The sequence below is a fragment of the Saccopteryx bilineata genome, chromosome 6 (genome assembly GCF_036850765.1).
Source record: "Saccopteryx bilineata isolate mSacBil1 chromosome 6, mSacBil1_pri_phased_curated, whole genome shotgun sequence".
Taxonomy (NCBI): domain Eukaryota; kingdom Metazoa; phylum Chordata; class Mammalia; order Chiroptera; family Emballonuridae; genus Saccopteryx; species Saccopteryx bilineata.
Genome location: NC_089495.1, coordinates 24,050,083 through 24,122,171, shown reverse-complemented (window position 1 = coordinate 24,122,171; position 72,089 = coordinate 24,050,083).

Here is a 72,089-nt window from a genome sequence, read left to right as displayed (position 1 = left end):
TTGGTAAACAATGCAAGTGAGACAAGAATGCAGTAACTGGTAAAGAACTGAAAGCAAAAATCAAATTGCCAACATAGAAATCTATAACCAGAAAAAATAATTTTTTAAATGATAACAAAATAAGGACATTTTTGTATGTACAAAGAAGAAAGAATTCATCGCCAGCAGACCCACAGTGCAAGATATGTCAAAAGATATCAGTGGAAATATGGATCTGCTACAGAAAGGAAGGAACATTGGAAATGGGAATGTATGGGTAGATGTGTAAGATATTTTTCTTATTATTTACATCTCTTTAAAAGATAATTGACTATTTAAACCAAAATAATTACAATGTATTATGGTGTTTATAACATATACAAAGATGCATGATCCCAATAGTATAATGAATGGAAGAAAAGGAGGTAATATTATAAGGTTTTATACTATACATTCAGTGATATATCATTTATACTGAATATATCACTTATACATCCCTTAAGGATGTATAAAATAAAACCTAAAGCAACCATTAAAATATTAAAACAAAAGTTGAAGCTAATAATTTAAGAAAGAATACAAAATGAAATCATAAGAAATGTTCAGTTAATCCAAAAGAAGGCAGAAATTGTGCAACAGAGGAACAACTAAGACCAGAAAACAAATGGCAAGGAAAAAGACTGAGACCTAACCATATCAAATCACATTACATGTAAGGGTTTAAACACTCTAATTAAAAGGCAGACATTGTCAAGTTGGATTTAAAAAACACGACACAGCTGCATACCCATAAGAAACATACTTTAAATATAAAGACATAAGCAGAGTAAAAGGATAAAAAAAGTAAAGGGATAAAAAAGAATATTTTATAAAAAAAATACTGGAGTGTCTTTGTGAACAAAGACAAAGTATATTTTAGAGAAAAGAATATTACCAGGGATAAAGAAGGTAATTTCATATTGTTAAAGAGTTAAATAGTTCAGGAAGATATTACAAGCCAAAATGTTTTTGCATGTAATAACAACTTCAAAATGCAAGATGATAAAGCTGGTAGAACTGCAAGGAGAAATAGAAAAATCCACAATTATAAGTGGATATTTTTATAAATTGATAGAAAAAGGTAACTAGAAAAGCAGTAAGAACAAAAAAGACTTCAACAACACCATCAATCAACTTGCCCTTATTGAAAATGATAAAAACACTTCACTCAACAACACTTTTCTCAAGTGTATATGAAATATTTACAAAAATAAGCCAGTGTCAGTGATAAAACAAATCCCAATAAATTTGAAAGAATTCAAGTTATACAAATAATGTTCTCTGATAACAATAAAATTAAATAAAAAATAAATAATGGAAAGATTTTTGAAATATTTTCAAATATTTGGAGATGAACACATTTCTAACCAACTTAGGACTTGAAGAAAAAATTTTAAATAACAACTGTTTTTCACTGAATAAAAGCGCAAATTCAACATTTAAAATGTTGTGGGATGCCACTAAAGCAATAATTAGGAGTGGAAATATAGCACAAAACACCTGTGTTAGAGGAGATGAAAGGGTTCAAATCAAACTCAATTTCCACATTAAGAAATTAGAAAAGAAAGAGGAATTTAAATGAAAAGTAAATAGATGAAAGAAATAATACAAATAGTGGCAAAAAATCAATAAAATAAAAACATAAGCACAATAAAATAAAAAAGCAATGAAACCAAAAGATGAGTCCTTGAGAAAATCAATAAAACTCTAACCAGATTGACCAAGAAAAGAAGATATAAATTGCCAATACCAGAGGTGAAAGACCTATCACTAGAGATTCTATATATAGCAAAAGAGAATAAGAAAATATTAGGAGTAACTGTATGCCATGAAATTTGACAATGTTGATGAAATGAACAAATTCCTTAAAGGCACCAACTACAAAGCTTACTTGGGAAAAACAAACAAGCTGAACAGCCCTAAATTGGTCTGAAGGCTCAATATTGTGTAGAAACCTATCCTCCCAAAATTGATTTATTTACAGCACTCCCAATAAAAATTCCAGCAGGTTTTTTTTTTTTTAATTCATGAGCTGTTTCTAAACTTCCTATGGAAATACAAAGAACCTAGACAATCCAAAACAATTTTTTTTTTTGTATTTTTCTGAAGCTGGAAACTGGGAGAGACAGTCAGACAGACTCCCGCATGTGCCCGACTGGGATCCACCCGGCACGCCCACCAGGGGGCTACGCTCTGCCCACCAGGGGGCGATGCTCTGCCCCTCCGGGGCATCGCTCTGTTACGACCAGAGCCACTCTAGCGCCTGGGGCAGAGGTCAAGGAGCCACCCCCAGCGCCGGGGCCATCTTTGCTCCAATGGAGCCTCGGCTGCGGAAGGGGAAGAAAGAGAGAGGAAGGAGAGGGGGAGGGGTGGAGAAGCAGATGGGCACTTCTCCTGTGTGCCCTGGCTGGGAATCGAACCCGGGAATTCTGCACGCCAGGCCGACACTCTACCACTGAGCCAAACAGCCAGGGCCTCCAAAACAATTTTGAAAAGGAAAAATAAGGCTGTAATATTAACACTGCCTGACCCTGATTTCAAAATATATTATAACACTGCATTCAGGGCAAGCTACTCAGAAAGGCCCTGTGCTTAATACTCTGCTGTAAATGCCCTGAAATTCTCAATAATTTTTTAACAAAGGGGCCCATATTTTCATTTTATGCTGGACCCCACAAATTATGCAGCTGATCCTGTCTACAGTAATCAAGACACTGTGGTATTGCTGTAAAGGTAGAGAATTTTGTCATTAGATAACTATAGATACGAGAAATAAACCCCCACACAACTAATTTTTCATAAAGGTACAAAAACAAGTCAGTGGGAAAAGGGTAGTCTTCTTTTTATCAAAGAATGTTAGAAAAATTAGATATTCATATAAAAAGTGAACTTTGATCCAACTTAACACTATATGTAAAATTAACACAAATAACCACAGGCCTAATGTATACCTAAAACTATGTAACTTTTAGGAAAAAACTTCAGAGAAAATCTTTGATCTTGAGTAAGGAAAAGATTCTCAGCAATGACACAGGAAGTATGATCCATAAAAATAAATAAATAAAAATTATAATTAAAAAATATTGTAAGGAAGACTTTATATAAATAAAAACTAAAAACTGCTGCTCTAAAAAAAAAAAAAAAAGAGTGAGAAGACAAACCAGAAACTGGGAGAAAATGTTTGCAAAACATAAACCTAATAAAGGATTTATATCTTTTCATATATATATATAAAAAAACCTCTCAAAACTGAGTAATACAAAAACACAACTCCATTAAAAATTGACAAAAATTTTGTATGAAAAATACTTCAAAGAAGATATATGTTCAGGGATTGGCAAAAGTATGTATATAATTAATTATTTCTCTTGAAAATAATACAATGATTAATAAAGTAAAATACAAGAAGAAACTTTGTGTTTCACGTACGTATAACTGTAAACCTACATTTGCCTAACCCTGAATGTCAGGTAAGTATATGAAGAGATACTCAGTATTATTAGTCAGAGAATTGAACATTAAAAACATATGAATGGCCACAATGAAAAAGACTGACTCTCTCAAGTGTTGGTGAAGTGTGGAGGACTTGGAACTGTCATACTCTATTGGTGGTAATATAAGATGATACAATTGTTTTTGGAAAATATTGCAGCTATTTCTTAAGAAGTTGCACATACCTACTACATGTTCCAGCCATCCCAGATTCTCGAGAGAAAAGGAAAAGAATATATCCATGTAATGACTGGAACAAGAATCTTCATTGCAGCCTTATTCATCATGTCCCCAAACTAGAAAGGACCAAACATTCAAGTTGCAAATATAGGTCAAATTGAGATACATCCACAGAGTAAAACACCACTCTAATAGAAAGGAATAAACTGCTAATACATGCAACATTGATGACTCTTAAAAGCAGTATAAGAAGTTTTTAAAAAACACTGTCCATGGAAGACTAATATCAAATTCTAGAAAAATCAAAAGTATAGTTACAGAGAACAGATCAGTGGTTCCCAGCATCCAAGTTATGGTATGATATTATTAATTCAAAGAGGGCATAAAAGACCTTTTTTTAGAGAAATAAAAATGTTCTAGGCCCTGGCTGGCTGGCTCAGTGGTAGAGCGTCAGCCCAGCATGTGGAGGTCCCAGGTTTGATTCCCAGCCAGGGCACACAGGAGAAGCGCCCATCTGCTTCTCCACTCTTACCCCTACTTCCTCTCTTTCTCTCTCTTCTCCTCCCACAGCCAAGGCGCCATTGGAGCAAAGTTGGCCCGGGCACTGAGGATGGCTCCATGGCCTCCACCTCAGGTGCTAGAATAGCTCTGGTTGCAATGGCGGAATGCCCTAGATGGGTAGAGCATCGCCCCCTAGTGGGCTTGCCGGGTGGATCCTGGTTGGGCATATTCAGGGGTCTGTCTCACTTCAGAAAAATATGAGAAAAAAAATGTTCAATATCATGATTTTGGTGGTGATTACATGACTATAGTATACACATTTGTCAAAACTCATCAAATTGTACATTTAAAATTGTAGTTTCATGTTAAGTAAGTTATATCTCAGTGAAGCTGATAATTTTTTTAAATTGCTTATTAGGATGCTTCCCCCAAGAGATGATGCTATTAGTTCACTAGAAAAATACAAATAAATTTTTCTTTAACTAAGTACCTGAAAAGGTTGTATTCATAGCCTTACCTGATAAGTGGTTGGAAGAACAAAGACACAAGCCAGAGTTAACCCAAGGTTTCCAGAATATCAAGTGACTATCTTATATGGTTTTCTGATTGCATTTTAAACTGTGTTGCACAAAAATAAAAAACAGTATCAATATTCTTTAATTACTATGCTTCCATAGTTTCTAGTTATAGCCACACAGAACTGGTCTCTCTGTAAATCTTTACTAATATTCCTGAAGTCTTGACTAGTCCTTCCTTGAGAGTCCTTTAGATCTGAGGATGGTCTGCTATTCTGGATTCCTCAGAATCTGGACTTTGAGGAGGACCATTCAGAGAAAGCAGTTTTGTTAATAAATTTTATGTAACTAGAATTTCAAAACTGTATATCTGTCGGGGGAGGGGAAATGGGGGAATATATTTTTCAATGTTATCTTATAGCACCTCCTGGTGTTTAGATATTGAAGGTTTAAATTATAGATGGTCAAGTCTATTTTCCCCTAAAACCAGAGAAATTAGAATGGTTCTTTTGTTATGAAAAGATAATACACTAAATGAATTTACAAACTATTTACAAAGAAATCAACTGAAGGGCTCTTATTTTAGATCTGCTACTTGATTTTCAAAACAAGTAGAAATAATACCTATATTCAGGATAGTCCAAACTTTAGAAAAAATAGCTAGAGGTACATTAGAATTTTCTTTCTTTTTAAAAAGATGCCTTAGTTATTCTTCCTAATACTTTAGGCTCTTCTTTTTATTTTTCAATTACAGTTTACAGTCAATATTATTTTGTACTAGTTTTAGGTGTGCAGCCCAGTGGTCAGATAATCATATACTTTATAAAGCAATCTCCCTGATATCTCCAGGACGCACATGACACCATCCATGGTTGTTCCAACATTGTTGACTAGATCCCTATGCTGTACTTTACACCCCGGGACACTGGAATTTTTTAAACAGAGTTTCTTTTTACCCATCCAGCCACCCCTAACCGCACATAGAATGCTTTTCACGGAAAGAACTGAGCAGCGCATAAAAACTAACAAATATGGTCTGGCCATCGTTATGGATCCCAAAGAGAAATGAGGGCCTGTCTCATTAAAGCCATTAGTGGCCAGGAGCCAAATTTTCAGGTGTTCAGTCATGTTTCTATTCTCTCAGTTGGTACAATGAACCACCAAAGCACAGTCTCCTCCAGCCTCAGCTCTACCACAGAATGAGGTGAGAATAATCCTTGTGTCCAAAGTGCTTAGGATGATGGACAGGACAGCTGTCTCCAGGCTTAGGTAAGCAACCACTGGGGAAAGATGCTAATAACCCTGCTTGTGCCATGCAAGCTGGCCCATGCAGCAGCTGGACCCTTTGTCTCAGTCAAGTTCTGAGCAGTTATTCAGCATGGGGAAAGGTCAGGACCAGTCTCACCGGTACATAGGGTATAATTTGTTGAAGGTTAAAAAAAATGGTTTGCAGGGCAAATTCAGCCATGCTTACTTAATGCTGAGGAGTTAAATCCAGTGGCTCTTTCCTCATGCCTCACAATGACCGTTCCATTTCTTCTAGATTTCTGTTAAAGTAACAAGTCAAAGTAGGAGATGGAAAAATAACATACTCAGCACATTTAGCTGCATCTCAATGACTCTGGAATAATTTGGAGGAGGTGGGAGGATTGGAGAGATGGAAGTTAAAGTGTCCCGAGCTTATCTGTGGATCATTTATTCATGCTAGCTAGCCTGCACCCCAATTCCATAGGTAATCCAGGGAGTCAACTGGAGTTTAGGTCTCCCAAAGGGATATTGAACAGCCAGATCAGGAGGGAGAAGAGAAGCATCTAATATTCAGTTACACTTAAAAACAACAATATAGCTAATTTCTCACTAAGGTCATCTATCTCTAACGAATGGGTGGCATGACTTGGTATAAGTGCAATTATAAGCTTGAAATTTGAAAATCAATAAATTGGTTAGTTAAAATGATTCATCCACTTACATCTTTCTTTTTCAGTTTTCGCTGTTTGTATATTATTAAAATACTTTTTTACTCTAGTGGAGAAAATCAGCAGGTGCCTTTTTAATTATTCAAACTCCTTAGGAAACTGAATTACTTAATGTACAAATTACATCTGAATTTTTTTTAAATGCTAATAAAAACCATTTAAAGTTCTTAGGAGATTTGACACATACATTTACCACTTTGAAAAGAGACAGAATCGATTTTTCTTTTTGATTCATTTTGATTTTGTTTTTCATAGGAATTGCAAAGCAGCAGTTAAAAAAAAAGATGGTGCTATTTATCTTAGAGATAAAATGCTCTGTTTTCAGTGATGTAAATTTTATCCAGGAAAATCCATTTTATTTTGCTATAATTTCACCCAATTACATAGATAATGAGGGTTCCCCATGTCATCTCTGGCACAATAAGTAAGAGAAGAATCTGTTCTTGCTGGAGTAAAAGAGCATCTTAGAACTGAAACAAAACAGATGTAGATGCCAAACAGAAACAGCCAAGCGGGGAAGGCAAGAGTGCAAAACTACTACAAGAGAAAAAATAAATAAAAATAAACAACATAATTTGCATGCCTTTAAACAACTTTATTTTCTTTTTAAAAGCCAGAATCTTATGATGCTGCTTTTCCAATTATCCCCTGATTTTGAATAAAAGGGGAGGTGTTTTGGATGGAAAATTTAAGGACAGCTGTTTTGATAGGAGAGCCTGCATAATTACATACTTGAGCCAGCCAGTACAGTGCCCGAGAACCTTTCACAACTTCGGGAAAAGCCTCTGGCTAGCATTTGTGCCCACCTTGGTACGTAAAGGCTGCAGCTGGCTGGGATTTGACTCTGGGGAAATTATTCTGAAAGGAGCAAGTTAGGAAGGTCTAAGCACACACACTCATAGCACAGCAAAAACATTTGCTTTCCTCATGCAGTGAACGAACAGCTGCACGTTGCTCACGGCCCTCGATGATGATCTATGCGAACCAACAAAGCACACAAATTCTGCTTTTTATGTTGGTGTTCCTGCAGCTGACAACAAAATCTTGTTTCAAGCAGCTAAAACAAGGCAGAAAGTAGAGCTCTCATCATGCAAACAGCTCACATATTCTTTATACATTTTTATTTTTATTTACTTTTCTATTGAAGTGTAATTGGCACACACTGTTATATTACTTTCACGTGTACATTTATATTCACTGTGAAATGATCACGCTAATAAACTATTATTTACTGTATTCCCCAGGCTGTACATTACACCCCCGTGACTTACTTGTTTTATAATTGGAAGTTGGTACCTCTTGATCCCTGTAGCCAGTTTCCTCTCTCCCCCGCCCCTCTGCCTTCCGGCCACCACCAACCTGTTCTCTGTATGTATGAGTCTGGGTGTTGTTTGTTTGTAAGTTTGGTTTTTTTTATATTTACATAGAAGTGAGATCATGCAGAGGTGACTCTGAAGATACCATTCCAAAATAATTTGTTGTTAGTATGAACCTTGCACAGCTTATCATAAATTGAACTATTTTTAAAAATTAACCCTTTTCTCATTGAGAGTTGTTATTTTTAATTAAACAAGTGAACTGATCTGCTATCCTTTATATGTGTCAACTAAGATTGAAATGTACTCACTTTGATCACTGCTTTCACAAAGCACTGTTACTTTATTTCCCAGCCAGTCCTTCCCGGAACTATAAAGCAGTCTCCTCTTATCCACGGAGGGTATGTTCCCAGATCCCCGGTGGAGTCCTGAACAGGGAGATGGTAACAAACTCTATGCATATTATGTTTTTTTCAATATGTACATGCACGTTATAAAGTTAAATTTCTACATCTGGCATACTAAGGAGATTAACAACAATAACTGATAATAAAATAGAACTATAATAATGAACTATAATAAAAGTTATTTGAACGATTCTCACTCTTTTCTGTCAAAATATTTTATTGTACTTTACTCACCATTTCATTTAAAGGCTGCGCTGTACGGCTTCTCCTCGGCACTATTAAGTAAAATACAGGTGACTTGAGCCCAAGCACTGTGATATCTGGCAGGTGATCTGGTAGCTGAGATGGTTACTAAGTGACTAAGGGGCGGGGGAGCGTGGACAGCATGGAGACCCTGGACAAAGGGATGAGTCACACCCAGCACAGGACTGCGTGAGATTTCATCATGCCACTCAGAAAGATGTGCAATTTAAAATGTATTCGTTGTATATTTCTGACATTTTCCATTTCATATTTTTGGACCTGAATTGGCCGAGGGGAGCTGAAACCGTGGAAAGTGAAACCACAGATTAGAGGGGACAAAAACGCTTTTTCCTCTTTGGGCATCCTCTAGGATTATCTTTAAAAAATGATAACTGACTGTCACCATACTTCGGTGTAGCTATGTGAGACTATCCTGGTCAGGTCACTTAAACGTCTCAGTCACAGAGAGTCTTAGACACTGGTCCTCAAGCTGTGTCAGCCCAAGGAAAACTCAAAACAAAAACAACAACGACAAAAATAACCGAGGAGGAAAAGCACACGTTTTTATAATGCTGAAGTTATTCAGTTTGGGGAACTGACCTTGATCCTGAAAGCATGTCTTTCATTTTTAGGGTTAAAATTCTTTCTTTTTTTTGGAATGAGTGGAATTGTAAATGATAATTAATTGTAAGGACCCTATTTGGCACAAGAAAAACGAGGCAGGATAGTAAGCAGCTAGGGAAATTCCTTGACAAGTGAAATAAGGGAAACTGAGACAAAATAATTAACCAGGGCCAAAAATATTGAGCAATTTATAGTCAGCTCATAAATCCCAAGGTTTTATCTTCCCTAACGAAGGACACTTAGGAGCAAATGGCTTACATTTTCCAGACCGTCCCAGAGCAGACTGGCCTTGGTCCCAGTCCCTCTTTGATAATATTCTTGAAAAAACAAGTTTAACCAGAAAATAACCCTGACACCTCTTTACACACATTTTAGTAAATGAAAATATTGAAGGACACACCTGGGAAGCTAATGAATATTCTGTTAAGACCCTCCCCTAGGATTCCCAGGGGTTACAAAAAGACAGAAAGCCTCAAGACAAAGGACCCAGTGGCACACTCCCTTTAGAGCACGCCCAGACCTTTCTCTCTATCTCTAAGGGTCCCCAGAAGTCTTGCAATGCAGGGAGCAGCGAGGAGTGGCAGCTCGTTCCAGGCTACCACCCTGAGCCTGTCTCCAAAGCCCCCTTTTCCTCTGGATCTCTAGGAAGCCAGAGCAGTCCTGTGTCGTCGGTTCTTCTATCTTAAGCCCTTCCTTGTTTTACTGTCCCCAGTTGTAATAAGCATACTCTCAAAAATCACCTGGACTCATTGTGAAATCTTTCCTGCACGATCTGAAAACCCACATACTACCAGAGGGCCAGAGGCAGACCCACTCCAGGCCCAGTCGCTGTCTGATAACAAAAATTCTATATACATTTCCAAATTTTGTAAACTTCTGCTGGTACATGGCATCCAAACTAATCTAAAACAAGCAATCCTTTGACTCTCTAAGATGTCAGTACCAAGGTAAAAACTAATAAGTGGTGTCAGATGTCTCCTGTGGCCAAGTTGCACATTAGCCTTTAGCTAGGAATTATGAATTGAATCAATACTATATGATTGATAGTTTTCCTATCTTAAAACTTTGTTCAAGCAGCTCACCTGTTAGTTTGGTCTCCAAAATCTTGTGTTTACTATTAGTTTGCTCATCAAGCTCTTATAATAAATAACAGATATTGGAAAGGTAAGTTTCGTCTTGGGTATGCCCAAGCCAATATCTGTCAGTGGATTTAGAAGAAATAAATTCAGTTGGGTTGGCTGAGCTTGGTTCAGGCAAGACGACCTCAATTTCCTCAGAGAAACCTTAGTCCCCACAGCAGTCCTTTCATTTAATCCTGGGTGACACCAGGTATCTCATCACTCCTACATTTCAGATTCTTCTTCCTTGAGGCCACACAACTAATCTTGACCCTCCCAAGAGGATGTGAGCTGAGCTTTACTTTATAAAATTGCAGCAATTGTTTTTGATAGAATTTTAATTCTACGTTTCAGGTCAATGTGTGTGATTTAAATGCTGGAATGGAAAATAACTGCTTTCAGGAATGACTTTGCACAGGTGAAAGCCAGCATAGTATTTTGATGAGTATAGGTAGCAGGATCAGGAAGGAATATGGAAACCATTGAACAGTAACAATGGACATAGATTTCTCCATAATCTATACTTTAAGCTGATATAATTGATGCACTTAAATGTAAACCCACACTGCATCTGCAAAGCCAAAAACACAACAGGAAACTTACATCATCAGTATTTTACCACATCTGTGGATATTTCTTTGTTTGCTTTTGCCTCTTGAGACAGCATTTTAGCTTTTGGACCCAAGCTGTACATTCACTAGCTGGATTTCCTATGTTTTGCAATTCTCTGAGTAACTAACCTCCATTAATCTAGATTCCTCAAAGGGCTCTAAGACGATTAGATCCTTGAACAGGGAGAGTTAATTGTTTCTTATGAGGCTCACAGAGAATACAACTGTATTTCCATCCTACAGGTTGGAGAAAGATGTTGATTTAAAACAGGTATATATGTAGGTTCTTTGGGTATCTTTAAAACTGTAGTTTGATTATCAGTTTATCCCTAAAGAGCAGCATCTAGATTTTTCCTTCTCAAAACTATCGCCTCATCCTATATTACGAGGAAAGAGTGGATAGCACAGTGTAAAGAATCATATAGCCATGGATATAGTATAGTAAACAGATATAACATTATCTCTGATAAAATGTCCACTTTTAAAGTACTTGAACGCAAACTGAACAAAAATAGGATTTTTAAAAAGGTTTAATTGTTTACATACAGTTTGTATAATAACTATAATATTAAATAAATATTAAATCACTATAAATATTAAATATAAATAAGAATGCCAAAATATTTTGAGGTTTTTAAGAATAACTAATGTCCTAATCAGTTGGGAGTCCAAGAGGTATTTCTCAGAGGTTTTTGCTACTTCTCTCCCCTCTCCTCAAACCTAAATAAAACATATCTTGCTATGCAAATGCAATGTCAAAACTAGCACATAAGCTGTCTCCCTGCCATATTCCCCAGCCATATCACCTCTTTTAACTCTTCCCTTAGAGTAACACACTGTTTTTAAATCTGAACCAAAGAAGATAACAGATGAAAGTTAAGTATATGAAAAGATGGTCAGCATCATATGTCACCAAGGAAATGCAAATTAAAACTGTGAAATACCACAATACACCTATTAGAGTGATGAGAATCCAAAAGGAAAAAAATGATAATACCAATTGCTGGCGAAGATGTGAAGTAACAGGAACTCTTATTCTTTAATGATGGGAATGCAAAATGGTACAGACACTTTGGAAGACATTTTGACCAGTTCTTATGAAAGCTGAATGTAATCTCACCATATAATCCAGCAATTATAATACTAAGTATTTAGTCAACTAATATGAAAATGTATATCCCCATAAAACCTGCATGCAAGTGTTTATAGAAGCTTTATTCATAATTGCCAAAAACTGGAAGCAACCAAGGTGACCTTCAATGGGTACATGGATAAATAAACCATAATACATCCATATAATTGAATACTATTAAGGAACTTTTAAAAAAAAAAAAAAAAGAGCTAGAAAGCCACACATGCATGAACCTAAAATGCATACTGCTAAATCCAAGAAAGCAGTCTGAAAAGGTTACATATGTATAATCCCATTTATATGATATTCTGGAAAAATAAAAACTATAATAACAGTAAGCAGATCAGTCATTGATAAGGGTTTAGAAGCAGGGGATGGCTAAATAGGTGAAGCGCAAAGCATATTTAGGGCAGGGACACTATTCTTCATGGTGCTATAAAATTAGAAATATGACACTATGCATTTTTTAACCCATAGAACTTTACAGCACAAAAAATAAACTTAATATATGCAAATGTTAAACATCATTTAGGTGCTCAGAAAGTCCCAGTATGGAATGCACAATATGACAAAAGAATCTAACTGTATTGCAAATCTGGAACAACTTTACTGAAGGGGTAAAAAGAGGTGCCGAACTAAGTAATATTAGAAATGAGTAGGGCCCATGGGAATGTACATAAACTCCATACTTTAGCTGATAAAATTATTTCCCATGGGGTACAGGTTAGCAATGCTAAAGAATATATATATATATACCAGAACTGAACAACTAAGTAAATGGATAGCAAAAAGGAAGTTGCAGGCAGACAAGAGAAAAAGGTTAGAATCATCATGTAGTGATGATTAGAATTGGAGACATCAGCATGAACTTGTGAAATATTTGTAGATACATCTATGTGTAAAGCTATGTACACATGTATTTCCTTGGTCTGTCAGCTGAGAAGGCCTAGAAGCAAAGATATACCAGGAGCAGTGGCCATACCTGGTGCCAAGATCTTGGTTTCCAATAAAATGCTCCAATAAAAGAAACTAGGGCTTCTTGGGAAAATGACTGGTCCTAGGGCAGGCACAAGAAATACACAAGAGCCTGGAGTGCCTTACAGTACCAGAAAGTAAGGAAGAAATAAAACAAAAGCCCATATACAGTGATGAAGGTATGTTACAGGACACAGGGAGCAACTGAAATAGCTCTAATGCCTAAATCTAGAACAATTTGAGCAACAACATTAAATAGTGTTGAATTGTAGTCAAAGCATAGCTATAAGTCTATACGGATATAAATAAATAATTACATAAATGAGGAAGAAAAGACAACTCTCCCTTGCAGTAGAATTTCATATAATTTATATAGACATTCTATTCTCAAACCAACAGAGCATAATTCCCCCCCATACTCAAGTATTGACTTCCTATAGTGATTCTCTCCACCGAGTGTTGAGTGAGACAGGAGGGGAATAATTTAGTAGTGGCAAAACTTAACCAACACCATCACAGTTGGATGGTCAAGGTCAATATCAATAGTGATAAATCCTGTTGATAGTGTGTACCCTTCCTCCCAAATCCCATAATTCTAACCATGAGAAAAACATGAGAAAAATTGCAATGCAGGGACATTCGACAAAATACCTAACTCGTACTTCTCAAAATTATCAAGCTTACCAAAAACAAGGAAAGTACTATGATAAACTGCTATAGCCAATATATTGTAGTTAATATATATATTATATTATATTATATTAACTTTAATATAGTTACTGTATTATATTAACTTTAGTTAATAGTATAAATAGTGGTTAATTATTTATAACCAATATACTACACTAATGTAAGATATTGCTAATAGGGGAAAATGAGTGTATTTAAGCCCAGCGTCAAGGAGTAATTAATGCAGATAGCGCTTCCTATGGTGGAAGAACATTGTAAAGTTTGGTACAAAAGGCATGATTACAAAGAACATGAATTATAATCTCTCTTCAATAAGGTATGTGCCTCAGTTTATAGGTTTCTCTCCAATTTATTTAATTTTGTCCTTTATTTGTCTGGATAACGTTCTTCTTTATAAAGATTCTCACAGTCTGGATTTCGCTGATTGGATCCTCACAGAATAATTAAATATATCTTACAGCTGCTAGATTAATTGGAAATTACTTGATCAGATGTAGGTCCTGGCATTTGCTATTAATCTAGGAAGGGTGTATTCTTTTAGCAGAAGGCACAATGTCCAGTTGTCTCTCTTTTGGTGATATTAGCAGCCCCCAATGCTCAGTACCGACATCTTCAGAGGTTGCACAATGGTAGCATTCTTTGTTTAAATTTAAAACTTTCTACAATCAACTTTATTGAGGTAAATTTACATTAAATAAAAATTACCAATTTTAAATTATGGGAGAAAAAAAAAAGCCTGCCAAAATACAAGTGTGTGGTTGTAGCAGCTCTTTGGATCTCTTCTATTCTATATACAAATGAAGCTATTGTATATATTCTCATTCTTTCCCCCTTTATTTACATATAATGAAATAATGATCATAAGTTCTCAAGGAATTAATGAAACTCAGGAAAAATATACGTATCCCTTTTCTTGTTCATTGACACAATGGGCAATACTCACACAAGTGAGAGTGACCTTAACCTTCAGACTAAAATATATATATATTTCTAGATCTGTCTCTCTCTCTCTCTCTCTCTCTCTCTCTCTCTCTCTCACTCTCACTTTTTGGTATTTTTCTGCTGTGAGAAGGGGGAAGGCAGACAGACAGACTCCTGCCTGCACCTGACTGGGATCCACCCGGCATTATTTCTAGATCTCTTTGACATGTATAATATCAAGAGTTTGCAAAATCTTTTTATACTTGTTTTCTCCTTTGGTACACATAACCACATTATAAGAAGGCAGAGTAGATATTAATGCCATGAGCTCTGTTGAATTTGGGCACAGTAGAACTAGGGAAAGGGGAAGAAAAGAAGAAATGGCTGTAGAAATGAAATAAACATGCATGTATATGACATTCTGGCAAAGCTAATAATCTCAGATAGAAGTTACCAATATTAGTTTGAAAAAGGCAGTCTCATTTTTAAGCATCGAAATGAGTCACATAGTTAAGACCAATAAAAATATATGGAAGCCTATTCACAAACAACAACAAATCCCATGAAAATCAGATAGAGAAATAGGAAAAGAAAATGAGCTGAATTTATTTTCCCAAGACAGACTTTTATTTTGTTCAAAGATTTATCTGCATTGGCAGAGAAATGTAAAGAACACAGGCTCTGAGGAAGAAAGTCTTGGCTTTCAGTCTCAATTCCTCTCTTTATTTATGTGACCTTGGGTGGCTTGCAAACCTCTGTGCTCTAATTATTTCATTTGAAAAATGAGGAAGCAATGTCCATTTCCTAGGAATGTAGAAGAGACAAAATGAAATAATGCATAGAATACCGTGGGACAAATATTACTCCTAATGAAAGCTCAGCACCTACAACAGTGTGAGGTCACCAAAGCCCAAGCATGAAGGTCTTTGGGAGCATTTTCCTCTCAATACATCAGAAATTGCTTCTGAGCAAAGAAAAAACTTAACAGTTTTATTCAACTTCAATAATTCTTTTAGCAAAGTTAAATTAGTAACTGGGTTATATAATCAGTATATTGTTATGAAAATTGACATTGGAAACAATTTAGAAAAAAAACTTAAAAGAAAAGTAATTACTTATCGTTAAAACAAAAAAGAGGTCCTTTCTGCCAATGTTTTTCTTTTTTTTTGCGTTTTACTGAAGCTGGAAACGGGGAGAGACAGTCAGACAGACTCCCGCATGCGCCCGACCGGGATCCACCCGGCACGCCCACCAGGGGCAACGCTCTGCCCACCAGGGGGCGATGCTCTGCCCATCCTGGGCGTCGCCATCTTGCGACCAGAGCCACTCTAGCACCTGAGGCAGAGGCCACAGAGCCATCCCCAGCGCCCGGGCCATCTTTGCTCCAATGGAGCCTTGGCTGCGGGAGGGGAAGAGAGAGACAGAGAGGAAGGCAAGGCGGAGGGGTGGAGAAGCAAATGGGTGCTTCTCCTGTGTGCCCTGGCCGGGAATCGAACCGGGGTCCTCCGCACGCTAGGCCGGCCAATGTTTTTCTTAAGGTCTTCTCCAAACAGGACTCCAGTGACCATTCTGATACAAAGTTTATAAATGCCTTTGATCATCAAATGTCATTCATACAAGTTACACAGCAGGGCTTATTATTATTACATTTGTATTTTACATTATTACATATTTTCTATAAATGAATAACAATAAGACAACTCATAATTTTTACTTCAGGGACTCAAAATCCCTCCTTTCACAAATATAATGTAAGCAAAAAAGCAAACATTCAAATAATATAAAGGATATAATGCCATTTACATAAATTTTTAAAATATAAAAAATGCTATTTACTGTTTTACATTTTATATTTTATATAAGTTAGTTTGAGGCTTTTATGTATGGCTTTCATTATGTTGAAGTATTTTTCTTCTATTCCTACTTTTTTGAGTGTTTTTATCATGAAAATTGTGTTAAATTTGGTCAAATGCTTTTTTCTGCATCAATTGAGATTGTCATGTGAGTTTTTCCCTGCATTATGTGAATGCAGCGTATTACACTGATCATTTTTTGTATGGTAGACATATGTTTCACATATCCTTACATTCCAGGAATAAATCCCATTAGGTCATGGTGTATAATCCTTTTAATATGCTGTTCAATTCTGTTTGCCTATATTTTGTTAAGAATTTTTGCATCACTATTTATCAGAAATATGGTCTATAATTTTCTTTGTCGTGAGTCTTTGGTTTTGATATCAGGGTAATATTGATCTCAGAGAATAAGTTTGGAAACTTTCCCTTCTCTTTAGATTTTCGGAACAGTTTGAGATTGTTGGTGTTAATTCTTTAAATATTTGAAAGAATGCACCAGAGAAGACATATACATATATAGTACTGGACTTTTATTTGTTGGAAGGTTTTAGATCACTTATTCAATCAGCTTACTAGTAATAAATCTGCTTGAGTTTTTTGTTTCTTCATGATTCAGTCGTAGTATGTTGTATGTTTCTAGTTATTTATCCATTTCATCTAGTTCATCCAATTTGTTGATGTTCATAGTATTTTTTTATTTCTGTAAAATTGGTTATAATGTCCCTACTTTCATTTTTCTGATTTTAGTTAAAGTTTTTATCTTTTATTTTTAGTATATCTAGCTAAACAGTTTTTAAATTTTGTTGAACTTTTGGAGTAATAAACTCTTGGTTTCATTGATTTTTCTAATCAATTCCCTTGTTTTCCTAATCTTTATTTTATTGATCTTTAATCTTCATTATTTCCTTGCATCTGCTCACTTGCATTGAATTTGTTCTTTTTATATTTTCTTAAGGTATAAATTTAGGTTACTTACTTGATCTTTTTTAAAATGTAAGCATAAACTTCCTTCTTAAAACTGCTTTTGCTGTATCCCATAAGTTTTGTATGTTGTGTTTTCCTTTTCTGTCTGAAGATATTTTCTAATTTCTCCTGTAATTTCTTCTTTGACTTATTGGTTGTTTAAGAGTATACTGTTTAATGTTTACATTTTTGTGGATTTTTTCCCTACTACTGTTTCTTTCTAGTTTCATTACTTTGTGATCAGAAAAGATAATTTGAGTGATTTTAATCTTTGAAATCTATACACTTGTTTTGTGGCCTAACAAAAGATCCATCATGGAGAATGTTCCATAAGTGTATTTTGCTGTTTTGGTTGGGTATTTTGTATTTGTCTATTAGGTACAATCGCATACACTGCTGGTCAAGCACTCTATTTCCTCATTGATTTTCTGTCTGGTTGTTCTATCCATTATTGAAATTTGGGCATTGAAGTCTACTACTATAGTTGTAGAGCTACTAATTTCTCCCTTTAACTGTTTATTTTTGCTGCCTATATTTAAAAACTATGATGCTTGGTGTATATATGTTTATAATTGTTATATATCCTTGGTGTATTAACTATTTTATCAATATATAATGTCTATTGTCCTCATAAGAGTTTTTGATTTAAAGTTTATTTTGTCTGATATTAGTATTATATAATCATCCCTGCTCACTTTTAGCTACTATCTTTTTCCATCCTTTCATTTTCAACCTAGGTAACTCTTTAGATCTAAAATGAGTCTCTTGTAGACAGTAGTTCTTTTTTTTTATTCTTTCTGTCAATCTACCAATCTGTGTCTTGTGATTGGAAAGTCTAATCCATTTACATTTAAAGTAATTACTGTTAGAGAAATATTAATTTTTGCCATTTTGTTTTATGTACGTCTTATAGCTTTCTTGTCCCTAATTTCCTCTCTTACTGCCTTCTTTTGTGTTTTAATTTCAATTGCATATAAAAACTCTACTCCTGACACTGACCAATTGGCTCAGTGGTAGAGCATTGGCCCGGCATGTGGATGTCCTGGGTTCTATTCCAGGTCAGGACACATAGGAGAAGCAACCATTTATGTCTCCACCTTTCCCTCTCCCCTTTCTCTTTCTCTCTCTCTTCCTCTCCCACAGCTGTGGCTTGATAGGTTTGAGTGCATCAACCCAGGCTCTGAGGATGGCTCCATGGAGACTCCACCTCAGAAGCTAAAAATAGCTCGGTTGCAAGCATGGCCTCATATGAGCAGAAAATAGATCCCAGATGGGGGTTGCTGGATGGATCCTGGTCAGGGGTATGCGGGAGTCTGTCTCTTTATTTCCTTTCCTTTCATTTGGAAAAGAAAAGGAAAGGAAAAGCTCTATACTCCTTTACTGCTTTGTTTCTCCCTACTTTGTTATTGATGTCAAAAATTAGACATTTATATATTGTATATATTAACATAGATTTATAATTATTCTTAGCTCTTGTCTTACATTCTATAAAGCAAGAAATGGTGTGAGCCAAAATTACAATAACATAGATCTTTATATGTGTTCATGTATTTACCTTTACTTTATATTTTTGTGTGGTTTGGAGTTATTGCTTAATGTCCTTTTATTTCAACTTGAAGGAATCTTTATCATTTCTTGTAAGACAAGTATAGTCATAATTAACTGACTCATCTTTTGTTTCTCTGGGAATGCATTAATTTCTCTCTCATTTTTGGAAGACAGTTTTGCCATATATGGAATTTTCACTTGACAGGGTTTTTTCTTTAGCAACTGCTGAGAAATATACTGAAAATCTTATTCAGGACATCTTGTATGTGATGAGTTGCTTTTTTCTTGCTACTGCTAAAATTATCTGTGTTTTTTACTTTCCACTGTTTGATTATATTGTAGCTCAGTGTGGGTCTCTTTAGGGTTTATTCTACTTTTAGTTCATTGATATTCCTGTATTGTATGTCCATGTCTTTTTTCAAATTTGGGTATATTTTAGCCACTATTATTTCTTCAAATAAGCATTCTGCCCCTTTCTCTCTCTGTTCTCCTTCTGGGACTCCCATAATTCATCTATTGATCCATTTGATGGTGTCCCATAAGTCCTTAAGCTTTGTTCACTTTTCTTCATTTTATTTCTCTTATTGGCCCTCAGATTTGATCATTTCAAAATGCCTTCAAGTTCATTCATTCTTTCTTCTGCCTGTTCAAGCCTATTGTTGAAACCTTCTATTAAATTTTTCAGCTCAAGAATTTCTGTTTGGCTTTTTAAAAATAATTTCTATCAGTTTGTTGATATTCTTACATTGTTTATGTATCATTTTCCTGATTACCTTTAATTCTTTGTGTTCATCTTTTATCTTACTAAGCACATTTAAGACAGTTTTTTATTCTTTGTCAAGTAAATTTAAAGCCTGTATTTTATTGTGTGTGTGTGTGTGTGTGTATAACAGAGACAGAGAGAGACAGAGAGAGGGACAGATAGGGATAGACAGGAAGGGAGAGAGATGAGAAGCGACAATTCTTCGTTGTGGCTCCTTAGTTGTTCATTGATTGCTTTCCCATACATGCCTGGACCTGGTGACTACAGCAGACTGCTGAGTGACCACTTGCTCAAGCCAGCAACCTTGGGCCCAAACTGGTGAGCCTTGCTCAAACCAGATGAGCTCACACCCAAGCTGGCAACCTCGGGGTTTCAAACCTGGGTCCTTCACATCCCAGTCAGATGCTCTATCCACTGCACCACCACTTGGTCAAGCAAGCCTGTATTATTTTAGAGTTTGATTCTGGATAGCTATTTTGCCCCTTTTAATGGGCTGTATTTCACTATTTCTTTGTATGCCTATGACTTTTTGTTGTAAATTGGACATGTGAAAAATTAGTCTTTTCAGCCAGTCTTTGGAGACTAGCCATGTACAGGGAAGTCCTTCACTAAAAATTCTGGGCATACATCTTCTCTGGGACTGTAGGTGAGCTTTATATTTTATTCCCTTGTATTTGCAGCTGTTTTTAAATGTCTTAATTTTCCTAAGAGTCTCACCCCTGTTATTTTTAAGGGCCTTAGGTATTCTCTTATATTCCTCTACCTATAATCTCTTGTTCTAAGGCAACCACGGGTCTGCAGTCCTCCTGAAGCTCTGTTGTGTCATGATGCTTTCTAGTTTTTTTGGAACCTCCAACTTGATAGCCAAACTACGTCATCATTTCCATCAGTGCTCTAAGTCAGGCAAAATAGGAACCAGTCCCTTGGGCAGCCTTCACACAAGTCAGAATATTACAAACAAGTTGTATTTTTTTTTCCACCATGAATGAGAAACCAAGAATTTCTTGGCTTCCTCTCATACCACATCAAGTAAGGAATGGGGCAAAAAGGAAAAAATATGCCCCAATAATTCATACATTTTGACTATGACTTTTCTTTGGTTAGAAATTCATAAGGTTAATGCAGATCCTTAACTGGTTTCTATAGTTACAACAAAGCTACTTTGATTGTTATGTTGTTGTTTACTTGTTGTTTCTGCAGATGAATGAAGGAGTTCTAAAGTTTACCATCTTCAACTCTCATCTTTTTTAAAAAGTAAAAGTTGGAAATATCTATCCTATAAATTGAATGAAATTATTCAATGTCTTCCTATTAAAATAATATCCAAACTCCTTGGTTTTCAGGCATTGCATAATTTGTCCCAAGCCTTTGCTTTACTTTTTAATTTTAATTTTCCCTGTTCTCCCCATTTCTCTCTAAGCTCCAACCACAGCAATGTCATTTTTCCTCTTTTTATTTTTTTAAATGTTTATGTTGTTGATTTTAGACAGAGAGGAAATATATAGAAAGAGATAGAAACATCAATCTGTTCCTGCACATACCCTGACTGGGGATCAAACCAGCAACCTTCATACTTTGGGACAATGCTCTACCCAACCGAGCTATCTGGCCAGGATGGCACAACAATTGTCTTTTAGTTCCATGAATGCTCAAATTTTCTCTCAAGTTTCACTTTAATCAAGAACATCATTCCTTCCATCTTTGCATTGCTAATGCCTTTTTTTCCTCAAGTGTTATAAGACCGTTTCTCTAACTTTCATATTTGGTTAGTTCCATTGTTGTACATATCACAATTCCAAATACTTTTATCTCATGTTGTTTTCCACCTGTAAGTATACAGTTTTTAGTGATACTCATTCATTATACTGGGGAACAAAATTTTTGTTACATCCACAAAAACATTTGTTCTTACCTAATTTGAGTGTGCTGATCTCAAATCTGACATTAGTTTTTCTCTGTAAGCTACAGGGTTTTTTTGCAATTCAAGATTTTAGGTTTTCATCTTATTGTAAAATTTTCAACATTTAATTTAACATAATGAAGTAGAATGTCTTCCTGGGCATCATCTTTGTGAAAATATAATAATTTATATAATGCAGTAAATACACTAATACACTAAAAGATATGATTGCATCAGAATTTGCCTACAATTTTGAAATAAAACATATTAAAACACTTATTTTAATCATAAAATTTGCGCAAAAATTATTTAAATTCTATTCAGGAAAAAATTTGTGTTTGTAGCTCTTGTGTTTGTGTACTTGTGGAGGACAATCTCGTTTGATGCTCCAGCAGTAGTCTGCTCATCACTAACAGCTCCAAGATTTTTGGGAAACTTGTCAAGGTAACTGTTCAGGAAGTGAATCTTAACGTTCATGTTACATCCAAAGTCGCAGAAAGCCAACAGCATCCTTTGAACCAGAAGTTCATAGTTTTTTGCTTTTTTGTTGCCAAGGAAGTTCTTTGTAACTGCCACAAAAGACTGCCATGCTGCTTTCTCCTCCTTATTCATCTTCCTGGCAAATTCTTCATCACATATGAGGGTTCGAACTGGAGATCTATCGAATATACCTACTTTTATCTTCTCAAAAGACAAAGCAGGAAAAGCAGAAATAATATGTTGAAAGCACTCATTTTCTCTATTCAAAGCCTGAACAAACTGCTTCATTAAGCCAAGTTTAATGTGAAGTGGGGGGAAAATGATCCTGTCTCGATTAACTACAGGTTCATTCACAATATCTTGCATCCTTACTTCCAGAGCTTCACGTTTCGGCCACTATTTCTGTATTCCATGTTTCTCCTGAGCTCGGCTGTCCCACAAACACAGAAATCAAGGATACTTTGTAAAACCTCTCTGTTGTCCTAGCAGGAAATTTACCATTTTAAGATCCACACAAATGATCCAGTTATGCTCCTCATACTTCAGAAAGTCGAGGACAATTTTTATGTCATTCTTACTAAGTCATTCAATTCGGGTTGGCTAAACTGCTGAGAGGTTAATGACTGCTTGGCATCAGAAGAAGACCCTTCAGATTCTACAACCATTTCCTTATGCATCTAATCAAAATACACTTGATCATCATGTTCACTTTCTTCATACTTAGAAAAAATAAAACCATTAAAAACTGGACTGGGAGTGTCTCAGAGTGTGGGATAGGTCGTATTGCTGAAGTAATATTAGGATATGAGATCATATGCCATTTTTTTTCTTGCCTATGCCCTTTGTATGGATCAGACAGAAATAACAGTCACTGCTGTGGTCCTTAGGTTCACGCCAAACCATGGGAATACCAAAAGGCATTCCATTGTGCTTTTCTTTAGTGCAGTCATGAAGCATTTCCTCACAATTATGACACACAATATGAGGAGCCCAATTCTTGTCTTGGTAGCCAAGGGGAACTTGAAAATTGGCGATATATGTATGTGTCACAAATGATGAAATATTGAGCATTTGACATTGAAGTATATAACAGTCACATATATAACAGAAGGTGTCAGGACTATTCTTACATTTATACCTACTCAAAGAAGCCATGATTCAATCTTTTTTTTTTAATTTTTAAATAATTTTATTTTGTTAATGGGGTGACATCAATAAATCAGGGTACATATATTCAAAGATAACAAGTCCAGGTTATCTTGTCGTTCAATTATGTTGCATACCCATCACCCAAAGTCAGATTGTCCTCTGTCACCTTCTATCTTGTTTTCTTTGTGCCCCTCCTCCTCCTCCTTTCCCTCTCTCTTCCCCCCTCCCCCCTAACCACCACACTCTTATCAATGTCTCTTAGTTTCACTTTTATGTCCCACCTACTTATGGAATAATGCAGTTCCTGGTTTTTTCTGATTTACTTATTTCGCTTTGTATCATGTTACATGATTCAATCTTAAAACAAAATAAGAGGTTGTTTTTATCAGGTAATATTTTTTTACATTTAAAAACAACTATAATTATGTAAAAGTGATGTTTGTAAAACATTAATTGCCTTGTGGTTATGTTCAATCCAAGAATCATTGCCTTTTAACTCCAATTTAAAAACCAATGCATGCCATTAACTGTGACCAAAAGAAATTAAAATTGCATAAAAACTAGAGCATGCACCAATGAAAAGATTTCAGATTTGGAATCAGCAATGCAGAAATATATAGAAAAAGTTCTAAAACCTCATGCAACAGAAAATTAAAAAAAAAACTTGTTCCCCAGTGTATCAATTTCCCGACAAGCCACAAAACTCTTTGGAATGGTGAAAAATGTTTGCTGTTTATTGCTATGTCCATATACTGATCACAGTTCCTATGGACATAGCAGACACTCAAAAATAAATAAATAAAGGTTTTCATTTGTATGTTTGCCTTATTTTCATTACTCTCCTCATTAATGCTATGAAATCCTGGTACATATGAATGCTTTTCTGATTTTAACATTTACATGCTAGAATAGACTGTCTCAATGTCTTTCCATTTTACCTCCAGGTTAACCTAAAACAACATTACATTACTCTTTCAGTGTTTTTTTTTTGCCCATCTTAATCATTTTCTTTCCTTTCAGGTCACTAATGTTTTCATCCTGTGAAGAAGTAATTGCATTTCTAAAAATGACCTTGAGTTCTTACCAAATTCTGGACTTATTTTATCAAGAGCACCTTTTAGCAGCAGACAGTGAATAAACATACAGCAGAATTTCCCACATTATTGACAGGCATGGTAAAAAGGTAATTTTGGAGAGAGCTTTGCCACAACTCTTAAAAAAGAATGCAGAGTCCTTTCTACTTTGTCTCATTCTTTTTTTCATTCACTTATTCAATGAAATATTTTGAATGTCTATTTCATGAACAGTATTTGCAGAAACTAGCAGTACAATGATTCATAAGATTTGATCCCCATTTTTAATTCAGTCTAGCAAAAGTCATGGATTCTTGAATAAACAACTATAATATATCACCGATTATCAGTTCATTCAACAAAAATTTATTGAGACCTTCCTCTGTGCCAGGCTATTAGGGAAACAAGAATGAAAAGAAATATACTTGCTCTCAGATTACATTATATAAGCAAATATACTTGCAAGCAATTATTGTTCAAATACATGGCCAAGGTCTCATAGAAGTGGAAGATAATTGCCTCATACAATTTTTTCAGTAACACAGATGATACAGGCAATTTAGATACTCAAGAATATTTTTCTGTTGTTCCCTTTAATAAATGGCAAAGAAACACACCATGTTTTTCCAGAAGGAAACACAGAATAATATAAAAGGAAAATTATGACGAAGAAAGACAAATGGACCTATAAAATACCAGGAAAGAAATGTCAAAAGGATAAAAAGTTTGAGTAAAAGCACAGTTAACTTTTAATAAAGTCAAATGGGAACCAATTAAAAACAATAATACTTTCTCAATTTAGCTTCACAGCTAAAGGGCTGATGGGACGTTGCTGGGTCAGTTGGTTCAATTTCCCACCTCCAGGCTGTACTTAATTCCAATTGTCCTGAGTAATGACTGTGATGTTCCCACTGTATACCCTAGTTTCTATGCAATAGCTTTATTAAGCTTTACTTTCACCAATTACACTGATGCTCTTTTTTTTTTTTTTACCTTGGCAGAAGGAAAAAGCAGAACAAGCTTATACAAATTATAAAATGTGTGATATTAAGGTCCCTTCAGGGTTGGTAGTCTATCAATCTATATATTCTGATATTTTATTTGACCTTATAAGGGAAAATAAAATTATCAATTGTAGTGTATACTGTAATGCTGTGCCCAGATCACAGTTCAGGGCACATTGATCCATTTCTCAATGTTTTTGTATCGAGGGACTTCTGTGCATGTATAACACTCCTAGCTCCATTTCAATGCCAATAATTTTTATAAGTTAATTTTCCCTAAATATGTTAATATATATTATAAAATTAAGTCTCTTTAAACAACTTAAAATAGACTTACACTCTCGCCTGATAATTCTGTTCGTTAGAGCATCATCCTAATATGCAAAGAGTGTGGGTTCGATCTCCAGTCAGGGCAACTACAGGAACAGATCAATGTTTCTGTTTCACGCTTTCTCTCTCCCTTCTTCACTCTCTGAAATCAATAAATTTTTTAAAAATTAATAAAAAATAAAATAAATGATAAAGTAGACTTACAAATTTAGTCAGTAGAGAAAATGTTTGAAAATGCAATGCTTTCAAACGTATTAATATACTTAAACTATGACTTGTTCTAGAACCTCAACAGTCTGTGCTTGATTCGTTTCTTTATTATGTCTATATTTCCTGGCATAGTGCTAATGTTATGGAAACGCTACCTTTGATGCTATTCTCTAGTTAGAGTACTCCTATCGAAGCAACAGGATAAAGAATGCAATCTCATCAGTCTAAGGTTAGAGAATCTGGGTAACCAACCAGCTGATCCTTAGTTGGTAAATGAGACTTGTTTTTTTTCTCTCCAGATGACTTTTAAAAACTATTCATTCTTTTATAATTATAATTGCCTGTAAAGCTATTGAGCATTTTTATGATCGTGATTTCAACTAGATTTTAGCTCTTTGTAACTGGTGGTTACTCTAAATGATGTACCTTTAATGTTCACATCAAATGCCTTGGTTGATGTTCAAAAACAAATGTCTCATTATAGCAACATTAAAAAGTATATATGTGCAATGACATTTCAGCAGCAAAGAGCACAGCTAGCATCCAAATTCTGGTTTCAAGGTGCCATTACCCAATGAAAGACCTAGGGCTACTTGGCGAAATGGCTGATTCCAGGGTTAGAAGACAGAAAGTACAAGATGAGCCTGGAATATTTGTTTGTGCAAGAAGGTAGAAAATTGCTCCAAAAAAGATGCTAATGTTTTTACCTATCCCCTCTCTCTCCTTTCCTCTGGCAACTATCAGTTGGTTCTCTGAGTCTGTGAGTCTGTTTTTTTTTTCTGTTTTGTTTTTAGATTCCAAATATAAGTAAAATCATATAGTATTTGTCTTCTCTGTCTGACTAATTTCATTTAACATAATACCCTCTAGGCCCATTCATGTTGCCTCAAATGGCATGATTTTATTCTTTTTATGCCTGAGGAATATTCCATTGTATGTATATGTCACATTTTTTATCTATTCATCTATAGATACAACCTTCTAATTATAAAATAAATAAGTCAAATGGCCTGACGAATGGTGGCACAATGGATAGAGTGTTGACCTGGGATCTTGGGGTCCCAGGTTTGAAAACTCAAGATCCCTTGCTTGAGCTGGGGTTTATCCAGCTTGAGTGTAGGTTCACCAGCTTGAGCTCAGGGTTGTCAGGTTGATCATAGGATTAGCGACATGATCTCATTGTCACTGGCTTGAGCCTAAAAGTCACTGGTATGGAGCCCAAGGTCACTGGCTTGAGAAAGGAGTCACTGTCTTGGCTGGAATCCCCAGTCAAGGCATGTATGACAAGCAGTCAATGAACAGCTAAAGTTCCAGAACTATGAGTTGATGCTTCTCCTCTCTCTCCCTTCCTGTCTCTTTCTCTCTCCCTCTCTCTCTCACATGAAAAAATAAAATAAAATAAATAAGTCACATGAATATAATGTACACCATAGGTATACAGTCAATATCATAGTAACTTTGTAGAGTGACAGATGATGACTAGATTTATCACGGTGATCACTTCATAAACTATATAAATGTTGGATCACTATATTGTATATCTGAAGCTAATATAATATTGTACGTTAACTATCCTTTTTAAAAAATTTTTTACTTAGACAACTAATTTTAACGGGGTGACATTGATCAATCAAAACTAAAAAACATTGGTATATAAAGACATATGCAACCCCATGTTCATCGCAGCATTGTTCACAGTGGCCAAGACATGGAAACTATACTTTAAGAAATGTGTTAATGTTATGAAAGCAAAAATGACTGAGCAAACCTTCTAAATTAAAGAAGGCAAAGCAGTACGACAATTAAATGCAATGTGTGATACTGGTATTGGATCCTAGAATGGGAAAAAATGTTACAAAGGATATCATTGGGATAACTGGTAAAATTTGAATATGGGTTATATATTATATGGATGAATTGTATCAATTTTTATTAATTTGATCATTATATAGTGGTTAGACAAAATAATGCCCTTGTTCTTAAAAATCACATGTAATATTTTGTTGTAGAGTTATTAAGTCTGAAATTTTTCTCAAATGATTTAGCTATTTAGCTCTAATGACAATAATGATTATAAATATATACTTATATAGTTATAAGAGAGATAAAAAATGTGGAAAATGTAAACAATTAGTGAATGTAGGTAAAGAATATATAGGAATGAGAAATGTGAGTTGTTGGAGAAGCAAAGTGCCACTATTGTTCCACTACTTATAAATGGACAAAATTCTTGAAATAAATGTATTTCCTTTTAGGCTCATGTGCTTTCTTAATTTTTCCAATTTATTGCAGTATACTACTTAGAAAGTGGTATATGTAGTACTTTATATTAACATAACTGTATATATATAGTATATATGTAGATACTATATGTAGACCATATTGCAATTTTCTACTTAGAGAGTGAAGTGTGATTAGCCACTAGGCCTGTGATGGCGAACCTTTTTATAAAAAACCGCCCACTTTTGCAGTGCTGGTCAACCTGGTCCCTCCCGCCCACTAGTGGGCATTCCAGCTTCATGGTAGGCGGGTAGCAGAGCAACCAAACGGCGCCACGATTGGCCCACCATGAAAGCTGGAATGCCCACTAGTGGGCGTGAGGGACCAGGTTGACCAGCACTGCAAAAGTGGGCAGTTTTTATAAAAAGGTTCACCATCACGGCACTAGGCTTTTTTACTACATTGATTAGTCACATTATTTACAGACCTGACTTCTGATAATATGTAAGCATTGTTGTCCCTTCTTTCTATCCTTTGTCTACTTTCAAATATCTAGTGAAATAGAACCTCCTCTATGATGCTACTCTGTCTCCCCGAAAGGGCTTGATATCCTCTTCTCTGTTCTAACAATCTTCAAATAATGTTTTAAAACAGCACACAGCATTTCTAAAATACCTTCAAACATTTCCTCCCTCTCCCCTCCCCAGGAAAGTATGGGACTTATTTTCCTTCAGATTCTATCTTCTCTCTCTGCTTTCTCTTGCCTCACTACTGCCTCAGAATATTATGGTAGTTAAGATCACAGATTTGGTGGAATTCTCACCCCAGTTACAAATGCTGGTTCCACCACCAGCCAGGCATATGGTTTGGGATATTTCCTTCTCTACATCTCAGTTTTATCATTGGGTAAAATAGCAAACTGGTCCTTATAGAGTTGTGGTGAACATCACCTAGGACCTAGTGTTTTTCAACCAGTGTGCCGTGAGACATGGTCAGGTGTGCCACGGGGAAATTAAACATAGGTCCCCAAACTACAGCCCGCTTACATACAAACAATGAGAAATGGGCAACTTTTTTGAGAAAAACCACAAAGGTAAACGAGAGAGCCCTCAAAGCTAGCTACCTTGTTGCTGAACTCGTAGCTAAATCAAAAAAGTCCCACACTGTGGAAGAAACATTAATACTGCCAGCTTGTAAAGCCATTGTAAATGAGATGCTTGGCCCTACCATAGCCAAAGAGATAACTAAAGTGCCTCTCTCAGATAACACAATTGCCAGACGTATTGATGACATGTCTGCGGACATTGAAACTGTTGTTTTGGAAAAAGTGCGCATCAGTAAGAAATTTGCCTTGCAACTTGATGAGTTGACGGACATTAGTGGACATTGTCAGCTCTTGGCCAATGTGCATTTTGTGGATGGAGAAGCCATTAGAGAAAACTTCCTATTTTGCAAGGCACTGCCAGAAAAATCAACAGAAGAGGAAATATTTCGGTCACATTGGAATATCTTGATAAAAGCGGGCTTACATGGGAAAACTGCACAGGTGTCTGCACTGATGGAGCCACAGCCGTGGTCGGGCGCATCAAAGGCTTCGTAAGTAGGGTCAAAGAAAGAAACCCAGATGTTATTGTTACGCACTGTTTTTTGCACCATGAGGCCCTGGTTGCAAAGACCTTACCAGCAGATCTAGCTCCTGTGTTGGATGATGTTGTGAGCATAGTGAACTTTGTGAAGACGCGACCTTTGAGATGTCGCTTATTTGTGTCTTTGTGTAAAGAAATGAAAGCAGAACATAAAATCTTATTGCTCCACATGGAGGTCTGGTGGCTGTTGCGTAGCAAAGTGCTGGCCCATGTGTATGAGTTGCGAGAGGAACTTAAAGTATTTCTGACAAACGAGAGGTCCGATTACTCAAAGCTACTTGCAAGTGATGAGTGATGTGCAAAGCTGGCTTACCTGGCTGATATATTTCATTATCTGAATGAACTGAACACACGGATGCAAGGCCGAAATGAAAGCCTGCTTACAAGCACTGATAAAATGAACAAATTCCATTTAAAGGTGCAGCTCTGGCAACAACATGTGCGGCATGGCAACCTTGAGATGTTCCCGCTCACCGAGAAACAGCATGATGGCAACACTGCTGCAATGTGCGAGGTGATTGGCAGGCATTTGAAAACTCTTGAGAAGACGTTGTCATTTTATTTCTCTTCAGCCTTCACAGAATGCCTTGACTGGGTTAGGGACCCATACAGCTCAGTATCTGTTGCTGGAAAGGACATGACTTTAAAGGAGCAAGAGGAACTCATTGAACTGAAACAAGATCGTGGTTTAAAGCTAAAGTTTGCTGATCTTCCTTTGGACAGTTTTTGGTCATCTGTTGCCAAGGAGTTCCCCATTCTGGCCAACAAAGCTATTTTGACATTGCTCCCGTTTTCAATCACATATCTATGTGAGCTGAGCTTCTCAAGCTTGACTGCGATAAAAACTAAAAACAGAGAGAGACTGAGAACTGTTGAGGAAGAGCTTCGTGTGTGTCTTTCTACCATTCCTGCCAGGATATCCCTTTTGTGTTCATCGAAACAGGCCCAGGTTTCACACTAAGTGAGTATAAATACATTTAGAAACTATATTATTAACTATATGTATAATATGTACTGTGTTAGAGTGTCATATTGTGTCACTTTGGTAGGTGGTGTGCCCCAGGATTTTGTAAATGTAAAAAATGTGCCACGGCTCAAAAAAGGTTGAAAATCACTGACCTAGGTTAATAAGTGCCAAACTCTGAGCACTGCGACTAGCAAAAAATGCTCAATGAATATGACCGGCCATCATCACCAGTGCTACGGCAGCGGTCAGGAGCCACAGAATCAGAACAATTGATGAAATATGAAAGTCTCTGGTTGCTGACATTAAAGTGTTTAATGAGGTATTAACCATAAGTAACTCTTCTGACCACAACTACAGAACTTCTCAGAGAGGAAAACTTACAGCAGTTTCAGCCCTGAATTCATCAAAAGCAACCACTAATTCTTAATTGAATTTATAACCTTAACTAACAATGTGTGTTCCAAAAGCAGAAAAATATATTAACAAAATAGAGTATGACTCATACTCATTGGCCTATCTTTTCACAGATATTTATTGAGCACCCATCATGTATAAACTATTTTCTAGGTGTCAGGGACATTGCAGTAAACAAAGTTGACAAATTCCTTGTTTCCATGAAACTCACATTTTTAATAGAAGTGGAAGATACAGTCATGCCTCCCCAAAATACTATATATTATATATCAGACAGTGATGAGTAAAGATGAAAAGGGTAATGAGACAGAGAATAATGAGAGATACTGCTTCAACGAAGAAGCCCTTTCAGTTCTTTACAAAATCCTCAAGTCATAATGTCTTTGGGTCAACTTCTCAGAGATCCACACCCACCACTACTTGACTATTTCATTTAGGTCCATCCTGTAAGACTCACTTCGAATGTTATGCAGGTAAGTCTCACCTCGGGTGTTACCCAGGTGGGACTCATCTCACATGTTATGCAGTTTTTTCAGACCTCCCACTAGCTGTTGCTCCTAAACTGTAGTGGTACCTGTTCGTGTTCCTCACATTTGACTACATATGTCTGTTTCTGTGAGTTCAATGAGGCATCAACACCATCTTGGTTATTACTATTTCTACAGAATCTGGCTGAGGGAAGTGAACTGAATGAACTGACAAATAGCCTTAAAGCAGTGGTCCCCAACCTTTTTTTGGGCCACGGATGGGTTTAATGTCAGAAAATATTTTCACGGATCGGCCTTTAGGGTAGGACGGATAAATGTATCACGTGACCGAGACAAGCGTCAAGAGTGAGTCTTAGACGGATGTAACAGAGGGAATCTGGTCATTTAAAAAAAATAAAACATCATTCAGACTTAAATATAAATAAAACGGAAATAATGTAAGTTATTTATTCTTTCTCTGTGGACTGGTACCAAAAGGCCCACGGACCAGTACCAGTCCATGGCCCGGGGGTTAGGGACCACTGCCTTAAAGGATTGCTACTTTGATGTGTCAGATAAAGTTCTATTTGTTGAGAATGAGAACAAAATGTGCCTCTATCTACTAGGCCTCTACTCAGCTGACTTTAGCATGTCTTAGGTATTGCACAGAAATTGGGGAAATGATACACTTTGCCTTGGATTTTAGTTGTCTAATTCACTGGAGGGGTTATTTTTTTGTTCTTGTTTTATAAAATACTTTTTTTATGATATCTCCTCAGGCAAGGGAAACAGAGGAAAAAATAAATAAATGGGACTACATCAAACTAAAAAGGTTTTGCACAGCAAAGAAAACCATCAACAAAATGAAAAGACAATTCACTGAATGGGAGAACATGTTGGCCAATGATACATGTAATAAGGAAGTAATATCCAAAATTTATAAAGAACATATGAAATACTAAAACACAGATAATTCAATTAAAAAATGGGCAAAGGACCTGAATAGACACTTCTCCAAAGAGGACATACAGATGGCCAATAGACATATGAAAAAATGCTCAACATCACTAGTCATCAGAGAAATGCAAATTAAAACCACAATGACATACCATTTCAAACCTGTCAGAATGGCTGTTAACAATAAATCAACAAACAAGGGAACCCTTGTACACTGTTGGTAGGAATGTAGATTGGTGCAGCAACTGTGGAATAGAGTTACCTCAGAAAATTAAAAATGTTACTACTTTATGCCTACTGATTTCACTTTTAGGAATATATTTAAAGAAACCCATAACACTAATTTGAAGGGATATATGCATCCTTATGTTCATTGCAGAATTATTTATAATGGCAAAAATTTGGAAGTAGCCTAAGTGCCCATCATTAGATGATTGAATAACAAAATTGTGTTTTATTTGCAAATTGGAATGCTAGTCAGCCATAAAAAAGAAGGAAATCTTACCCTGTGACAGCCTGAGTGGACCTGGGGCGCATTATGCTAAGTATGGTAAGCCAGTCAGAGAAAGACAAGTACCATATGACTTCACTAACCTGTGGAAACTAACAAAAAATGAATTAACAAGCAAAATAGAGACAGACTCATACATAGCAGGCTGACAGCTGTGGGGGAGAGCTGCGTGGGAGGGTTGGAAGGTAGAGGATTGAGCAAAAAAGAAAAAAAAAGAGATAAAAAAACTCATGGACACAGACTGGTGATTATAAGAGTATGTGGTAAATACACAATGAACAATAAATCAATGTGGTGATTGCTAAGAGTGGGGTGGGGGAAGTGGAGGAAGGTGTGGGGGATAAATGATGAGGAAAGAAAACTTGACTTGGGGTGGTAAACACACAAGACAGTGTGAAGATGATGTGTTATAGAATTGTGTACCTGAAACTTGTATAATTTTGTTAACCAGTGTCACCCCAATAAATTCCATAAAAATCAATAAATAAATACAAAATAAAAATAAATTCATCTTGATCCTAGCTGGTTGGCTCAGTTGTAGAGCATTGGCCTGGTATGTTGATGTCCCAGGTTCGATTCCCAGTCAGGGCACACCGAAGAAGTAATCATCTGCTTCTCCCCCTTCTCCTTTCAATCAATCTCTCTCTCTCTCTCTCTCTCTCTCTCTCTCTTCCCTTCCTGCAGCCATGGCTTGATTGATTAGAGTGCATCACCCTGGGCACTGAGGATGGCTCTGTTGTGTCTTTACCTCAGGTGCTAAAAATAGCTTGGCTGGCAGCAGCCCCAGATGAGCAGAGCATTGGTCCCAGATGGGGGCTGCTGGGTGGATCCAGGTTGGGGTGCATGAGGGAGTTTGTCTCTGTATCTCCCTGACTCTCACTTAGAAAAAATAAATAAATTTATCTTTTCATATCTTAAATAATATAACACATCAATTTAACAACACACAAAAAAATTATATTCTAAATTATATAAAGATCTTGTTCAAGTTCACTGTGTCCAGATATTTAAATAGAAGATAATTAATGAGTATGGATTAATTCCAAGGTACAATACCTGCAGCTTTTGAGCATGTACTGGCACATCCTCCAACTGCAGTTAGTTCCATACTATGAAGTACCACTAGTTTTCCAGCAAGATCAAAGCCAGCCTGGGGCAACTAGTTTATTGTAGCCTGAGCCACACTTAGGCAATTTATAAGAAGTCATTTGTTCCAGACTCTCTAATCAATCTACAAATACCATGCTTCTCTGAGCTCTGTGTCTGTTCAGTGTGCTCAGGATTAGTGGTGCACTTCAGTGATTAGACTATGGCGGTACAATTTCTTTACCTCCCGACTCGACCTTCTTTTGTTACCCTTCACTTCAAATATACTATGAACTCCTAAAGCCTCTGCCTTTTTGCAGAAATATATAAAACATATTATTCTCCTTCTTAGGTTCATACCATATTATAGAAGAGCTCCCATTTTGCACTTGGCAGAGGATTCTGTGATAGGCTGCCCAGATTCACATTCAAGAATGAAGAACCTGTTCTCCCAGCTGCTGGAAGTGCTGCCTGCAGACAGGTCTCAGCCATCAGCCCTCTTCTAGAAGCGCCTTGATTGACGGGAGCTGCCTTGCCCAAGGTCATGCCCCTTCCCTGGACAGTCTGCATCCAATGATTGGTCCGCACTGGAGGGTAAAGGCCCAGTCTCCTCGCCTCAACACAGGACAGCTCTGCAAGGCCAGTTCACACCAAAAGGTTCCCAGGGGTCAACTGTGGCATTCATCGAGAGTGTGTCTCAGACCACCTTTTTCTTCTGCCCAATCTTCTTTATCTTCCCTTCCACGGGTATTTGTTCTAGAGAACTCTCTGATAAGCTAGTATATTCCAGGGAAAATGGCATACATTTAATGTCCTCCATTAAAGACCTAAGGGTTACCAGGTGATGAGCTCTCGTCGTATTTCTATTTAATTGATTAGTTACACACCTTACAAAACCAGATGGATTCTGAAGGATAACAATGGATTTCTGAAATCTCAACTAAGCAGTAGTAGCCCAGCTGCAGCTGCTTGCCAAATGTGGCATTTCTATGACCACATATTACTATGACTCAGGCACATAGTATGTGACCAAAAGAAATTATTTTCTAACTATAATAGAAAAGGACATGAAGAGCTCACATTCACTTGGTTTGGATAAAAGTATGTATTTGCAATCATGCCCAAGAGTATGTTAACTTATCTTCCCTGTCAAACTATAGTTTTAAGAGTTCATGATTGACTTGACACGCCACAGAAAATCTCATTTGGCCACTCATCTAAGATATAATGCAATTGGACAAGGTGAAAAAGAAATAGCAGGTACATTGTAAGACTCCATAAAATGCACCCTTCCCAGTGATTGGGAGATTCAGATTCTGTTGCATTTGGAAAATGTTTAGAAGTCTATAGAGCATGGGCATTTGCAGACATCTCTTCAAAAGAAAAGACATATTGCAACTTGTACTTTTCTATCCCAAAGAAGAATGTACCTCATCTGGTAGGCGCTTCCATGGTCTAGAAGCAACATATTCCATAGCTGGAAATACAGCACCAGATCATATGCCAGGAGGCATAAGAGGCTTCCAACATTGAATAAAGACCAAAGCAGGAAAAGAATGTATAACAATCCAGACTCTGGTGCAAGTATGCCTGTCATTGAGTAATATAACCCACCAGTATGGCTTAGCATTAGAGGGATCTGTGGTAAGAAAAAGTGCCACATGGTGTTTATAGCAAGTCCCAATGGGAGAATCATAACACAGATGTCTTGGGTTTAGGAGTAAGGCCATGCCATCTACAACAGATATCTATACATCTTCTCATACATAGATCTTGGTACAATAGTGGCGAACCCAGTTAGAAATGCAATGTCTCACTGTGGACACCAAATCACCATGAGGCTTGAACTGCTAATTATGAGCTAGGTGTCTTCAGACCACAAAGTCATGAGGTCGTGTGGGTTTAGGACCAATACCTCATGAGGTGAACGTGGCACACCCAAGATCAAACATTAATAGGACTAAGAGACACAAGCAAGCTACATGAACAGATGGCTTAGACCCTGAAGTCACATACTATTATTTCTGCAGCACTTGACTGGCAACTCAAACTCACACCTATCACCATATAGGGGAATCCCTATATGGCCAATTTACAGAACAAAGAAAAAAAAATCCAAGTTTGATATGCAGGCGGGTTGGCTTGGGATGTGGGAGAAAGCTGGAAATGATTAGAGTCTACATTAAAGCCTGACTTAGAGATGGTTCTTAACAGCAGGCCAAGGGGAAATCCTCCCAATAAGCAGAGCTTCAGGCAGTAAATGTGGTCATGTTCTTTGTGCAGAAAGGAAAATATTGTGAGCTTATAATGTGCACAGACTCATGAGCAAAGGCTCATGACTTGACAAGGATGTCAGTGGTCAAGAAGAATAAAAACTTGCCTGACCAGGCAGTAGTGCAGTGGATATAGTGTTGGACTGGGATGCAGAAGACCCAGGTTCGAGACCCCAAGGTCGCCAGCTTGAGCGTGGGCTCATCTGGTTTGAGCAAAAGCTCACCAGCTTGAGCCCAAGGTCTCTGGATTGAGCAAGGGGTTACTCAGTCTGCTGAAGGCCCGTGGTCAAGGCACATATGAGAAAGCAATCAATGAACAACTAAGGTGTTGCAACGCACAACAAAAAACTAATGATTGATGCTTCTCATCTCTCCATTCCTGTCTATCTGTCCCTGTCTATCCCTTCCTGTCTCTGAAAAAACAAACAATACTTTTAAAGAAGAATAAAAACTAGAAGGGCAGGAAAGGTCTGAAGTAGAGGCTTTTGGATGGGCTTATGGGAATGGGCATGAAGAGTGGAGATCTTTGTATCAAATGTTAATATCAATAAGGAAAAGGCACTAAATGCTCAGGTAAACAGTATGACTTAGTCATTGGACTTCAACCAGGGTCTTCATCAGCCTCTCCAGTGCCAGCACAGTGGGCATGTGAATGAACCAGCTACAGTGTGAGAGACAGAAGCTACACATAGACTCAACAGCATTGCCTCCACTTCCCAAGGCTGACCAAGCTACTGATTGGATTAAATGTTCAATCTGCTAGAAACAAAAACCAACACTAATTCCTCAGAGTGGCACCATCTCTAAAAAGAGCTAGTTGAAGACATTGGAACTTTCAGCATGGAAGAGGCTTTAATGCAGCAATTCTCAACCTGTGGGTCGTGACCCCGGCGGGGGTCAAACAACCAAAACACAGGGGTCACCTAAAGCCATCGGAAATATTTTGACAGGAACAGAAACATGTTCTGAGTTTGGATTTGGCTTTTCTGCCCACAGCAGGTCAGTAGCACCACTACTTATCATGTTTGATTTACCAGTATCATCCTACATAATATAGGATTAGATCAAGGTGTCCACTTTAAAGAAAGGAGATGATGAAATGAGTACCTGGTACCTGACCATGAGTTCACTGGTCATATCACCTACCACACCTATCAAAACCAATGGAGCAATAGAGTGGCCTTTTTTTTTTTTTTTTTTTTTTTTGTATTTTTCTGAAGTGAGAAGCAGGGGGCTGCAGACAGACTACCGCATGCACCCTACCAGGATCCACCTGATATGCCCACCAGGGGGCGATGCTCTACTCATCTGGGGCATTGCTCTGTTGCAACCAGAGCCATTCTAGTGCCTGAGGCAGAGGCCATGGAGCCATCCTCAGCACCCTGGCCAATTTTGCTCCATGGAGCCTTGGCATCAGAAGGGAAAGAGAGAGATAGAGAGACAGGGGAGGGGAAAGGGTGGAGAAGCAGATGGGTGCTCCTGTGTGCCCTGGCCAGGAATAGAACCCAGTACTTCCACACTCCAGGCCAATGTTCTACCACTGAGCTGACCGGCCAGGACCCAGAGTGTCCCTTTGAAGGTGTAGCTGAAGTCACAGCTTGAAGGTAATATTGGCAATATCAAGCTGCATCTTCTAAAATGCATAATCTCCTTAACTCAGTGACCCTCATATGGTACTGTATCCTGTTGGTGAATACATGGATCTATGAACTGAGATTTGCAAACAAGAGTGGCCCCATTTATCTCCACTCCCAGTGAGCCACTGGGATAATTTGTGCTTCCCATTCCTGCAACTCTGGGAACTACAGGACTTGAGGTCTCGTTTCCCAAAGGGAGAATATTTTCACCAGGGATCATACAGAAATATTCCAGTTGTGCTATAAACTTTGGCTGGCACCTGGTTGTTTCAAACTGTTCAGACCAGGTGACAATCTTACAATAAAATGAGTCACCACCTTGACAGTGTTAATTAATCCTAATCCTTGGGGAAAGTAGGGCTTCTTATATACAATGCAGAAAGGAAGAAATATGCTTGGCACCCATGTCATCCACTTGCCTAAGCTTGGTGGTAAATGCACGAGTGTAACTAAGGCTGAAATGAGGCATGGTAAGCACAGGCTCAGGATGGTCACAGTCATGCCAGTAGGAGCGCCACCAAGACCACAGAGGCTGAAGGAAATTTTGAGTGGATAGTAAAGGAAGCAGAAGACAAATACCACTTAAGATCTTAAACTAGCTGATTCTGCAAGGGTATCGGTTTACTGCACCAGCCTTATTCTTATAAAATTCCTCCAGAAAAAGAAACCCACTGGAATCCTGGAAGATTGATTCCCATTGTTTATATCAGGGGTCAGGAACCTTTTGGCTGAGAGAGCCATGAACGCCACATATTTTAAAATGTAATTCCGTGAGAGCCATACAACAACATGTTTAACACTAAATACAAGTAAATGTGTGCATTTTATGTAAGACCAACACTTTTAAAGTACAATAAGTCTCTGAATTCTTTTTAATAATGTTGTTATGCTGTTGCTAACCAATGATGAATAAAGTACTTCTTACCATGAATGAGACTTCTGGTGCTGCATGGTTTTGCTGATGGCTTTGTAGTCTGGTTGATACGTGGTGAGGTTAAGCTTCATGCAGGCGTTGAGACTTCCATCCGTTAAACGTGATCGTAGGTTGATCTTAACATTCTTTAGATGTGAGAAAGACTGCCCACATGCATATGAAGAGCCAAACAATGTCAGTACAGCAATACTCATATGCTGCAAAGTGTGATATGTGACGGGAAGCGCGTTCCAAGTTTTGACAATCAGCTGGTCCACGGGTTGAAGTTTTTTCATTTCTCCCCACTTGTGTTTGCTCGCCAATTCTGCTTGCTGTTATGCAAGTCTTTCCAAATTTTCATTCAGTGACTTGAACTTATTCACCCACATGTCTGAGGCCTTCAGGTCAGCAGCTTGTAGCTCAAAATCTCTGACGGAGACACTGGGGATGTAACTCAGGTTGGCGCTGTCCACTGCACACTCGTGTGTATGGGTGATGAACCCAACTTAAAAAGATGAGTGCACTCATGAAATTCTCCAAAGCGTGCTTTGAATGACTGCAGGAGATTAGATGTGAAGCACGCTAGCTGCTGGAGATCAAGATGTGCTGTGCATGCATCTTTAAACTCTCCCAGTTTTTCAATGTGTAGTAAACGACCTGTTTCAATGTTAGTGATGAAGAGTTCCAGCTTGTTTTCAAATGCAAACACTGCTTGTTGAAGGGATAAGGCTGTATTTCCAACGCCTTGCATTTTCACATTGAGCTGGTTCAGATGTTCAGTCATGACCACGAGATAGAACTTCAGGAGCCACTCAGTGATAGCTAACTCAGGATGCTTGATGTTTTTCATTTCAAGAAAAGTCCAGATTTTGTTCAGACAAGCTGCGAAACGGCTGAGCACCTTCCCTCTTGACAACCAATGCACATTGCTGTGCAGAAGCAGACCAGGATAATTATTCCCAACTTCATCCAGCAGTGTTTTAAACTGGCGATCATTTAAAGCTTGAGCAACAATAAAGTTGACCACTCGAATGACCAGCGACATCACCTCACCAAGCTGCTTGCCACACATCTGAGCACAAAGCGCCTCCTGATGTAGGATGCAGTGGAAACTTAGGATGAGTCTCTTTCCATGTTCATGAAGAAGCGCTGTGAATCCTGTTTTTCCCCACCATGCATGGAGCACCATCAGTACACACCGAAATAAGTTTATCCATCAGTAGATTTTTTTCTTTAGCAAACTCAGTAAAAGACTTGAATAAATCCTCTCCTCTTGTTGTCTCTTTCATAGGCAAAACAGCAAGACTTTCCTCACGTAGTGTGTCACCGACAGCATACCTTGCAATCACGTTGAACTGGGATAAATGGCTTACGTCTGTTGACTCATCCAAAGTGCGAGAAAAGAATGGTGCTGCATTTATGTCCTTCACTTGTGTTGCCTCAATTTGATTCGCCATCATAATGGTACGATCGTGAATAGTTCTTGCCAACAGAGGCATGTCTTTTATTTATTTGATTATCTTGTCTTTATCTGAAAAGTCGTCAAAAAGTTCATTGGCAACATCAAGCATGAATGTTTTGGCATACTCCCCATCTGTGAATGGCTTTCTGTTTCTCACAATTGCTAAAGCACCAGCAAACCTAGCCGAATTCCAGTCACCTTGTTGGGTCCAAACACAGAGTTGCTGCTGACTAGCTTGCACTCTGCACAGTAGCTCTTGACACACTTTCTTCCTGCTGTCCCCTGCTGGATATTTTGATGCAAATGTACTATGGCGTGTGTCGAAGTGGCACTTTATATTTGACTGTTTCATTAATGCAATTTTATCATTGCATATTAGACACACTGCAGAACCTGCTCTCTCCACAAAGATGAATTCCTCTGTCCATTCCTGCTGAAAAGTACGATACTCCTTATCTTTTTTTCTTTTAGCCATCTTCTTCGTCAAAAGGGTTTCTGCAATTAGCTAGCTGACTACTAGATTAAAAAGAGGGAAGTTTACTTCCTGACCTCACAATGACCTGTGTATGTTACACATTATCCAATAAAAATTTGGTATTGTCCCAGGGGACAGCTGCAATTGGCTCCAGCCACTCACAACCATGAACATGAGCGGTAGGAAATGAATGGATTGTAATACATGTGAATGTTTTATATTTTTAACGTTATTATTTTTTTATTAAAGATTTGTCTGCAAGCCAGATGCAGCCATCCAAAGAGCCACATCTGGCTTGCGAACCATAGGTTCCCAACCCCTAATTTATATGAAGAAGTGAATGCAAGAGGTACAAGCAGTTCACCGATATGCTGCCAAGATGCCCCTTTAGGAATGAAGATCTTACTCTACCACTTACTGGAATTGCTGTCTGATGCCAGCCCTTATCTGTCAACACTCTTTGTGAAAGCCCTTGGCTGATGAGAGTGTCCTTATTCAAAGTCATGGATCTTCCCTGAGTGCAACAAATAGAGACTGATCATTGGGGTTATAAAGGCCTAACCACTTTGTCCCAACTCATGACAATCACCAAGGGCCATCCCTGTCCCAGACTTTCCCCTGGGTCACCTGTGACATTCATTAGACAGCATCATGCTCAGTTTTCCTGTGTCCAGTTCTGCTTCCTTCCCTTCCATTCCATAAGAGCTGTTTCCAAGAGAATTCCCTAATAAACTTCCTGCCCACTAATCTCCAGGTCATTGCAGAGAAGCCACTGATGATGTCAGAGCAGGGAAGCTCATGCTCTGGACCAAATATCAAGAGTTCTGGTTCTAGAAACATGTTTGCTTCTAATGTGTTGATTGACCTCAAGCAAGTCAATAAACCATATGACCTCTATTTTCATCATCATTTTTACTAATGGAAAGAAATTTGCTATGGTCCTTAGTCCTAGAGTAAGAACAAGAATTTCAGTTCCTGAGTGGCTGTTAATTGATTTTGTGACCTTGGGAATATCATTCCAAGTTTCTGATCCCATCTCTAAATGATCTTTAATGTCCTTTATTACTCTAGTACCCTGAGGATCTAAATATATAATTCCCACAATCATTACTTCTGTAACATAGCATTTAAGACAACATTTTAAGTTTTATCAATAACTTTGTTGCCAAGAAAAAATGTTTAAGTTTTTATATAAAAAAAAAAAAGTCCTTGCCAAGAATTTTTTTAAGTCCTATTACTTCATTCTTTCTCATCTCCTTGTGCCTTCCTTTTTTAAAATCCTTTTTTGGGGACCTATGCTTTTATCTCCCATCCCTGGAGACTTGGAGCAAATGACAGAGAAACAAAATGAGTGCCCAGTGTTGGCATATAACTATTTCAAAGCTTAGGTTTGGATACTTGCGTGATTTCTTTCCCCCTCTACCTTTTTTTTACAGACTCTGTAAAAAATCCATCATAAGGATTTTCTACCTTGTTCTTCTTATTCAATATTCATAAAGAGTTTGCTACTAAAGTTCCTCAGAAGTATTTTCAATTTTTGCCAAATTCTTTTTCCCCTTATTGCCCTTTCTCAACTACCTTCTTGTTGCATTTTATTTACTGTGCACCCCTTTCTGGGCAAGATTGTAGAGGTTGCCGAAAACTGCCCTTTTCCTTTTCTATCTTTGCTTTCCTCTAACTGGCCCCCACACAGTCTCTTAAAGGATAGAGATGTCAGCCTATGGCAACAGGAGCAATGAGAAATGGCGTTGGTGGCTGGCGTGTGCCAGCCTGGACATCTGAAGAGGAGCCAAAAATAGAAACAAGCTAAGTCTGTTCAGGGTTTGCTGCTTCCAGAGGCATTTCTTCAGTTAGTTCTTCAAGGCTGTATTTTTTTAGTCATCTTTCACAGCTCACAGGCCAACACTTATCACGCACACGCTGGGCTCTCCATCAAGACACAGTTACTGTCAGAAAGTGGAGACTCCCTAAAGGAAGATCTTTGCTCATGTCCTGACTGACAGTCCACAGAGTCCCTGAAATGAAAGGCATAGTGCTCACCTACAAGAAAGGTGCAGTGAAAACCTTCTAAATCGCACAACAAAAGGCTATCTCTTCTTCTCATCTCTCCAAACCAATAATGTGTTCTAAAATGAACCATGTTTAAAATACATATATATTGGCTTGCTTCACAATCTTCAAGCTATGTGAAACAGCGACTTCATGGCAGAGTGGGGAAGTGAGAAACAGCGGAGTGACCATGTTAATGTCTCCCAGATGCTTCTATTGCTTGTTACTTCTCTAGAAGTCTGTTTATTCCTTATTGTTCAGTGGATATCAAGAATAGTTTTTATCTTTTCAAATCTAATTTGATGTCATTAAATTGCATTGAATTAGTAAGAAAATAATAACCCTTTATATAAAGAATTAAATGAAGAATTTTTTAAAACTAAAATGTCATAATTTTGAGCATTCTTGCTCTGAAATTCTCTAAATGCTAAAGTTGTCCTAGTAACCCTGTTCTCGGTGCCTTAGATAGTTTTAAGATGAAAGTATTGGTCTCTCCTCATCTCATAAGGTCAATGAACTAATTCATTGTTTATTGATTGTTATAGAATTGTTCTCTCTCTCTCTCTGCTTTAAAGAATAGCATAATTACAAAAACTGTGATGCTGATTAAAGGCTTTTGATTAAATAAGTATGGGGCTCAGGACCTTATTGACATAAATCAAATTATAACCAGTTCACACACCCTGTTGCTAGGCAGATCTCACTAATATGAAGTCGGGGAAGCAACATTAATGCCACAGTAAGGTGTTAGAGGAAATAAGAATGTTGACTATGAAATTTCTTAAAGAGAAGGAAATGTTTACCTGTCTGCCTCAGAGCCTTTTTTTTTTTTTTCTATAACGCTACTCCTCAGCCTGCTCACCTTGCACAGGAAGAGAAGTAAGCTTGGAGATGCTTTGTTAGTCATGGCTCTCAGAACAGCTCACAATGGGGACAGCAGTGCCACCAAGAGATGCTGTGAACAACAACTAATAAAAGCAAGTATAAAATGCCTTACACACGGGGGATGCAGGGTTAATCACCATCAACCTAGAGTTTAGAATATATTGGCTGCAATGTTGATTTAAGTGACAACAGAGGTGTTGCATTACAACCATCTCTTTGAAATTCACACTCAACTTCTTCCATGTCTTTTGGCCACAGTTCACAATATGAGGTGCTAGAAAAGTATACCTTTGTTACTTATTGAAAATTTTGGTCTCTTAGCCATATTGAAAGTATAATGCCTGCAAGAACAAAGATGATGGATGGATCAGCAAGTTCTTTAACTCTGCCAGTGTGACATGTTCTCAGCTCTGCAAGGGAAAATGAGAGCAATTCCTTCAACTTCTGAGAAGAAAATATGGTCCTAGGAGCACTGTCATGGGGAGGCACCAAACGATGCTAATGCCCCCCTCACTCCTCCATTCACTCGAACTGGAAATCCACAATGCTGTTCACCAGGGGAGAGCTGAGTTTAACAGGGAATTGACAGCAGCACATCATAACCCAGATAATAGCTTTCACAGTAGTTTTCCCTTCAGAAACTACCACAGAGTACCGCTTCTGGTATTATTTAGGCCTCAGGCCTGACCACACAATGATATAGCACTTTTTAGTTCATAGACAAGAATTTTCTTTTAAGAATTTGTCAACTCCCCAGCATTCTATGACATAATATCCATAATAGTAATTTATGTCATTTGTATAATGTTTTAGAGTTTTAATTGCCTGTAAGTATATTCTTATTTGATTAAATTTATTCAATATAATTTTAAGATCTTACAATGAACCTCACCATAAACATAAAACAACAGCAAACTAGGCCTGATTATCTATGAAGCAAATGAAGATAAGTCAGGTTGAGATGTAAGGTAAGATCCTAAGGTCACAACAGATGAAAGGTTTAGTAAGCAACAACAAAGAGATTTGTCAAGATAGGTAATGAATAACTCTCAGTTATCAGCATAATGAACACTTAAAGGAAAGATGTAAAGCTTTGATAACTCAGAAGCCTCAATATAAATAACTGCTTTAAAACCTTTAAATTAAACCTCTTCACATTTTCTCTTCTTTTTCTGTTGGAAATATAAATGGATAAAAAAAATTATCAAATCTGATCGCCATCAGCGAGGATTCTTACCTTTTTTATGTCACTGATCCCTTTGACTATCTGGTGAGGCCCATAAACCATTTAGATTAATGTTTCTAATATACAGGGCAGGCAAAAGTAGGTTTACAGTTGTTTGTATGGAAAATAATACAATGATTAATTAATAATAAAACAAAAAGAAGCTGTTTTGTATACTCACAACGGTCAACTTACTTTTGCCCTACCTTGTACAAAAGAAAATATGAAGGATTACAAAAGACAACTATTAAATTAAAATACAATTTTTAAAATATCCAAAGGAAAAAAATTGTGATTTAATGATACAGGTGCTTCTACATTAATTCATTAAATAAAAAACTCTAGCTGAGGTCTAATAACCACTCTAATGTTAAAAGAGTGAGAAAGCATAAATGGCATTTTCAGATATCTGCACCAACTGAAATGTGATATGAAAAGATCTGTCATTTCTATTGGTGACAAGGTCACAGATACTCTTAATACTACTGTGGTTTGCGCCCACATAAGTAACTGAAGGAATTTTAAATTTTAGTTAGTGATGAATAATTAAAAAGATGGAATTTCTACAGACCACTTGAATTCTATCCAAGGGGTTCTTGTGGGTCATGGACTCTAGATTGAAAACTTCCACAGGAGGAAGGAGAGGGTAGGAACGTCCAGAAAGCAGATTAGTATTTAGAGTAGCCTGAATTAGCACCAGCTTTCTTCAACACGCATAAGAACATGGTCTTATGCTTCTCTTTCAGTTACTCACAGTCTCTAGTAGAACAATGTTCGGTAAGCAGGAGGAAGGGGCTCAGGAGCGCTTGTGAACTGCCTCGTGGATGGCCAGACCCCTCAGCTGAGTCCTACTGCAGGGTCACCCTTCCCGAGCTGACCTCCACTCCTCCAGCTGGAGAATGGTGGGTGCCCCTTGACAAAATGAGTGCAGGGCTTCAGGGAGCCAAAGGAGTGAGAATGAAACGGTCCCTTATCTCTACTGGCAGGTGGGAAAATTACAATAGCAAAATGAGAATAAAACAAATTAAAAACATATCAGAGAGTGTTTCGCTTAATACAGTTTCTACCTGACAAATTGTTTCTCTTCCTAGTGGAACACTTTATTTTCTATGACACGAAATGGCAAGAATAAATCAAAGGCGTTTAGATAGGGCAAGGAGAGAAATAAACTTGAATGAATTTAAACTGTAAGTCAAAATGGTACAGATACTGCTGATGAATGACAGCGATCTGCTCTCAGTGGTTTCATTATGCAGATTATGTTATTTGTTTTCTAGCTTTACTCAGAGCAAACCATGATGCCAGAGCAAAAGCAAATCCTATTCTTGTCAGGTGTCTCATCAATGTGACATAAAATATTACAGAATTGGCTCTAGGCTGGCCTTTTTTATATTACTTATATTACTCATTGATCATTTAATTTCCAATGCTGATGTGACACCATAATGTTATCACTGAAGTTTTTTCTTAATAAATATTCCGTGAATAAGGAAGTATCATGGAGAATTAGAGCTTGCACTAAGAAAAGGCAAGATGAATGCAATTTTTTTTCAGTCTCTCTGCCATTTACATAGGTTCTTTTTTGTTTTGTACTAGTAAGTTTATATTTCTTATTATGCGTGTATAGTAACAAAGAAAAGCTAAATATTCCTGAGTTAAAGAAACAGCGATAGGAAACCTATAAATTGTCCTTAGGAGCCAGATTTTATTGTATGATGACTTGCCTTTTCCAGTTTAGGAGCCTCCCTCCCCCACTTCATTCCTCTCCTTTTCAGATTGCCGACTAATTCTCCTCGATTTTGTTTTCTCTCTTCTCTGCTTTAACTTTTCCCAATTTAGGTACCATGCATGATAGGTTTCCTTCCACGCCTTCCTTCCTTCTTTACATAGCTAATTCCTAGAGCAATCACAGAGAAAGTAGCGTGAAATAAGGACAAATTTAAACCATGAAAAATGTGATCTTGTCATAAATTAGGAATCATGATGTACTTTAATCCCAGTACAGACAAGTAAGCATCTAAAAGATATGAGAAAAACACTAAAAATGCGGCAAAATCTATATGAGCTTTATTCCTCTAAGGATTGGGAAAACACTTGTGACTTAGCAATAATAGCTCAGATTTCAACTATTTAAGAATCATTTTACTGGCCCTGGCCGGTTGGCTCAGCGGTAGAGTGTCGGCCTGGCGTGTGGGGGACCGGGGTTCGATTCCCAGCCAGGGCACATAGGAGAAGCGCCCATTTGCTTCTCCACCCCCCCTCCTTCCTCTCTGTCTCTCTCTTCCCCTCCCGCAGCAGAGGTTCCATTGGAGCAAAGATGGCCCTGGCGCTGGGGATGGCTCCTTGGCCTCTGCCCCAGGCGCTAGAGTGGCTCTGGTTGCGGCAGAGCGACTCCCCGGAGGGGCAGAGCATCGCCCCCTGGTGGGCAGAGCGTCGCCCCCTGGTGGGCGTGCTGGGGGGGGGGATCCTGGAGATCCCAGGGATCCCGGTCGGGCGCATGCGGCAATCTGTCTGACTGTCTCTCCCCGTTTCCAGCTTAAGAAAAATACAAAAAAAAAATCATTTTACTAGTAAAATTTTGTTTCTTACTGATTTCCATAACCTAACACAAACACACACACACACACACACACACACACACACACAAAACTGTCTTCTTAAACTAGAAAAAAAATGTTTTTTTTTTATCTAAGCCATATTATGCCAGCATGGAATATATAAATAGACCAGGAGAATAAAGTTTAGGACTAACATCAGATATGCACATGAAAAGGTATTTATACTCAGTGGTAGAGCATTGGTCTGGCATGCAGGAGTCCCGGGTTTGAGTCCTGGCCAGGGCACACAGGAGAAGCGCCCATCTGCTTCTCCACTCCCCCTCTTTCTTTCTCTCTCTTCCCCTCCCACAGCCAAGGCTCCATTGGAGCAAAGTTGGCCCGGGCGCTGAGGATGGCTCCATGGCCTCTGCCTCAGGCACTAGAATGGCCCTGGTTGCAATAGAGCAACGCTCCAGATGGGCAGAGCATCGTCCCCTGGTGGGCATGCTGGGTGGATCCCGGTCGGGTGCATGTAGGAGTCTGTCTGACTGCCTCCCCGTTTCCAACTTCAGAAAAATATAATAAAAAAAAAGAAAGAAAGAAAAAAAAAAGAAAAGGTATTCATACTATCTTGGTCTGTTTACTGTTCTATTCAAATCAGTGACTATTTATTGAGCACTTGCTATATGCAGGGTCTTTGAGGAATATGAAATCAATTGACAATGGCTGTTCCATAGGGCATGGATCAAAAAGTAGGAGAAAACCAATGATGGTATTCATTCTGTGGACCAAGGAGAGAGTTTTGAAGTAGAAAACAACATGATTCCGGCTTCATTTTAGTAAGAGTATTAAAAATGATAAATTGGAATAAAACATATAAAGAACAGAAGACAAACGATGAGAGTTATTTTCCTTTGTTTGATACAAATGCTGCCATTGCAGTTTTCAGGGTTTTCTGAATAAGAACCATGACATTCATAGTATCTCTACACTTATATTTAGTCTATTTATATATATTTATAATGATCAAAGAATAACTTACTATTAGTGTTAGGCCCACTGGTTTAAGCTCTGGATTTTACAGATTAAGAACTGGAGATCAAAAAAGTTTGTTTTTCTTTTCAAGCTCTTAAAGCTGGTGATAGAATTGACATCAAACTCCAAGTTTATTGACTTCATATTAAGTAATTTTTCTAATATTTTATGGTCCAAGGCCCAGAGTAGGCTCAGAGTAGATGCTTATACATTTTTGGTGTTTGACTAATTCTGATGACATTTGCTAAGACAGTGGTTTTTGTTGTTGTTGTTGTTGTTATTTTTAATGTTAGACCTAGGAGCCACATCTTAAAAATACATTATATCTCAAAATTCAAAAGATTTTCTAATAATATGAAACCAAGTTACTTAGATTAAAATAAAACTTAATGAACCAATTTAAATATAATTATCCAAAAGGTATTAATATATACTTTAGCATCCAACGAAGAAGCTTATGAAATAGTAAAGAAATATGTCTGCTTCATTAATGAAAAAATTATTTTGAAGGATTTATAGAGAATGAACTACTGTTCTCATTCCAGAAGAGAAAAACCCATTAATATATTCAAGAAGATTTACAAGTAATTTGGATTAAATCATTTATAATACACTTCTAGTTGAATGGTAGAGATTCATTTCTATTTACAGGACAGATTTATCTTTTCTCCCTCCCTAAAATCCACTAAAATGAAATTTAAAAATTAAGTTTCTCGTGGGTCAGAGCGCTAAATCCATTTAGGAACTGGAGCCACCAACATAAATTTAAATAGAAAGTATGATATATTAATGTATTAGGAGGGTGGAGAGGGTCTTCATGGGAGGGCAGGGAGCAAGCAGAAGTGATATAAGAAAGCAAACTCCTTAAAACAAAAGTTAAAAAATAATACCTATAGGTTAAAATCAAACTGAAAAAATTTAAAGCAGTTACCTCTGGGACATAAAAAAAATGGATTTGGGAGGGCTGAGGTTAAGAAATGTTTATTTTTACTAGGCAAGGCAGTCCCATGTGTGCAATAATCTGATCCCTATCAGCTGCATAAGAATGGGCCTCAGGCCTGGAACACTTTTTTTTTTTTTTTGTATTTTTCTGAAGCTGGAAACGGGGAGAGACAGTCGGACAGACTCCCGCATGCGCCCGACCGGGATCCACTCGACACGCCCACCAGGGGCTACGCTCTGCCCACCAGGGGGCGATGCTCTGTCCCTCCGGGGGAGGCTCTGCCGCGACCAGAGCCACTCTAGCACCTGGGGCAGAGGCCAAGGAACCATCCCCAGCGCCCGGGCCATCTTTGCTCCAATGGAGCCTTGGCTGCGGGAGGGGAAGAGAGAGACAGAGAGGAAAGAGAGAGGAAAGAGAGGGGGGTGGAGAAGCAAATGGGCGCTTCTCTTATGTGCCCTGGCCAGGAATCGAACCCGGGTCCCCCGCACGCCAGGCCGACGCTCTACCGCTGAGCCAACTGGCCAGGACCTGGAACACTTTCTTACCAGGAGATAATGTGCCCGCGTAGCCCACTATTGAAGCTGACCTCACTCTGTCTCCTCCGCTATGTGAGTAAAGCATTGCTACATCCAGTATGCGACAGGGTTGAGTTTTCCCTGGCAGCCCAATACCAGATGCAGTGGCAGAAGTGCTTGGAGACCTTCCGTGAAATCAGTGATAGATGCGCGGTACTCTGTGGCCTTGGGATTGAGAACCATGTGCGGCACTCTGCCGGCATTTTTATTATAAGCTTTGTAGCATTGTTTGACTTACTAAATTCCCTGCAATTGCTATTTTAATAAACATAAAAGTTTTTTGCGAGCATTATTTCAAGTGGGAGTACTGCAAATAGTACTGGCATAAATTCTGTTGATATTGGGATTATAATCAATATGCGTTTTAGTTTCCATAACACAAATGATGACCAGTTTACTTGCCATTATTAACAAACAACATGTTTGGCTTACCACAGAAAAAAAACACACTGAAGCTTTTTGTGGGTCCATTTTCTAAGTCTATGCATAAATATATGTGGCAAAACAGATTAAGCTATGTGGTACTAGATGAGTGAGAAGAAAAATAAGAGAAAAGTTTTAAGTAAACACTCTAGTCCATATGTGTGCAGATGGTGGACAAAACAAGACACATCAACCATAAGAGAAACACACATTCAGGAAGTAGGAATTGGGTGATTAATTTGACATAGAAAATGAGATGCTAATGAGGGGGCACATTTATTTTACTTGAGTAACAGCAGAGTGGGTGTGATGTCATTCCCTGAGAGAAGGAACATGAGAGAAAAAACAAATTTGAGGAGTTGGGAAGTGTAGAACTGTTTTTGAACAATGTGTGTGATGTCCAACAGTTCATCAGACTTCTAGGTTAGAGCTCAGGAAAAGATGTGGACTGACACTAGAGATTTAGAAGCCTTGCAACATCAAGGTGGTCAGTGAACTTGTAAATATTACTTGATAAGGTAGGCAAGATCAATAAAGAAGAGTTTGCAGAGTTCCAAGAAAGGAGAACTTAGAATTTTAGGACCTACCAAGAGTTCAAGTATAGGAGAAATAGGAACCTGAAAAGAAAAAGAGTGGGAGAAGCCAAAAAAGCAAAAAGGAGTAACAAGAGAGTATGACTGGTCTGACAACAGCCAAAGGCAGAGAAAGAAGTTCAGGAATAAGAAGGTAATTAATTGAGTTGAATGCTGTTGAGAGATGGAGGATGAGTCCATGGAGTCAAAAATAAGAAGGTCACTAATGATCTTTATGGGAGAGGTTTAAGTGGACCTGTGGATAAGGAAACCCTTTTGCAGTAGGTTGTTAAGAGAATGGAGATGGAAAAAAAAATGGTAAAAATTATAGATGACTTTATAAACAAAAGAAGCAGAGGGACTTTGGGCACTTACTGGAAGAAAAAGCATTAACATTAGACAAATGCAACATTGAACCCTGCTTCACTAGGCACCTGTATCCCTGCCTATCTCTTTTCTAACCAGCTTTTCAGAAACACTGGTGCTATTTTCATAAATCTTAGATACTGTCCAATGTGTTAATCCAAACTGGAAAGACCACCCAAATCCAGTTCTCCTCATATGCCTAATGTCTAATATTATTATCTCCAGAGACTCCTGTTGGCACGGTCTCCTTCGTACTTGGCCTCCCTCCTGGCACTGAACTACATCAAGTATGAGTTCATCACATTGTGTTTGACCCTGTGAGTTTTGACTACTGACCGATCAATTCCACAAGTCTATGCACTCCTCAAGCAACCCACCTTCCCCACTGAGCAGTGCCACTGAGTGATCACAATGCTTCAGCATCAGTAGCACTTCTAATACTAATAGTTGCCATTTCTTAGCATTAACGATGGTGTCCAGAACTATATTAAGTGTTTCATAGAAATGATCTAATTTCATCCTCTAAATATTTTTTATTCTCTTTTTTTTTTCCAGATAAGCATATTGATGCTTAGAGGAATTAAGAAACTTGCCCAATATTTACCTAAAATAAAGTAGCAGATCTGGAATTAGAACTTACATTAACTGACTCTGAGACCATATCTATGAAAACACGAATTAGACTAGACCTCATGGGTCCATTTATATCAAATGAAATCAGGTCTCCTGAAGCAAAAGGATTATGGCGTGTGGTTTCAGATGATCAACACATTTTAGTTTCCCCTGTACAAGCTACTGAGCCATATGAGCATAAAACAAACAGCCCTGCCCTACAAGACTTTTTAATCTGGCTAAGGAGATCAGACAAATAGGTTTGAAAATGCAATGAACCATATAAAGTAGCATATGATTAAGGGTCAAATGACTAGAACAGATTAGAAATGCTGTTGGGAGATAAGAGGAAGAAGAGATTCAATCCAGCTGGGAGGATCAAAAAAGGCTTCAGAGGAAAGTCCTGAGCTAGACCTTGAAAAATGGCTCCAATTTTAAAAGGAAGAGAAGAGGGAGGAGGATATGAAACCAATCAGCAGATACGAAACAGGGACTGAAATGATGATAGCAGTGCAGGAAATGAGCGGGTCACTGCCATCTAATCAGGACAGAGCCAATTCTCAACATGAAAACATCTACAACCAAACTGGGGAAGTCATCCTTCTCAAGCTCCCTTAAAGACTTCTAGCATGATGATGGTTGTGTTTTTTTCACAGCTAATAGAAACCTTTCATTTTGTGAGATACCGTAGCTCCATCCTACCATTAACTAAACCCAATTCAAGTTATTTCAGGATGTTGATTTCTCATATTTTCTGATATGACTCATGCAGTGGCAGCTTGAAGGAATATACTGCTTAAAACCTCTAATTGAGGCAACAAAGGAACAGTGAATTAAACCTTTTATATCTGTATTGCTGCCAACATTTTATGGAGGAATGAAATATATATACATATTCATGTTTATATGTTATGAGCCAGATCAGCTCATTAAATTTTCAGAGAGTTGAAGCAAATTGAATTTTTTAAAAACTTTAACTGATTTATTTATCAAAACTTCCAGTTTGATAAGTGAGCAGAGGATTTCAGAAAACTGTCTTATGAATAGAAATCTATCTCTTTAGGAGGCATTATTATACTCCCGGTTATCATAAATAAGAGTAGTAACTATTATATTTATTTAAGAAGTGATGATAAAATAATGAGGTAGTGTCTTTGTTTATTCCAGCTTTTGTTTTTCGAGTTTAATAAAAATGAGACACAGAAAATATTTGATTATGCTTGAAGGCAAAGGACTCAGAAACTATGCGAGGAATGATCATGTTTGATATTTGTAAGATGCTCATGTTGCTCGTCATCCTCTAAATATTATTTTAGGCATGGATGATTAAATTAAATGAATACAGTAGTAACATCTAGTGCCAGTTCTATACCTTTGAAAGTGAAGCTTTGAGTTTATAGAGGGTGTCATTTTTGACTGTCTGGAAATCTCAATGCATGATTAGATTCAGCACTCCTCATTTGCAGAGACTGTCACAATCAGCTCTACTCCATTTGCAGTCAAATGTCCACTGCTAATTGCCAGGCATCATATATTTATGCATTTAAATACAGTGAACAAATATCTGTGCCTAAAAAATAATGAGCTGGATTTTAGTTAATTGCAAAAATAATGACAAGACAAAAGGCCATGTGAAGTAGAAGCTGTTCTAAATACAAGGCATTGAGAAGATTACATTTCCTGCTTCATCTGTATTCATTTCAATGTCCCCACAGTAACACTCCATGAGTCATCAGTAATTGATTGTTGGATTGATTTTATGATACTAACAGAAACACTGGACTGGTTGACTCTGGTCCATCGAGGCATTATTGTGTAGCCAGGTTTCCAATTGATGTCAAGTTTGTTTCTTTGTCACTTGTTAGTAGGTGGATTAGTACGCCTAGTGGTTTTACTGCTTTGACTAAAGGAAGAAAATGTTTGCTTTTGTCTGCATGTTTGTCTGACTGGTTGGCGGTAGAGAAATGGCAAAGGTGACAGAGAGAACAAGGAACTTCCCACTCTTCTCATGTGATCCCTGTGGAGGGAAAAAGGATGGTGACAGGCTCAAGGAGCTGATTTCATGAAAGACGGCATAAGACTATGATTGTGAGGACTGATGTTTTAGGGCACGAATGACAAAGCCCTTCACAGAGCGGGCCACCAAAAGGACAGCACCTCAGGAACACTGGTGTACTGTATCCATGGCAGAAACATTGCCACTTTCAGGGAGGGCCAGTCCCAGCCAAAGCAGTTGAGATCTAAAAGAGAAAGAAGGAAGAAGTTGCATAATGTGAGCAGCCTTGTCTCTGGGCTTTTTGAGAAACCATCCTAAAAAAAAAAAAAAAAACAAGCCCAGAATTAACTAAGGGGGATTTTAAGAGGTAGTTGATTGCCTACATAAGCAGGGGTGGGCTAGGAGGAAGTGATGGAGAAATCAGTCCATGAGTATGCTCATATTTCTTCTTGCATCAGTGGCTGGCGTTTGGATATTATGTAAATATGAAATAAGTCCATAAATTTAGTGATAAAATGTTAAAGTCCCTCTGAAAGAAGCCAGGCAAGAAGATTTATCCCAAACAAGTTCGTCTAAAAACTAGTCTAAGCCTGTACTCTTTCATCATGAACGTCGGCAAAATTCATCATGAATGTCGGCAAACATAAGTGATAATGACTATCTGATAGAACTACTCAATTTTCCTCCACACAAATATTTTTGCAGGCCATGTGCTTCTTCCAAATACTAAAAAGTTGGTTATTCCATCATCACTCTGGAAAAAATGTTTCCATAAGGACATGAAACATGCTCTCTTTCAAAGCTAGGACATAGGCAATTATTTACAACTCACTCCAACTGGTCATATCCAGTACTGAAGCAGGTATAGTGAGTATAGGACTTTAAGCAACTGACACATAGATATTTTTTATGTTGCAACTCTAGAATTTTAATTCACCTGCTATAATTTGTTAACATCTTACTTAATGAAAGACTGGGGGTTGTTCAACCAGATTGGGAATACGGGAAGGGTGGCTGCTCTCAGCACTTCTGTTCCACATGGTGCTATAGCTCCTAGCCATTGCAATATGGCAACGAGAGGAAATAAAGAAGTAAAACTATTTTGATTCATAGACAGTGTGATCATAAACATAGAAAATTCTAAGGAACTTACTGAAAAATCCACTGTAACTAATAAATAAGTTCAGAAACTATCAGAATACAAGACCAATATACAAATATCAACAATTGTATTTCTATATACTAGCAATAAACATTTCAAAATGAAAATTTAAGTATAGCATTTAAAATAGAAAAATATTAATAATCAAAATTAAAGAAAAGCTAAACAAATATTAAACAGGGTTAACATATTAATGTAAAAGAGGACTCAAGATGCTAATATATCCTTTCTCCTGAAATTTATCAATAATTACAACACAATTCCAATGAAAGGCAGGAGGTGTTTAAGCAGAAATTGACACACTAACTCTTTATTATTATTATTATTCAGTGAGAAGAGGGGGAAGCAGAGAGACAAATTCCTGCATGTGCCCCGACCAGGATCCACCCAGGAAGCCCATCTGAGGCGTTGCTCCATTGCTCAGCAACTGAGTTCTTCTTAGTGCCTGAGTTAGAGGCCAGGAAGCCATACTCAGTGCCCCTGGCTAACTTGCTCCAATTGAGCCATGGCTGCAGGAGGGGAAGAGAGAGATAGAGAGAGAATTGAGAGGGGGAAGGGTAGAGAAGCAGATGGGTGCTTCTTCTGTGTGCCCTGACTGGAAATTGAACATGGGACATCCACACACTGGGCTGACGCTCTACCACTGAGCCAACCAGCCAGGGCCACACACTAATTTTAAAAGCTATCATTTATGGAGGATAAAACTCCCAGACCTCTTTTCAGAAAAAAACCAAAATTCTACCTTTTAGCCAATGGCAGTGCCACCTGCAAACAGCCCTCAGATGTCACTCACCTTGGGTGTTGCCTCAGCAAGAGAACTGCTTCACCCAATGTCATGCCCCCTTCCCAGGGCAGCCTGCATTATTCAGTAACCCACAGACATGGAAGTGTAAAGGCCTGTTCTTCTCGTTTCAACTCAAGATAAGTATACAGTTATTCATACATCTTCTAAATTATTTGCAGCACCAATTGAGGAACTCCATTGAAACTGAATTGCAGATTACTTCTCTCTGACATCCCCTGCTTTTTTCTTCTTTTCCGGGGTTGATCCCCAACGAATTCCCTAATAGACCTCCCACATGCTCATTTCTACCTCAGATTCCGCATTCTGGGGAATCCTGTGCCAGAGTATAGGTATGGCAGCCATAGAAACCTAGGACCCAATTTAAATTCTTTAATTTAAAACTTAATTTTAAAAGGACTTAAGCTCCTTAAAGTCAATGATGCTGGTAATATGGTATTATTACACTAATGGTATTAGCATTAGGTAATAGTTATATTTTGTATAGTGCTTTATGATTTATGAATAACTTTCATGTGCATTCTTATATTTGCAAGAAGCAATGCTCAAAAGTAGATTATTATTGTTATAGCTTTTAAGAAAAGAATAGAACTAAGTTTATCCTGTAACAGAAAATATTGAGATGAGGCATTGGACATAATGCCAGTCACATGGAATATTAGGCTTTGAAATGAATATTACCTAATATCTTTCTCTGAAGCACTTTTAAAATTAGAAAAGAGTCATATGTGACAATGAGGAGATGGGTGTGTGTGGAGGCAAACACCCACTTAACAAGCTATTAAGGTTCCTAGAATAAAAGCACACACCCACCAACACTTCACAGATCATTTAAATGTTGTTATGTCAGAGGATCAGAAAAAGTTTTGTGAATTTTTCTTACTAGACCATTGAATACAATAAAAATCCCCCGTTAAATTCCAGGCATGCTCTTTGTAAAGTTCACACCAACAAAGTAGCCAATGTTGTAGCTTCCTTTAGCCAGCCTTCCAAATCCTCACATGGAGGCTTTGTATTTAAGCCTAATCAGCAAGCTTCCTTTGGGATCATTAGTGAATATCCTTCATCAATTTCAATATCATTTAAGGGGATATTGTATTAATAAGAATACAATACAGCCTGACCAGACAGTGGCGCAGTGGATAAAGCGTCGGACTGAGATGCGGAAAACCCGGGTTCAAGACCCCGAGGCTCACCAGCTTGAGCCCAAGGTCACCAGCTTGAGCCCAAGGTCACCAGCTTGAGCAAGGGGTCACCCACTCTGCTATAGCTTCCCGGTCAAGGCACATAACACATATGAGAAAGCAATCAATGAACAACTAAGGAGACTAAGGATCCGCAGCGAAAAATTGATGCTTCTCATCTCTCCCTTCCTGTTTGTCCCTGTCTGTCTGTCTCTCTCTGACTCTCTGTCTCTGTAAAAAAAAGAAAAAAATACAATACAATACAATGCTAACAAATTAGATGTAATACTTGAAAAACACTGCATGGATATGTCCACCTTCTCTGCAAACAAACATATTCTTCTTGTTTTGTCTCTTCATTTGGTGTAATGACAGAAAGAAAACATTCCAGTTGACAGAAAAATGAGAAAATCATCCAATACCTATCCTCAATTTTAATATTCTCTGAGACTAAAAATGCATATATATAGCCCTAAATTTATCTTATATTTTCTAGAATGTGAGAACATAGGCTGAAAATACAGAATATATAAGCATAACTTAAATTATAGCCTTAAGCAGCTCTTAGCTGATTAAAATAATTTCAGCTACCACCCATATGCTTTGTGAGTTGCAGTTAAAAAACAAAAGCAAAGTTGAAACCAAAACAATACATACAGGATGAACAGAGTACTGAGTGTTGTTTGCTTAAGGAAAATTATCTTAAGACATGAGGGTGGTCCCTCTTCAGGATGGTGGGTTGAAGGTATAGTACTTATCTCCCCTTTAACATAAATCCCTTTATAGTTCAGAAAATAAAATAAATGAATTCATTTCAGCTGTGGAAAACAAAGAAGGGAGACACCAGGAGAACTCCATAAAAGAAAGAAAACAGAGGAATGGATTGAAGAAAGAATCCACAGCCCAAGATGCTACTAAGCTAAAAAAGGCAAGTTGGAAAGACAGGAGAAACACTGGTGTTTTGTTTTTAATTTTATTTATTTATTTATTTATTTATTTATTTATTTTTAGAGAGGATAGGGAGAGACAGAGAGAGAGAGAGAGAGGAGAGACCAAGAGAGAGAAAGAGGGGAGGAGCTGGAAGCATCAACTCCCATATGTACCTTGACCAGGCAAGCCCAGGGTTTCGAACCGGCGACCTCAGCATTTCCAGGTCGACACTTTATCCACTGCGCCACCACAGGTCAGGCAACACTGGTGTTTTTAATGTATGAATTGGGCAGGTACTAAAGACAGGATAGGGTCCAATGCACAATCTTCCTACCCCATCCTGCACTCTTCTACCTGCCCAAGGGTCAGGCAAGAGAAACAAGAAAATCCTCTGTTAGGTGAGTACAAGTGGCAAAAGATTGAATGAAGAGACACAGTAGTGTCTCTGGCAACTGTCAACCCCAGGACAAGGGTGAGCTCTGGACACAAGAGTTCTACCAAGCTCTTGTCTCACTCTAAAACCAATCCTGAGTCTCCCATCGAGCAGGCTGCAAAAATAGATGCAGCCTTTTCTGAGTTTAAAAGAGAATTTTAGTTTCAAAGATGTGCAAGATTCATCAAATATTTAAAGAAAGCCAACACCATGGAAGAGCAATAAGAAATTTAACAAAAAGAAAATGTTTACATGCAAAGAAAGAAAATTTAGACTGTGGTTAGGACAGGACTTTTGATCATTATACAAACTATTTTTTTAAAAGAAACAAGAAACTATATCCCCCTTAAATGAAATCAACAAAAGGTTGAGGAGATAGAAATTTAGACTATGGAAATAAAAACTAACCAGATGAATAAATACAGAAAGTTCAGTTTATAGAAGTTACACAGAGAGAAAGATCAACATTATTTGCTACTTGCAAATAATGAAAGTAAATGAAAAATTACTAGAAAATGTAGTGGGTGGGGGATGGGAAGAAACAAGAAAGAAAGGGGAAAATACAAGAAGAAAAAAACCGAATTTAAAAAGTAATAATGAACAACAATAAAAGACCACTTAAAACTGTGTAAACATGTCCGTAGGATAGAACGATAAAACCATAACAGCAATCAAAACTAAATGCCACACCAAATAGAAATGAGAAATGTGCAGAGGTACTTGTCTAAGTATTGGGTAAGGTTGAAGTGTTGAATAATTAAACTTTAGAGGGAAAATGTACGATTGTATATAGAAATTTGGGCCTAATTACTCAAAGTGGAATTATCTTCCAAACCATTAGAGTGAAAGAAAAAGAGAAAAAATGTTCAATCTAACAAAAGGCTGAAAAAAGAAGATAAAGAGAAATATATAGCAAGTGAGACAAATGGAAAACAAAGTAAAACAACAAATAAAATATAAGTGAAATTCTTAATTATAATAAATATACCAGGGTTAAATTAATTTATTAAAGGACAGCAACTCACAGATTCGTTTAAAAAAAAAACCCTCTATACACTATTTATAATTGACATCCTTAAAATGAAAGCACACAGGAGAAACTAAAATAACGATACAGTATAGAAAAATACATATCAGGCAAGTAATAACAAAATTATAAAACAATGGAGAATTTAATGCAAAAATATTAAATGATTCCTAACTAAAATGAAGATTCCAGGGAAAAGACACAACAGTTATAAATCTATAAGTAGCTAATAAAATAGCTTTGACATTTATATTTTAAAAAGCTGTATAAATGGGTTAAAATAACAAAAAAATAATAAAGTCTGCATTCCCACCAGCAGTGCAGGAGGGTTCCCTTTCCTCCACACCCTCGCCAGCACTTATTGAATATTGATTTGTTAATGACACAGGAAAATAGTATGGCATTTCCTCAAAAAATTAAAAATGGAACTGCCCTTTTTTTTTAATTTTATTGTAATTTATTGGGTGTACATAGATTCTAGTGGCCCCCCACATACCTCGCCACCTCCCCTTGTTCCCCATCACATCCCCCTTCCCTTCCTCCCTACAACGCACTCCCCCTGGTTTTGCTTTTCTGCTCTCATCCCATCCTATCTTCCCCTTTCCCTCTATCCGCTTTCCCTCTGGACCCTTCGATCCCGCCTCTGTCTCTACTCCGTTCCTCAGTTTATATTGTTCATTGGATCCCTCAAATGAGTGAAGTCATATGGTATTTTTCATTCTCTGCCTGGCTTATTTAACTTAACATACTAGTTTCCAGGTCCATCCGTTTTGTCGCAAAAAGTAAGATTTCCCTCTTTTTCCTGGCCCCATAGTATTCCATTGTGTATAGTTACCACTACTTTTTTTTTTTTTTTTTTTGTATTTTCCTGAAACTAGAAACGGGGAGAGACAGTCAGACAGACTCCCGCATGTGCCCAACCGGGATCCACCCGGCACGCCCACCAGGGGGCGACGCTCTGCCCACCAGGGGGCGATGCTCTGCCCCTCCAGGGCGTCGCTCTGCCGCGACCAGAGCCACTCTAGCGCCTGGGGCAGAGGCCAAGGAGCCATCCCCAGCGCCCAGGCCATCTTTGCTCCAATGGAGCCTTGGCTGCGGGAGGGGAAGAGAGAGACAGAAAGGAAGGAGAGGGGAAGGGGTGGAGAAGCAAATGGGCGCTTCTCCTGTGTGCCCTGGCCGGGAATCGAACCCGGGACTTCTGCACGCCAGGCCGATGCTCTACCACTGAGCCAATCAGCCAGGGCAGTACCACTGCTTTTTAATCCACTGATCCACTGATGGACACTTGAGCTGTTTCCATATCTTGGCTATTGTAAACAATGATGCCATAAACATGGGGGCACAATTTTCCTTTTGAATCATGGATGTGATGTTCTTGGGATATATTCCTAAAAGTGGGATGGCTGGGTCAAAAGGCAGATCCATTTTTAATTTTTTGAGGAATCTCCATACTGTTTTCCACAGTGGTTGCACCAGTCTGCATTCCCACCAGCAGTGCAGGAGGGTTCCCTTTTCTCCACATCCTCGCCAGCACTTATTCTGTGTTGTTTTGTTGATGAGCACCATTCTGACTGGTGTGAGGTAATATCTCATTGTGGTTTTAATTTGCATTTCTCTAATGATTAGTGATGTTGAATATTTTTTTATCTGCCTATCGGCCTTCTCTATGACCTCTTTGGAGAAGTGTCTATTCATTTCTTTTGCCCATTTTTTGATTGGATTGTTTATCTTCCTGGTGTTTAGTTTTACAAGTTCTTTATAAATTTTGGTTATTAACCCCTTCTCAGACATATTGTCGAATATGTTCTCCCATTGTGTACTTTGTCTTTTTATTCTGTTCATATTGTCTTTAGCTGTGCAAAAGCTTTTTAGTTTGATATAGTTCCATTTGTTTATCCTGTCCTTTATTTCACTTGCCTGTGGAGATAAATCAGCAAACATATTGCTGTGAGTGATGTTGGGGAGCTTATTGCCTATGTTTTCCTCTAGGATGCTTATGGTTTCATGACTTACATTTAAGTCTTTTATCCATTTTGAGTTTATTTTTGTGAATGGTGTAAGTTGGTGGTCTAGTTTCATTTTTTTGCAGGTAACTGTCCAATTTTCCCAACACCATTTGTTAAAGAAACTGTCTTTACTCCGTTGGATGCTATTACTACCTTTGTCAAATATCAATTGTCCATAAAGGTGTGGGTTTATTTCTGGGTTCTCTGTTCTGTTCCATTGATCTGTATGCCTGTTCTTATGCCAGTACCAAGCTGTTTTGAGTACAATGGCCTTGTAGTATAACTTGATATCAGGAAATGTGATCCCACCCACTTTATTCTTCTTTTTCAAGATTGCTGAGGCTATTCGTGTTCTTTTTTGGTTCCATATGAATTTTTTAAATATGTGTTCTATATCTTTGAAGTATGTCATTGGTATTTTAATAGGAATTGCATTGAATATATAAATTGCTTTGGGTAATATGAACATTTTAATGATGTTTATTCTTCCTAACCATGAACACAGTAAATGCTTCCACTTGTTTGTATCTTCCTTGATATCTTTTATCAATGTATTATAATTTTCTGAGTACAAGTCTTAAACTTCCTTGGTTAAATTTACTCTTAGGTGTTTTATTTTTTTGTTGCAATAGTGAAGGGGATTGTTTTCTTAATTTCTTTTTCAGACAGATTATTGTTGGTGTATAAAAATGCCTCTGATTTCTGAATATTAATTTTATGTTCTGCCACCTTGCTGAACTCATTTATCAGGTCCAATAGTTTTTTTACTGCAACTTTAGGGTTTTCTATGTACAGTATTATATCATCAGCAAATAATGATAGTTTTACTTCTTCTTTTCCAATTTGGATGCCTTTTATTTCTTCTTCTTGTCTGATTGCTGTGGCTAGGACTTCCAGAACTATGTTGAATAAGAAGGGTGAAAGAGGGCACCCCGGCCTTGTTCCTGATCTTAAGGGGATTGCTTTTAATTTTTGCCCATTGAATATGATGTTGGCTGTGGGTTTGTCATAAATGGCCTTTATTATGTTGAGGTATGTTCCCTGTATTCCCACTCTGCTGAGAGTTTTGATCATAAACGAGTGCTGGGTTTTATCAAATGCCTTTTCTGCATCTATTGAAATTATCATGTGGTTTTTCTCCTTCCTTTTGCTTATGTGATGAATCACATTGGTTGATTTGCTAATGTTGTACCAGCTTTGCCTCCCCGGAATAAATCCCACTTGATGATGGTGTATGATTTTTTTCATGTACTGCTGTATCTGATTTGCTAATATTTTGTTGAGAATTTTAGCATCTAAATTCATCGGGGATATTGGCCTATAGTTTTCTTTCTTTGTGTTGTCTTTGCCTGGTTTTGGAATCAGAATTATGCTCGCCTCATAAAAGGAGCTTGGAAGTTTTCCCTCCTCTTGAATTTTTTGAAATAGCTTGAGAAGGATAAGAGTTAGTTTTTCTTTGAATGATTGGTAGAATTTGCCTGAGAAGCCATCTGGCACAGGGCTTTAGTTTGTTGGGAGTTTTTTAATAATTGTTTCGATCTCATTTGTTGTAATCGATCTACAGGTATTGATCGACTTACGACCTATGCAACTTACGACCATTCGACTTTATGACCACAATCGCTAGCCACGACTGCTCTGCGTCTGGCAGCGGAAGCATTGCCCAGCTGGGCATACAACAGTGCGGACCAGCTTCTGGCAGCACCACCATCTCCGCACCATTTCAACTGTTATGCCAGACTCAGTACAGCAATTTGTGTTTTGTGTCTTGGATATTTTTCATCAAATCCCTCCCAAGATGTCTACCAAGAGGAAATTGTCTTTGTCTTTGACTTAAAGATTTTTATAACATCATTTCACAGTACTGTACATATGGCCTACTCAACTTACAACCAAATCGTGTTACGACTGGTCTGTCAGAAACAATTGTGGTTGTAAGTCGAGCAATAGCTATATTTAGGTTTTCTGATTGTTCCAGATTACTTTTTGATGGATTATATTTTTCAATGAATTTTTCCACGTCACCTAGGTTGTCTAATTTTTTCTCATATAGTTCTTCATAGTATTTTCTTAAAATCCTTTGTATTTCTGCTGTGTCAGTTGTTACTTCTTCACTCTCGTTTCTAATTTTATTTATTTGAGTCCTCTCTCTTTTTTTCTTGGTGAGTCTGGCCTAGGGTTCATTGATCTTGTTTACTTTTTCAAAGAACCAGCTCTTGGTTTCATTGATCCTCTGTATTTTTTTTAGCCTCTTTGTCATTTATTTCTGCTCTGATCTTTATTATTTCCTTTCTTCTACTTCCTCCAGGCTTTACTTGCTGTTCGTTTTCTAGGTTTTTGTTGTTGTTGTTGTTTTGGTTTTTTGTATTTTTCTGAAGCTGGAAACAGGGAGAGATAGTCAGACAGACTCCCGCATGCGCCCGACCGGGATCCACCCGGCATGCCCACCAGGGGTGATGCTCTGTCCACCAGGGGGCGATGCTTTGCCCCTCCGGGGTGTCACTCTGTTGTGACCAGAGCCACTCTAGCACCTGGGGCAGAGGCCAAGGAGCCATCCCCAGCACCCAGGCCATCTTTGCTCCAATGGAGCCTTGGCTGCGGGAGGGGAAGAGAAAGACAGAGAGGAAGGAGAGGGGGAGGGGTGGAGAAGCAGATGGGCGCTTCTCCTGTGTGCCCTGGCCAGGAATCGAATCCAGGACCTCTGCACACCAGGCCGATGCTCTACCATTGTGCCGACCGGCCAGGGCCTTTCTATTTTTTTTAGTTGCAGGGTTAAGTTGTTTATCTGAGCTTTTTCTAGCTTCTTAAGGTATGCCTGTAATGCAATGAAGTTCCCTCTCAGGACTCTTTTGCTGTGTCCCATAGATTTTGAGTTGTTGTATGTTCATTTAAATTTGTTTCAAGAAAATTTTTTATTTTTTCCTTGATCTCATTGTTGACCCATTCATTATTTAATAACTTGCTTTTTAGTTTCCAAGTGTTTGAGTGTTTTTCAGTTTTTCTATTGTAGTTGATTTCTAGTTTCACGCCATTGTGGTCAGAGAAGATGCTTGATATGATTTCAATCTCCTTAAATTTGTTGAGACTCATTTTATGCCCAATACATGGTCTATCCTAGAGAATGTACCATGAGCACTTGAAAAGAATGTATATTCTGCTGCTTTAGGGTGAAAAGTTCTGAAGATATCTATTAAATCCAGTTGATCTATTGTGTTCCTTAACTCTGCTTTTTTTAAATTAATTTTCTTTCTTGAGGATCTATCTAGTAATTTTAGTGGGGTATTGAAATCCCCTACTATTATAGTATTGCTGTTGATCTTACCCTTTACATCCATCAAAACCTGCTTTACATATTTAGGTGCTCCTATACATTTATAATGGTTATCTCTTCCTGTTGGATTGTTCCCTTTATCATTATATAGTGACCTTCTTTATCCCTTGCTATAATCTTTGTTTTAAAGTCTATTTTGTCAAATATAAATATTGCTACCCCAGCTTTTTTTTCATTTCTATTTGCATAAAATATTTTTTCCATCCTTTTACTTTCAGTCTATGTGTATCTTTTGTTTTAAAGTGGGTTTCTTGTAAACAGCATATGTATGGGTCCTGTTTTCTTATCCATTCAGCTATCCAATGTCTTTTGATTGGAAAATGTAATCCATTTACATTTAAGGTTATTAAAATGTAGTTGTTTATTGCCATTTTTCTTTCTTTAAATCTACATTCCTCTTTCACTAGATTTTTTTTTTCTCACTTTGTTTTGTCTACAGCAGTCCCCTAACATTTCTCACAGCATTGGTTTGGTTGTGATAAATTCCTTGAGTTTTGATTTTTGGTTTTTGAGGTTTTGTTGTGGTACTTTTTTGGTCTGGGAAGCTTTTTATTTCTCCTTCAATCTTAAACAATAGCCTTGCTGGATAAAAAAGTCTTGGTTGTAGGTTTTTGTTCTGCATTACTTTGAATATTTCTTGCCATTCCCTTCTGGCCTCAAGTGTTTCTGTTGAGAAGTCTGTCATCCTTATGGGGGTTCCTTTGTAGGTGGTTGACAGTTTTTCTCTTGCAGCTTTTAGTATTCTTTCTTTATCTCTTAGCTTTGGTATTTTGATTATGATGTGTCTTGGTATGGGTCTCTTTGGGTACTTTTTTAATGGGGTTCTCTCTGCTTCTTTGAACCTCTTTCCTGCATCAATTTAGGGAAATTTTCAGCTATAATTTCTTCAAACAGGTTTTCTATCCTTTGTTCATTCTCTTCTCCTTCAGGAATCCCTATTATGCGGATATTGTTTCTCTTCATGTTGTCACAGAGCTTTAAGAGCTTCCTCAGACTTTAATATCCTCTTTTCATTTTGCTGTTCTGCTTCTGTGCTTTCACTTATCTTGTCCTCTAAGTCACTGATTTGATCCTTTGCTTCACCCAGCCTACTTTTAATTCCTTCTAGTGTAGTCTTCATTTCTGATATTGTGTTTGTCATTTCTGTCTGGTTCTTTTTAATGATTTTAATGTCCTTTTTGATGCTTCTTATCACTTTATTTAGGTGTTCATTATGTCCATCCATTGTTGCTCTAAGATCTTTGAGCATCTTAACATTATTTTAAACTCTGCATCCAGTAATTTGGTTACTTCCATTTCACTCAGTCTTTTTCTGGGAATTTCTCTTGTTGATTCATTTGGATTGCATTTCTTTGTCTTCCCATTTTGTCTGTGTGTACACTTTCCTTTGGGTGTGTTGTTTGTGTAGCTAGCTGAGTCGAGGGTTGGTATTGTCTGCCTCCAATTTTTAGTTGTGTTGTTTCTATGTCTTCTTAGGTTGGTATTAGCTGTTGTTTGTAAACTGCTGTGGACTGCTTATCTGCTATCACTGTTCTTTTTGCTGTTTGTGTTGGCATTTTCTATGTCTTAGCTAGGTCAGGTCTGAGGAGCCTTTCCTTAAGCTACCACTCTAAAAAGGGTTGTTAGGTCCTGAACTGATGCTCTCTGTATCTGGCCACTGGATGTGCCTGTCCTGGACCTCCTTGGCCAGAGCCTGATGCAGGTTGGTGGGGGTCACTGCCTATGACTGGCTCTTATCTACCTTTTTGGAGCTACAGGTGATCCAGATCTTGTGGCTGCCTCTGCTGGGCCCAGGTGCTATTGTAAATATCAGCTTCACTCCTAGACTAGTTTTTATCTACTCTTTGCCTGAGGGAAGTTCCTTTGAAAGTTCAAGTTGTCCTGAGATCCACTTTCTGCTGCCTCTTATTGCTGGTTACTTGTTGGGCTCAGTACTGTAATTCAGTGATTAGGTATGGTATTGGATGTGGCTTGCCCCTTAGCCTCAGATGTCTTTCTATCCAGACTTTTTATTTATTTTGTTTTGTTTTCTTCTTTTTTAGCACTCAGAAGGGTGTGGTCTCAGGGGACCAGTGGGTGTGGCCTCTGTGCTCCTGATGTGTGGTCTGTCTGCTGGCGCCCCACCACAGCTGTTGCCACCTGGGGCATTTGGGTTCTGGGCGCTGCTGGTGCCAGCCTGCCTCTATGGCTACCGCAGCTTCTGCCACCCCTGGTGGGCCCGTGCTCACCCCAACCTCCACAGTGGCCGCCATGGCTTCCACCTTCACAGGTGGGCCCGTGCACGTTCGCTCGGACCACCTTGGCTCCTGCAGCTGTGCCCCGCTGCTGCCAGCCTGCCCGCCCCCGGTGTGCACTCATCAGTGTGTGTGGGGGTGTAGCTCAGACCCCAGCACTCACTACCTGTGTCCCTAAGTGCTGCCTGCCTCTAAGCGCCTCTTTGTTCTGACTGGAGCAGGAGAGCCTCTGGTGGGTGAGGTAATTTCTTCCCTTTGCTGGTGTTGCTGCTGCGAGGAAAAATGTTCACTTTAAATTTGGGGCATGACTCAGCCCAGGGGTTAGGGTTTCCATCCCTCAAAGTGTCTCCCCCTGTGCCTCAGAGACCACACTCTCCCCTAGAAATTCCAGTCCTCCCAGCACTCTCACTTCTGAAGCCCTGGGCAGGTGGCTGTGAGTGAGACTCTCCTTGCAGTTTCTTCAATATGGAGCCTGGGTCCGAGAGTTCTGTCTCCTTCTCTCAATCAGTATCTAGGCTCCATTCTCAGTCAAATACAGTCCGTTCACCCTTTCCAGGCTCCAGGGCTCTAGGCTGGGACTCCAGTTCTGGGGTTGAGGACCCATACCCACAACTTGTTGAGCACTCCTTCCCACAGTGAGAGTCCCTCTGGGCTACTGCTCGCTCCCGGGAGCAGGGCAGCCCTTTTTGTGTCACCACCTTTCCTACCAGTCTCAGTGTGGGTTCTTTGGTGGTCATTGGCTGTAGAATTCTCGTAGTTTAGTCCAAAGTTGGTCTTTCAAGATGACTATTCTCAAAATTAAGTTGTAATCCACTTTGGTTCTGGGATGTGAGAGTTGGGACGTATGCCTACTCCTGGCCATCTTGTCTCCTCGGAACTGCCTTTTGACCGAGCTATCCCACTTTTAGAAATATATTCTAAGAATACCAAATTATTGATTCAAAAGAAGATATGCACCCTCATATTTATTGCATCATTGTTTACAATGGCCAAGATCTGGAAAAAACCTAAATATCTGTCAGTGGACAAGTAGATTAAATAGATGAGGTATATATACACAATGGAATACTATGCGACTGTGAAAAAGAAGGAACATTTTACCTTTGGCGATGGCATGAATAGAACTGGAGAATATTACGCTAAGTGAGATAAGCCTGGCAGAGAAAGAAAAATACCATATGATCTCACTTATATATGGAATCTAATGAACATGGTGAACTGGGGAACAGAATAGAGGCAGAGGCAGAGTTAGGGGATCAGAAGGACAGCTGTTAGAGGGAAGAGGGATGGGGGATGGGATCAGAGAAGGTGAAAGGACTAGTGAAATCATATGTACATAACACATAGATACAGATAACAGGACAGCAAATCCCAGAGGAAAAAGGGGGAGGGTGCTAGGGGGAGGGGGGCAAAGGTGGTGTAATGGGGAACACGTGGTTAGGGGCTGAGGGGGTTATATTGAGTAGGACACTTGAATTCATGTAAACACAATAAATTAAAATTAATTTTAAAAAGTTAAAAAATAATAATAAAGGAAGATGCTACCAAACTCAATAAAATCTGACAAAACAAGAATAATTATAACGTAGAAACAATTACATACATTTCAAATCTATATTTTTTTCAAACACACATTGACAAAAATTTATCATGTATTACTATTCCACAAAGGAAATTTTCAAAAGAGGAAATCATAGCAACCACCAAAGACAATACAAAAATTTAGAAATTAAGAACTATAACAAAATGTGTTAACACATACTTCCCATACAAAAAAAAACAAACAAGTTTTATATGAATAGAAATTGTCAATCACTTTTAAAATTACTCTTAGATCAATGGGGAAACAAAATAAACATAACAAACTATATAAAACTATTGTGAGAGAATGAGAAAATAAGGATGCATCCACAGGGTTTAACCAAAGCAATATTTGAAAAGGAGACTGAAAATTGTTAAATTAAACTTTAGAAAACTCTCAGAAAATTAGTGTAATTATTTGACCTTAATGAAATTAGAAAATAAGAAAAGTTTATTAATAAAAGCAAAAGGTAATTTTTGGAAAGAGCAATCATTTTTAAAACTTTCATAAGTACAATTTCAAAAGAAGATAAAATGTAAATTAACAAGTTGTGAATAAAAAATGGAAATACAGATAATGAGTTTAAAATTTTTTATTTTATTTATTTATTCTTTTTTATTGAGACAGAGAAAGGGGTGAGGGAGAGAGGGACAAACAGGGACAGACAGATAGAAAGGGAGAGAGAGGAGAAGCATCAATGAGTTTAAAATTTTATAAAAATACTATATTACTTATCTAGATAAAAATATACAGTATTTTAAGAAAATTAAAATTCTCAAAACTGGTGCAAGAAAAAAATAAAATATATAAATAGATTAAGGAGAAATTGAAATGTCAGTCAAAGAACCACCTTTATACCATACAAGCCTTGCATGGATTTACAAATGAACTCTATAGACCTTCAAGGAATGAATAATTACAACATAAAAATTATTTCAAAACATATGATAAGTGAAAGAAGCCAACTGAAAAGGCTACATGCTCTATTATTCCAACAAGATGATGTTTTAGAAAAGGCAGAATTCTGGAGACCACAGAAAGATCAGTAATTGCCAGGGCTGGGCTGAGGAAGACAGGATGGACTGGTGGAGCACAGGGAATTTTTAGGACAGCGAAAATACTCACTGATCGGTCTGATACCGCAATGTGGACAAGTGTTATTATGGCCTAAAACAATAGAATGTACAACACCAAAAGTAAACCCTTGTCACTATGTGTTAATGTGGGCTGATTAATTGTATCTGACAGAGATACACCTCTCTGGAAAGGGATGTTGATAACAGAGGAGGCTCTGAGTGTGTGAGAACAGGGAGTATATGGGATATCTCTGGAACTTCCTCTCAAGTTTGCTTTGAACCTTAAATTGCTTTATAAAATAATAACTTAATAAAAATGAACTTATCAATTCAAAAACATAATGAGCTTCCTAGTTCAGTCCTCAAACTTAATATAGCATTAATATATAAACCAGAAAAGAAGTACCAGGAAAAGCTATGGTGGGTCATTTTTATTGATAAGCATATAAACAAAATTTCTAACTTAACTATATAACTCAATACCGAAGTGTGTTTTTTGTTTGTTTGTTTTTTATAATAAATTTTTATTAATGGTAATGGGATGACATTAATAAATCAGGGTACATATATTCAAAGAAAACATGTCTAGGTTATTTTGTCATTAAATTATGTTGCAAACCCCTCGCCCAAAGTCAGATTGTCCTCCGTCACCCTCTATCTAGTTCTCTGTGCCCCTCCCCCTCCCCCTAACTCTCTCCCTTCCTCCCTCCCATGTCCTCCCTCCCCCCCACCCTTGGTAACCACCACACTCTTGTCCATGTCTCTTAGTCTCATTTTTATGTTCCACCAATATATGGAATCATGTAGTTCTTGTTTTTTTCTGATTTACTTATTTCACTCCTTATAATGTTATCAAGGTCCCACCATTTTGCTGTAAATGATCGAAGTGTGTTAAAATAAGAATATTGCTCTGTGCTCTGAGAAGCTGAATGAGTCACTCAGTAAGGGTCCACTGAGATACAGCATGGAAACCACAGCAGTTCATTTTCCAGAAATCATTTAATTTAGAGAATTGTTAACCAGCCAGATACTGAAAAATCAAAAAGGCAAAAGGGAATATTAAAATATCATGGACTAGGCAACTGTAGGAGCAGCCACCACCCGTAGGACTGAAAACAAACCAAAAAAAGAGACTCAAATTAATACAATTTAGAAGCTTGAGTGGCTACTCGGAGCTGGGGCCACATAGCTCAGGATGGGGCACTCGCCAGCTGGTGTTGGTGTCTACAAGGAGCATGGGGAGACTAGGTCTAGGACTGTTGTCGAAACTACCACCTGGAACTCACTGTTGCTATTGGAACAAACTATTGCTTCTGGGGTGATCAACAATCGCTGGGAAGGAGCAGGAAGTAAACAGGAAGAAATGTATCCCTTCTGCCTTCAGATTTCCAGTCAGCCTTGAGCATCCTCTGATTGGCAAAGCTTCATAGGGAGAAATGTGATTTACAGAGTCCCGGGCCCCGCACACAGACCAGGGATAGGATGGCAGGGCTCAACTTTAGGCATGAGCTTAATTCCAGCAAAGGGATATATGTGGAGTGGAAGTCAACCTATGCTTCCATAGCTTGGATTTCCTCTCTACATCCAAATCAGAGTTTTTATTTGTCTTATTGCTTTTTGTCATTAGACAGTAACACTTTAAGAAACAAGAAAAATAGCCTGACTGAGATTATTTTGATAGTTGTATTATATCAAAATATGATCTTTATAAAAATCAGAATCTGAACATTATTTCTTGTACTGTATATCTTTATATGAATACATTTATTTTAATTTCACCCTTCATTGGTTCAGTTATTCAAATAATTCATGCATGGTTTTCTTCAAGTAAACTCATTTTTAATAAGGTCTTTTTGTGTGTTTAAATAAGCCAAGTGGTTTAATACAAATTGTATTTATATTAACATACTCAAGGGTTTTTTTGTGAGTTGTTTGATTTTTTTTTAATGAGTTGGGATGCTTTTTCGGTTTTTTTTTTTTTTTTTTTTTAATTTTTCTTTGTATCTAGTTTCTTGGAATGTGAAACACTAGTAGGTCCCTGGGTAGAGTGGGAAGCAAAGAGTGACTGGTGACATTGATTC